Genomic DNA, 71,917 nt, shown 5'->3' on the forward strand with positions numbered 1-71,917 from the left:
GTGAAATTGGTAAAGTCTCTCCAAAACTATAAATTTTCTTTAGAAACTCTCTTGTGGCAAACTTTTTGACTAATAAAAAGAGGTTTGGGAGAAGTATGTCTCTCTATCCTACGTGCTTTAGATATAGTAATTTTCTTGAGTCTGTAATGCATCTCTTCAGTGATTGATATTTTGTTAAGAATGTGTGAAATTATTTTATCTTTTCTAATAAATGGACTAAATTTTTTAGTATTGGTTTTTTTTATTGGCTTATAAGAAAATTGTCCAAGCATAACTAGAGTAAGTTTGTTAACTGAATATTGTTTTTCTTGTGTTGTTCTTTGGCACCTCTAAAATAATAGAAATTGTTTCATTTTTTTAAATTCTTTTGTACACCTTAAAGCCTTACTTCATAAAGTTCTTTAGGATTATGACTATTTGTTTAATGTTTGCAAGGGTAACTCTAAATCTGAGCAAGATGGTTGATGACCAAATTTGCATTAAGTGATCTCCTTCTCTTTGGGCAGTTGAAATTAAATATGTGTGGTATTGTATCTCATCATTTTAAAATTGTCGAATATAAAAAAACTTATTAAAAATACTCAAGACCAATTCATTTTTTATTTTTATGATTTTTTGTATTATTACTCCCATGTGACTACTGAATTAAGGGCCATCTTGTAGATCAAACTGATGATTAAAAATGATTTTAACTTAATTTGAATCAAGTATGATTTTAAGAATACTTTATATTTGATTCTTAATATTCAAGATCCCTCTTACTTTTTAATGACAGTTGAAATTAAATATTTGTTAGATTTATTTATATTTTTAATAAAACAAATATGTGTTTTGTTTTGTTTGATTTAAAGAAATATTTCTCTTGTATTTGAACTGACAACTCTCTCATTTTTGTTTTCTTTTATCTATTTTAACTTTCATGATTTTTAATTCCTAAATTTGTATTTGAGTTATATTTTTATTTTTAAACATGTAGTCAATGTATAGCAAAAATTAAAATAAAATTATTTATTAATATATTCATGTTTATTAATTAAACATTAAAATATACTTATTTATTAACAAATAATTTATTTTTATGAGCAACAAATAATTCTATCTAATATATTAATTAAACAAGAAGTTTATTTCATTTTTCAGTATATTTTTTTTATGTACAAGGGTTAGTATTACTAATAAAAAATAGAATAAATATTATGTATTTTATTTTTTATTTAAATATAATTTAAATATAAAATAAAATGATAATATGTTATATATATCACTGTTATTATATTTTGATTTATTTTTTATATAACATTATTTAATGTAAGTGATAGGATCTCAATATATAATTAATTTTAAATAAATTTTAATTAAAATTTATTTAAAATTAATTATATATTGAGTAAAATTTTAATATGAATCATAAATCACTTTGACAGAAAAATAAAATAAAAAAAAATATATATATATAAGGACAAATAATTGATTTACCTATTCAAAGCAATTTACGCGAAGGACGGTTAATATTAATAAACAAAAAAATCTTTTAAGCATATATATATATATAAATAAAACAATAATATTAACAGCTTAATTAGATTAGATGATGGGGTTAGGGTTTAAGTAAAGTTGAAAGGGTTTTGGGAGAGGGTGGGGGAAGTTGTTGTGTTGAACTCTAAGCATGGGAAAGGAGAAGGAAGGAGATTTGTGGGACGATTCAGCTCTCATCGATGCCTTCGATCACGCGATTTCTACTTACAAGGCTCTCTCTCTCTCTCTCTCAATTGTTTCAGTACCATTTCATTTCGTAACCATGTGTTCACTGTTTTGATTGAAATTCGCCCCTTATTTGCAGAAAATGCATAGCGGCGCCAAAAATAAAGTTGAAGAAGCAGAGAGAGTGACCGCAGAAAATGCCTCCAAGGTTGAGTTCCCGACTCTTCACACTACTAGGTACAATTGAACTCGCTTCACATGAAATCAAATATTACGTTATGACTTACTTGGTTGATAGTAGAATTATTGAATAAAAAGAAAAAAAAAAAATGTTTCTCTACTTAATTTTTATTCAATGCTGTGAAAGAGAGATGATTTCAGAATGTAATTTGCTTTATTAAAACACATGTATCAGTAATATTTTTCTGAGGTAATTTTTCACAATCTATGCCCCTTTATTGAAAAAGGGATGCTGGTGACAAAGGCAATGTTCCGGCAATTGATGGGCCTGGTTCTGGTGATACTAGTAATGTGTCAAAGTTGGAAGAAAACCATCATGCAGAATCACAGGTGGACCAACCTTGTCTAGATTCAGCAAGTGGTCAAGACATCCAGAGTGTGCACGACGGTTATGTATATGCGCAGGGTGCAGATGATTATAATCAGTTGGTTGCACAGTACTATGAACTTGAGGAGAAAAGGATGAAGATTTTGGAGCAACTTAATCAATACGGTGGTTTGAATTACCAATACACGGCTGCTGCTTCTAGTTCTGCTGTGCCATATTCTGATGCTCAAGGTTATTCAATGGCTACGCACCAAGTTTCTGATCCAAATGCTGTCTGTTCGTGTTGCCCGTGTTTTAGTCAATGTGTGTTGGCTCCATGCACTTCAGTTCCAGGTTGTTCTCTGGGTGGATCGTGTGTTGGCAAACCTTCTTGCAATCAATACGTAGAAATGGATCATAAAATGTCTTTTCCGAGGGAGGATGGTGAAATCCACAAAATGGCAATGGGAGCAGCAGAGAGGGCACTGTCTACTATTAGAACAACCATCCCTGCTGATTATAATATAAATGAAGGTAAGCATGCCTACCTAAAAGTAGACAGGTGCATGAATAAATATGGGCTGTGTGATTTTTTAAAATGTTTTTTGTTTTCATTTCATTTGGTTTTCTGTTTTCATCTCTTTTAATGTATATTGGTTCTAAAACAATTAACATACAGTATTATTACATCTTTATTGCTTAGGTTTGGTTCACTTGGTTGATAAAACCGTAACAGTCACCTAATGCTTTATGTACACCCACCTTCTTGTGTTTCAATGACTTCACTTTTATTGTCTAGAAATATGTCAATTTACTTCAATACTATCTAGATTTTTTGGGAGTATATGATACAGAGCATAATTGTGATATCTGTGTTTGCTCCATGCAATTCAGAGAAAGAGAGAAACAATACTGAACCTGGACAAAGTAATGGCTCAGAAACAGATCTTACTGCCGTTTTGAATGCTTGGTATTCGGCTGGCTTCTATACTGGAAAGTAAGTCTCCATCAAAGTTTTATTTGATATAAAGTTTACTTCATTTTTCATACAAGAACTTATTTCTAGCATGCTGTTATACAGTGGTAGTTGATAAGATTTTTGGTTTATTTTAATAAAATATACTCACCAGGATTGTTATTGAATAATTGAACTTTGGTTGGCCAAACTCTTTAACCACCATTTTAGTCAAAATCAAACGGAATATCTGCTGTACTCTTTTTCCTGTCCTTTTTTTAAATATAAGTTTGGCAAGATAATCTCTTGATATTATGCACTGTCAAAACAAATTAATGTGTATGCCCCTCTTTCTATTGTGTTTGCGGTTTCAGTGCTAAATATAGCTACACATATCATGGAGTGAAAAAGGACACTTAAGTTTTATTTGTGTTTAATTGAAGCACATATGATTGGAGCAAAGGATTGTGTGTTTCTGAATTAGATCTTTGTTGACACTTAGAAATGTAGTAGTTGTAACTTCCAAAACTTCAAGGTTTGCATGATTATTAGCTGTTTGGATCTTCTGAAACAACCTGTTATATCCTTCCCTTGTTCTTTGTATATTGATTGAAGTTACGGTGATAATAGGTACCTTGTTGAACAGTCCATTCAAAACAGAAGGCAAAAGTAAACTCCTAGATCTTCTTCAGGTGGAGCGAAAGGGCTCTCATACAAGTCTTGTCAACATACTAAACATTTGTCGATTGATCTACATTTTTACAGCCTCGGGAAATGCTGGTAGTCTGATCTAATTGTCAACATACTAAAGATTTTACAGGACACATTCAGGGAATATTTTTGCCTTCTGCTGTAGACACGATTATATTGCTTAAGTTTGGTGTTGAATGCCAGAGACATTAAAATGTTAATGGTCTAAATGATGGCATATGGAAGCACACCCGCGTACGTTAATGCATAAGCTGAAAATCATCTTGGGTCTGATTTTATACGTTATAAAATTCGTGGGGGGAATGGTGCAGTATATCTTCGTTGAAGACGGTATGAAGAATCAATTACAGTATTTGTTTCTAATTTATGGTTTCGAATTGAAAACAAATAAAAGATAAAATCAATGTATTGGTCTTGTGAATTTTACATTACACAAGCCGTGCAGCGCTCATAAAGAAACAACCTTCAAATGGAGGCTCATAATATTATACGGATGCTAGAATAATTTTTGTTGTCTCTGTTAATACTAATGAATATTTGTCTTTCATTTTCAGATGTAATCCACATTTCACATAAAAAGTGTTAACCGAGTCTATGAACATGGGTTATTGAAGTGAGAAATTCGTTTGTTATTTTAATATTTGGCTTTACCAATTTTTTGTTTTTTTTACTTTTTGCGCTTACGAGGACATACTTTTTGGTTAATTACTATAAATTAAAGCCATATTCCAATGTGGAGCAAATACAGCAAGACGAAATAGATAATTACAGCACAACTTGTATTTACAAATCGAACAATTGGTGGCCACTAAATAAGTCACTAGTTCGTACGATGGTTTGTGAACTTGTCGAATGGTCCACTCATAAACTAATAATACTTCTATAATAAAAAAAAGGTATGTACCTCATTTAATATATTTTCAACACCATTCTTCCCCCACACTTTCCCATAAGATTTTGCTCCAAATATTGTCGATATGAACACAAAGATTTAATGAGGAAAATGGCCTCATTGTAGTTACCCCCTGTACAATAATTCTGATTGCAGCTTTTGGTCTACTTTATCTTGTTTGACTCCACGCATATAAGTGGATCATACCCCTACCCGTACTTTTTCAGCGGCTTCCTTGATCTGGTCAATTGTAAAAATACCAAAGAACTCATCATCTATGACACCATTGATAACCCCCAACGCTACATCATCAACACTAATAGGTGGAGCCAAGAGTAGATCAGAAGCAGGAAGAGAGCTTAAAGGTTTTGTGAAGTTCTCTATTGCCCTTAGAATTCTTTCTGCTGGCTCCCCTACCAAATCCAAAGGAATCTCAAAACCATCCACTCTCCTTTTCCCATATATGAAAGCAGGTCTTAAGACAATACCTGAAGATATTGAGATCAAAGTGAAAGAATGCAAATCAATAAAAACAGCAAGACCCTATCCATTTAGTCAGCTTTATATCCTTCAAAAGCATGATATTCATCCTCCACAAAACCTATTGCTGGATCCTCAATGAGTTTTAGCTCTGTTAGTTTTAAAAATAATCATTTCCACAAATTGAGTCATTTGCAGATCAGGTGATGCTATCTGCAACTGCAAATAGGTTTGAGTTTCCTTGTTTACAAAACTTGAGTATCAATTCAGTTTCAAGATCATTAACGGATAGAATAATGACCTGAATTAGGATATTTTGAGAGAACCTCAGATTCTGCTTTCCTCTTTCCCGTGAAGTATCCAGATGAAAGTGCAAATGACGGTAAGTTATAATCATGAACTGAGATCAAGATGAACTTGGGAATTCCTGCAAGGGAAAAAGAGATGAGAATTAAACGGTACATAATGTTATCAATCTTTGGTTCAATGCATAAATTAAAAGCATCATAAAGAAGAATCCCAAACAGAATGCGCTTCACACAGAGCCATAATGATCTGTTTAGATTTATAACTAGAATATAAAACAATGGGTTACAACAACTTCTCATCCAAAATAACCAGCTGACATAAAACGTAGAAGAGCCAATTTTTTTATCTTTTCACAGGGCTGGTAAGTGAAATGATACTGCTCATCAGTCCATATCAAACTATTTCCTTTATCTTCCATTAATTTGCTATAAAAAATTAATTATTAAACCTCACACTCTTTCTCTTATTCTTTAATCAAAATATCAGCTAGAACTGCTAATAATGTAGACTGCAATTAAAAAATAGTAAAATGTTGATTAATTTTACCTATTATTCTCCAGATCCATAAACATTCTAAAGAAATGCAGCTGTTTTATGATTATAAAAAAAAGAAAAAAAAACACAATTAGAAAACACTTGAGGATATCAGCTCTTTTATGGAAGGGGATGCAAGAAAGTTTATGGCTAAAATCTTGTCTAACAAAAATGAAGAAAGCTAAATGTAGGTGAAATTAACTGCAAATTAATGCTCAACAGGATGATGACTCACCAAATTCCTTTGCAGCATTCACAGCCACAACGTTGGCCTCACCGTTAATCCTTCTCATCTGTTCCTCGCTACCAAATCCTCCGAGGGTTGAAACAACAGCAGTAGCTCCAACAAGTACTTCATCCCAGTTCACATAAAAAACATCTCCTGCACATAAGACAAAAGACTAAAATTCCCTCCAAAAAAAAAATGAAGAGGTTACTAGAAAAATTTACATGCCATGACCCATCATATTTCATATATCGCAATTTGCATTCAACGATATTGTTATGATGTTTATATGGTCACATATCTATATCTTCAGGCTCATCTGATATACTCCAACATTTGCTGAAGTATCATAAAGATGATCAGAGTGAAATTATGTTTTATTTGGTCAAATGAAAGTGGTTAAAAAACTGCAGAAGTAATTAAAGAAAACCCTATTTCATCATAAGAGTTATAGTTGTAAATTCATAATAAATTGAATTGATATATATCCAAATGTTAATTCAAACTTCAAAACTGTAAAGCCACGCCCTATGATTACGCTGTGATTGTTGGGTATGCATATGTTTCTTTTATCAATCAAAGGACACGGGCACAAGCACAAAGAGAGAGGCAACGGATAAATACCCAAAATTCTGAACACATACATTGGTGAAAGATATGGAAATGTGTAGTATGTACATAAGATTACTGATTCAATAATTAACCACTCTTCTCTACAATAGATGAGTATTAATGTTCATGATGTTTATTCTCTATGCCCTCTTCCAGCATATGCTTGGACACCCTTAACAAATTATAAGAAAAATATCATGTATATGTTCAGTAGTAGGTTTAGCTAACATGCCTGAAATCCAAGTAACCTGATCTACCCATGAGTCAGCAAAATTAGGACGGCCTGACCTGTCAAACTAAATGTTAATTAAATATATATATAAAAATACAAGGAGGGAGAGAAAGATGCACAGACAGATATAGCAATTTAGTCAAACATTTCACAAACCTGCTTAGGCTTATGACTTCTATGCCTTTGGATACTGCTGCCTTGCAAATGGCAGAGCCAACAAAGCCATTGCCTCCTAAGACTACAATCTACAGAGACGTTTACACAAGAGTGTTTTTACAAAAAAACAAAAAAAAAACAAAAATGCATAATGTATGGATAACCTCAAATTATTAAAACAGTGAGATGTGTGTACAAACCCGTTCACTTTTAACATCAGCCACAACATCTATTGTGGCAGATTTAAAATCGTCACTGACACCTGCCTCTGCATAACTGCAGTTAACCGCAAACCTGCAGAACATTTTTCGAACAACCATTATAGAACATATCAATATCACATATATCTAAATCCAGTCTGGGATCACAAAACAATCGAAGCCATAAAGCAAAGGGGAAGCCAAAATTGATCAGTAACTATCACAATTTTTACCAACTTGGATCGGTACTCAATGCAGGGGCCATCTAATCTTAATGCAAGTAGAGTTTGTAACATGCAACATAAAGAATTTTGAGAATCATATTGGAAAACTAGGAGCGCATGATGAGAATATTGACCAAATGACCGGCTATCCCATACTAGATAATGGGAAAGCGAATTATAGAAGCCTATAACAAAAAGTGCTTTCCCTACGCAGTGCCAAATGCTTCTAAATAGTCCAACATAAACCATTCATTGGATTTTGTCAAAAAAGTAAAATTAGATTCCGGAAAAGAAATAAACTATAAGATCCTGATATCCCACCACTCTGTTTCACCGTCCTTTGTTTTCCCATTGTGACATGAGAAGACTTGTATTTAATTTGAATACTGCTCTAAACCAAACATCTAAAATACTTAGATTAGGCATTAATCAAACAAAAATGAAAACTAGCAGCAACTTAAACTTCTTCACACTAAAATTAACATTGACCAATCATCACCGGTCACCGAACAAACAAAGAACCCCCAACAAACTAATCTCATGCCACCATGTTCCAAACACCAGCAAATAGCAGAAAACTCGAAGAACTGAGGTTAAACAAAATAAAAAGGAAAAAAAGGTGTGAACTTGGGAGAGAGAATTAGATTACGAACCGGTGATTTTTGAAATGGAAGGTGGGTGGAGTTTGAAAGAAAGGTCTTCTGATAGAGAAGGCACTGGGAATGGGACGAGGCGAAACGGCAGGGAGAGACAAAAACGACGCCATTTCAGCTTAGCACATGTGAAACAAGAATGAACTGTGTTGAAGAACCATCCACCTCCACGCTAAATTTAAGGGGTATATATGAGTTCACCTCTCATAATAAATTTTAAAACCACAAAAAATTCACACTTCTGTCTTCTCCATTTATTCCCCTAGTCTTTTCTATCTATCCTCCAATTTTTCATCTGTATTTTTTCACTTTAACTGTGAGGCCTAACTGCTTAAGGTAACTTTTAAATGTTAAGACATTGGTTAAAAAATTTTAAATTAAAGTTTTTTTATTAAAACATGCAAAAAATCTTATATAATTTATAATATATTTTTAAAATAAATTAATATTTATTAATTCTTTAAATATTAATCTTAAAGTTATGTTAAGGTGTTTCCAATGCAAATTAAATCAATCTATTGAATGAATTCATTTAAGAATTTGGTTAGCATTACAAAGTAGGTGAATTGAGATTAATATTTATATTCAGTGGTATTACAAATTGTCAAAATAAAAATTAAATTTTGATTAATAAAAAGTACTAATAACACTAAATATCTATAGTTAAATAATTTTTTTTAAGGTAATGAAATTTTGTCTTTTTCTAAATTCCTTTTTTAAAAATGAAAGAAAAAGAGAATTGGTCACGGGTGGTTCCACCACAGATTTGTTCTCTGCATTTTGGGGCTTCATTTGGTGATCATGAATCTGCTTTGTTAAATTGGGTTCACATCGCTTTTGTTGTTTCTGATTAAACCCTTGGATAATAAAAAAAAAGGATTAGTAGTATACCTAGACCCTCTTCATATTTCACAAAACCACTGCATTAAATCCCTCGTTAATTAATTTGATCACGGTTTAATGAAAGATTTTTCCCTGAGTATATAATCTTTTTGGGTACATTTTAACTTATTTTAAAAACTTTTTTGATCCATATGACGAGTAAATATCTTATTGTTAGATTTTGGAATTAGCTTTTATGAAGATGATATATCTATGAATCAAGGGATGCATGTTCCAATAATAAAAAGAAATAAAAATCTAAAAGATACAGGAGGTTTTTATTTAATGATGTGACTTGCGAATAGGAAAAACAAAAAATGACAGTTCGGTGACTCTTTTAACTTAGTTTTTCTCTTGTTATAATTAATTTGTATTTATAATAACTTTTGTACCGAATATGAGTTTAAAAGTAACAAACATACCGACACATAAAAAGTGTCACCTTCTACGGACCATTTTATGTTAACTTTCAAAGCAAATATTTTGTCTAAACAAAAACCACGGGACAATAATTAGTTAGGAATTTTTTTTTCTAAAAGTAATATACAATTGTTTCAGCTATTGTTAAAAGTAATTACGGCTTCTCAAAAAAGGCTAGAATTATTTTTTTTAGCTTCTGCTTTTTTTATAATATTAATGAAACAACTAAAAATATTAAAAGTGATTTTTTTTTTTCAGAAGTGCTTCTCATGTGAAATAATCTTAAACAAATGAGTCCATAATCTAAATATAATTAAATTAACGTATGCTAGGTTTTGTACAAAACAAATCATAAATCAGTTCAATTAAATGACCCTTAAATGGAAATAATCAGAGTCCCCAAAATTTAGTCCTATAAAAACTTTATTTATCCTTTTGCAAGGTGTTATCCTCTTAGTTAGATGGGCCTTCGAGAGTTTTAGCCTTAACATTTATTTACTTACCAAAACTTCAGTGAAATATTTATATTTAAACATTCTCATTAAAAATGGATATATAATTATAATTGGTATTTATTAATGTAAAAGCATTATAGAATGATATATATTTGCATATTTGCGCATGTTTTATTTAGTTTAATTTAAATAAACATTTGTCTATTTTTCTAAACGTTAAAAACAAGTGATTAATATTTTAAAATTATTCTCAACTAAATATGCAGCTTAGCTTTCTTTATATGTAAAATAAAAGGTATAATTTTTGTCTAATACAAATTTAGTTGAATATACTTGTTTAAAGAAGATAAAACTATTTGAACACTTATTTTTCTACACAACAAATTCTGTTATTCAAAACCGTAATAAGTTAACTGAATAAATCGAAAGTGATTTGCATGACACATGAATTAAAGCGTAGAAAAAATAAACGATGTATAATAGTATAAGTATAATAATATTCAAGAGAAGAATGATAAGATTTGATGTACTTGGTAAAAAAAGATTAGTTGGAAGGAAAGGCAAAGTTGTGAGAGTTTTATCCGTTAATGTGCGGGGTCCGTTGGACGCGCTCCACGTGTCCCACTCCTTCTTTCTCCTCATTCCTCAACCATTGGCTACCACAGTGGCATGCGGGCCCCTACAAGACGAAAAGCACGTGTGCCCGCCAATCCCACCCTCACACTCGCGACGAAACCTATCTCTCTCTCTCTCTCTCTCTCTCTCTGTTTGGATCTTTGAAGAATGAGGATGACCGCTTCTTCAGCTTACTGTGTGGCACACGCCAACCCTCCTTTCCGCCTCAGAACGAAAACTATGTTTATCCTCTCTACACCGCCTTCTCCGCCAACCACATTCTTCTCAACTCCTTCTGCTAGGGTTTCATTCTTCTCTTCCAAGCATTCTTCTTCTGCTTCTCCTTCCTGCTCCCTCACTCCCAAGGTTAAATCCAAAGACAGCAACTGCAACTACCTTCTCTCCGCCAAACACTCTCCCCCTAACATGGCCTCTTCCGTCTCTTCTCGCACTTTTCTCAACGCTCAAAACGAACAAGGTCTTCTTAAACCTCTTCGCCATTGCATTTTTTCTTTTTTTACTTCAATTACGCCTTCACGCTTGTTTCCATTTTTGCCTATCTTTCTTTAAATGTCGACTTCAGATGAATCAACAAAGCGTGATTAGGAAGTTTATTTGATTACTTGAAGAGACTGATATTTTTTTTTTAGTTTTTAACGGTTTTGTGGTTTTAGTTAAAGATTGAATTTTGTTTGTTAGGTACTGTTTGAAATTAAATACCGTTAAATTGGTGACATGTCTAACAGATTTTCTATGCTTTTTTTAATTATTTATTTTGGCTCTTTTACGATTAACTGTTCAGTTAGATGATGCACAAGCGGGCGATTCGTTTTTTAAATTATCTTTCTTTCATTTTTCTTTTATTATATTTATCCTAATTCTGGAAATTGATTTTCCTTTATTATGTTAATTGTTTATTTGTAGAGCTCCTTTCTGGAATCAGAAAGGAAGTAGAAGCGGGATCCCTGCCTCCTAACGTTGCTGCAGGGATGGAAGAAGTGTACAATAACTACAAAAATGCAGTAAGTTTATATTCAGATGTATGTTGTTCATATATATATATATATATATATATATGCATCCTGCACATGCCTTGCTGATTTAAAAGTTCAATTTTACATACTTTGAAACAACTGTTCTTTTCATAAGGTATAATTTAAGAAATAAACCTTTAGTTCATGTTTTTTCATTACTGTAAACTATTCCAAAGATCTGTGGGAGCAGATATTAGTGCTTCAAGTGTGAAAAGATTGTTGTTTCTTTGCTTCCTGCATTGACACATGGTTCTATTACTGTGTTGATAAAGGTTTAACATTTTGATTTTCAATTCCAATATCAAATCATGGTTGCTTAACACTTGCACACTTTGATTTTTATCATTGTGATCAAGTTATTTGAGTTTTTGTGCAAATGTTTTTTCTTTGACGGTTAAAATCTTTCTTTTATGCTTTACCTGTTATGTGGACCTTACTAGTTATCCAGTTAGCTTGGTATGGATAGAATTTATGATACACATAGCAGTTCAGTTAATAGTTAGTTTATGTTATATTATTGTCCTGCAGTTTAATGTTCTAATTTGTCTTTTTTTATCATTATTCATTTTGTCATTTAAAAGACTTAAATAAATTTGATGCATTTAATTTTCAATGCAATCATATTTCAGATTATCCAAAGTGGAGATCCCAAGGCAAATGAGACTGTATTGTCAAATATGACTGTTTTATTAGATCGCATATTTTTGGATGTGACGGTAAGGTTGAGTTCTACTTCTAGGATATGCTTTGCTAATTGTTTTCCTAAACTTGGAATCTTTTATTTGAGAATTTTTTTAGCATCTTCAGTTGGACACATCTAGTTTGCCATTGTTTCATGTTATAAATTGTCATGCTTACAACATGTGATTAATCTTTAACAGGATCCTTTTGTCTTTCAACCACATCACAAGGCAAAGAGAGAGCCTTTTGACTACTACATGTTTGGTCAAAATTATATCCGTCCTTTAGTGGATTTCACGTAAGTTTACTTTAATTTCTCCTCTTTCTTCTGTTTGGCATTGATCGGTTTAGTTTACTTATTTGTCTTTTATTATTGATCAACTACGCATGTGATTAGTCAATTTTTCATACATGAACATTCATGACTTGTGGATTCTATTTTTAGTAAATTGGTTACTGCAATAGGATAAGATGTGTGGAATTTGTGAAAAATGTGATAGGAAGTTTAAGAGATATATGCAGGGATTGTTCATAACCTGAAGGATTATATTTTTGGGGGAAGTTAAAATGCAGTGTACATGCAGAGACCCTATTGGAGCTTTGCAGTCTCTATATGTTTAACAAGAAGCTAATGGTTTTGGAAACTAATAGCAATGCAGTTTTGATGATTCTTATGTTTCTACTCATAGTATACCAACTACAAATACAATGTACTTGTGAATAAGGCATATCCTGTATGATTCCTAGAGTCATCACCTTCCAATAGTTGATTATGCCCCTCTGATCTCTATGACTTTTTGTTTGGGAGCAAGTGAAATTTCATAATGCATTGTAATGTAGTGAGACAAAACTATCATTTAGACATGGAAAGGGAAGTTCTGTAGAAATAAAACAAGGGAAGTTCTGTAGAAATAAAACAAGTGAGCAATCTTGTACATGTGAATGTAAGCTAATAGTCTCAGCGATAAAGTTTCCTTGTGAAGCTTGGAAGCTGAATACTCTCTATGGTTTGTGTTGTCTTGGAAACATTATTCCAGATGCAATTTTTCTGGGATTCATGTGTAAACACCTTGAAAAGTGAGGGATGCAAGTTAACTGTGTTTTTTCTTCTTTTGGTGTCTGCTGGCAAACTACAGGCCAACGGTGCTGGAGTTTTCAATATCTCCCAGTTTTTAGAGAAATCTACTTTCTTGTAGCAATCTTTGGCTACACTTCTACAGTGTGTCTGTATTCAGTAAAATTTGCGCATGTTAATAGACAAACTTATTTAACCTGCTTCTTATTAACAAAAAATGAGTTTATGATGCATGGATGATGGATTTTGGTATTCTACACTGATAATACAGAAACAAATGTAGAGCAGTGGTCTAATTTCAGCCACAAAAACAGAGGATAAAATGACAGAAGTAAATGGAATACGAAAGAGAAACAGGGAAAAGCTACATGCTACCCTGCCCTGAGATGAGGCCTAAAGCCTCCCAGAATTTTCTTCACTCACTGATTTGACACCTCCCCTGCTTCCAACTCCCTCCACCATATTCCTCAACTCTTCTCTTGCTTCCCATGCCCCCTTCTTGAATCTCCTGCTGCCAAGTGTCCATTCTCTATTAGACTCCTCTCTTTCCCTCCTAACAGACTTCAACACATTTCCATTCCTGCCTGTTCCTTTGCTGCCTTTCTTATTTCTCTTGTTAACATGGATTGGAGGCCCATCAGGCCCCACCTTTGGGTGTCCATCAGTATTCAATTACATTTATGTTTAGTTGAAAATTTGCTCATAGTTTCTTTTACCTCATTGGAATTATCATACATCTTCTTACTTGGCATCATTCTCAGTCTTCTGTGTTTCCTCAAATGTAGATCTATCATGATTTTATGATGCATGCAGACAAGATGACACTTGTTCAGCTGTAACTCCCTACTTATGGTTTTGTGTGATGTTGATAAGGTATATGGTTTTGTGTGACCAAGAGCTTCTGGAAACTTGTCTCTAACAGATGTTTTATCTTTAGTTAGCTTGATCTTTCCTAGTTGTATCTAAATAAGGCAAAGCTCTTGGTTTTGAGTGAATTTATTGTTCACTTTTCTGCATGTGCTCAATTTAAAAATTTGGAACCATGACAATTACTTCAGAAGCAGGTTTCCCTGTCTCACTACCAGAATTATAATCCTGGCTCGTAGCAAACTGTATATGCCATTTATATTCATGGCACATAAGGACCCATTTATAATCAGCTTATATCAGAACAATGTCAATTCCATCTGGCTGCACCTCATAGCTATTCTTAAATGTGTTATTTTTGTTGCAGAAAATCTTATGTTGGCAACATGCCCCTTTTCATTGAAATGGAAGAGAAACTTAAGCAGGTGCCAATTTCTAACACGTATCCTTCATATTCAGGGATTATTTTTGCTTGTGGTAAAATATTAGTAGCATTTTTAAGTAACCTTTTCACAAGTAAGATGAGGGTAATAATCAGAAGTTAATATTCCTCCTTTATTGTGTCTACCTTAATCCTAAAGTTGGTATCTATGCTTGAGTTACAGGTACAACATACTAGGAGTTTATATGTCACATGTAAAAGCATTTTGTCTTGAAGTTGAGGACCATATACATAGTAACTTTCTTACTATTTTAAATGCTACTGTGCAGATTATGGCAAATGAATCTGTTAGTGTTTAGTGAGAGAGTTTGTTATCGATATTTTTTAGGTTGTTGGGCTCATATAGAGAAGAATCAAGGCAGATTGCCTATACATCAATCTTTGATCTAGATTGTCATAACTGACCCAAATAACGTGACTGTTTGATTGTTTTCAATTTTCATCGCTCTTTGAATGAACTGTTCTAAATTTGTATCTGCATACTATTATACACGAAAACCCGAAAAAGAATGATAATAAAGATTATATATTTTTTCCAGTCATGTGCCTGAAGTATGTCTATTTAGATACTATGTTGATGTTTTTGATGCAGTTCTTATATATATATCTAGTTTTTCCCAGTAAATACTGCATATTCCTTGTGTATTAAAGAAATCTCCCCTACTTTACTTGAAATGTCAAACTCAACTCTGATTTATATGTTCTTGTGTATATTTGCACCGTGTTAACATTTTCATAGATGTGGGAGAAAACTTTGAAAGATTGAAAAAATTACTGCAGGGACACAATATCATCTTGATGTCAAATCACCAAACTGAAGCAGATCCAGCCATCATTGCACTGCTGCTTGAAACACAACTCCCATATATTGCTGAAAACATGGTAAATTTGCATATGTATTGATTGCCTGGCTTTTTCAAAGCACAGACTGTACTTGGTTTATATAAATGCTGAAGTAATTGAATTGTGGCTTTTGTTCTACAGACCTATGTAGCAGGAGATAGAGTTATAACCGATCCTATGTGCAAGCCCTTCAGTATTGGCAGGTTCATTTTTAACTTCTGTTTATCAATTTCGAAATTTATGCTGATGTATTTCCTTTTGATAAGTTGACTTTGGAAACTATTTACTTACAATTTTTATTTTTGCAGGAATCTCATTTGTGTTTACTCTAAAAAGCACATGCTTGATGATCCAGCACTTATAGAGACGAAAAGAAAAGCAAATATACGAAGTTTGAAGGAAATGGCTGTACTTTTAAAGTATATCTACTAATTTATAGCTAAATGACTGCTTTTCTTTAAGCAAACTAACCACTGACCTTATGACACTAGTTAAGGAAAGAAAATTAGAAAGTGTTAATTGAAAAAAAAAATATTATGTAAAAAATACCAAAAAAAAAAAAAACTTCATTTTTTAAGCAATGCTCATTAAACAAGGTCCTTATTACATTTGTTAGCTGACCTTATTGATTTCAATTAAGACCACAAATGCATTGATTTGACTGCATTATTTCTAGAAATCTGCAAAAAGATAAATTAAAATCAAAATCTTAAATCAAAGAACAAGTGGGAGCAGTGGGTATTTTAGATGGTATCTTTTGTAAGTAATGTTTATTGGTTGGTCAACTGTTCATTATCTTGCCATTTCATTGTTATTACATTGCTTTTTGGTACAGGAGTGGATCACAGATAGTCTGGATTGCCCCTAGTGGTGGTAGGGATAGACCAGATCCCCACACCAAAGAATGGGTGCCGGTAGGTTCACTTTCTTGTTGAAGTAAAATACAAAGTTCATTTCAGTTTAATCAAACTTGTCATATTTTAAATCTATCATAAAACAGATATAACTTTTGATATTTACTGGATAGAAGAAAAAATGATTTGTAATTGGCATTGAGAACTAGAATCTTTTACACTTCCAGAAGGGTACTCCAATTCATGCTCCTTATGGTTACTTCCTTTATATGCTTACAAAAAGATATGAGGTACCATTTTTAGAAGCAGACAGGACAGGAGTCATATCTAGTGTTCTATTTAAGCAAGTCAGTTGTTTGCAAATGCTGCTTTGTGAATTCCTTTATTGCTGAAAATAATTAAAATGCAATCTGAACTCCAGTGTTTGTTACAACAGCAGTGAACCGTGTACCATTAGTTGGGGTAAACTACAAGGGTGAATTGTTGCCAATGGGCTATAGATTTTTTGTCTTTTTTTTGGGGCAGGGGGAGTGAAAATATTGAGTTCTTCTCTTTTACACCATTCTGTTATTTAGTTGGGTTAGTTCTATTACCTTGTGATTGCTTCACTTGAAAACAGATTCTTGATAATGATATTCCATGCTCATTTGGTTATCTGTATTCACTTGCTGTGTTTTATGTGAAAGCTATACCTATTTTAAGGTTGTATAAACTTGTACTGTTTGCACGCACTCTCAGTTTATGTTGAGTTAAGAGAAGTAGGATGTAAACATAGGAAGAGAAGTGTAAAGGATTGTGTTCAAGGTCCAAGGCTCGGTTGCTACCCTTAAGGTTATGAATTGGTGAAAACTTTAGTTTAAAAAGGGTTGCAATTATAGAGTATATATCTACTTATATAAATCCAATGTTTTTGTTTGTGAATGCAGTCAGTGTACCGGTGTAAATTAATGTTCAAACATTATTTCTATATTTTGCTAGTAGTCGTATAAAAAGGCAACATTGAGACTTGTGCAGAAAATAAATATATTTTGTACTTTCAGAAAAGCATGTAAGTAGTCCAATTTTATAATGTTTTGGTGTTTTACTATTCAGGCACACTTTGATTCTTCTTCGGTAGATAATATGCGAAGGCTTGTCGAACATTCTGGTCCACCGGGTCATGTATATCCTTTGGCAATATTGTGCCATGATATAATGCCCCCTCCACTAAAGGTATGGTGTTCTTGTCTTGGAGAGTCTGCCTTTGTTTTTTTCTCTTTTAATTGATACAATGTGATTTTGCAGGTTGAAAAAGTAATTGGGGAGAAAAGACTTATATCCTTTCATGGGGCTGGGATATCGGTGGCTCCAGAGATAAGCTTTTCTGAAACCACTGCTGCTTGTGAAAATTCTGATATGGTAAGTTGAAGTTGATCACCTGGCCTTCCAATTCAGTAATTAATTAAAGGTTAAATTAAAACTTTACTCCTTACGCTTGACACTGTTTTTTGATTCAATCCTTACAAGAAAAAGCTCTATATTTTGGTCCTTAAATGAAAATGTTTTTACAAGTTTGTCCCCACTGTTTGTGGACATTATAACAGTGTTAGATTTTTTTTTATTTTTTTTTTCTATAGGGACTAAATTGAAAATGTGTTGTTAAGTTTAGGGCCTAAATGAAGATATTTTTTTATAAAGGGACTAAAACAAAATGTAAATTTGTTTTATGTTGGAATTAAAATGGAAAATATTATCAACTATAGAGATTATATCTCATGCTATGGTAACAACAAACGGCAAATACTATTTCAAAAACTTTTTTTTTATGTTGGGATTAAAATGTAAAGCTTTTCATACAAGAACTAAAACAAAAAAAAATGAGGTTTAGTGTAGGCGCTAAAATTTTAATTTAACCTTAATTAAATTTCTTATTTTGCCATTGACTCCAATTTTTTTCTGAGAGGTTACTTAATGTCATTAAGTATAGATGTTGTAGTGGCATTTTGTTATTGTTATTGTTGATGCTGGACCCGTAAATTCCAGTTAAACTTTGGCCGTGAAAGGAGGGCTTCTCTTCAATTTCAGTGTGCCTTTTGAATTAAAAATTTTTACTTCTTTAACGTGATTGGTGCAATATGAATTTTCTATGTAGGCTAAGGAGGTATATACAAAGGCTCTGTACGATTCTGTGACGGACCAATATAATGTGCTGAAATCTGCCATACATGGTAAAGAAGGATTTCAAGCATCAACTCCCGTAGTTTCTTTGTCGCAGCCATGGAAGTAGTTGAAATCTGCGTTGTCTTTGTCACGCTTTGCACTGATGATCAGGTACAATTCTATCTTCAGAATCGTGATGGGCTTCTTGTTTTCATTGAGCTACAATTTATTATTGTTCTCAATAACATTCTTAATTTTCGTCTGTGTATGGTTAATTGCTTGGATTTTTTAATATGGTGAAAATGATATGCCTCTATTTTGGTCCAATAGAGTACAACAGGATTGGAAATTAATGTAGATCATGAATAAACTGTGTACATATTGATTTTTATAGTAGAGTTTTCGTTGATAATTACTTGAAGCAATTAGGAATTTGTGTAAGATGTTCATATTACTTATCGATTCAAACTTTTGGGTGTTAATTTGGTTCTCTTACTCCTAAAAGATTTCTCTCACTATCTAGGTAACTTGTTTGCAACATATTAACTGATGTAAAAGATCTGAAATTTTGGATTGTCTTATTGCCTTTAGGAATTAAGCTAAACAATAAAGATAGGAAGTAGATGGAAGCTCCGAATAAAATGCTTGTCTTCCCTTAAAATTAGGATTGTACATTGATGTGCTACACCCCACTGACTTTATTTTCATGGCTGGAGGCTCCAACTGTTTTTCCCATTTAGACGCAAGTTACAAGACATCAGTCAAACAATTTCAACTGATTAGCTTTTGAGGGACTGCCTTATCACTACACCCAATGATTAGCTTGATGGAAGCTTGCAGTCAAGTACATATGTTTGTTTCACTTTTCTTTTTGCCCTTGCCGTTATCAGTGTTGAATTCATCAGGAATCGATTTCAGAAGGTTCAAATTCAGCTGCTTACTGTACAGTTCCTCTCAGTTCCGTGATAGATGCAGTTCATTGACTGATAAGATACTAAATTTTTTACCAACAATTTTGTGTATCAGGCCCCTTTTTAGCTAGCTGAATAGATAAAAGCTCATTACTTCCATTTGTATTTGTAAGTCAACTTTGTTGCAATATAGATGGATAGTTATTTGTTAATATCAGAACGTGTTCAGAATCAATTGTTAAGTCAGTGCCAGTGTATAAACTGGTTCAAATGCAAAAGCAAGATTATTCATGTTGGCTGAGTATTACCAGTACGGTCACTGTTATATTTTCAAGTTTGTCTTTATCTGCACTGATTATAGCTATAAGCTATGTGGAACTCTGGGTGTCGGAAAACAGTATCGTGAAGACGGTGAGCATCGACACCGTAGATTTTTATTTTGTTTCCAAGATAGTATCGTAAAAATGAAGAGTCTTTCCAAATTTCATCCCATACTGCTTACTTCATTCAAGCCCGAAAAACTGTTAAAAATATTTATACACCATAAATTTTTGTTAAAAATTATAAACTTTAATATAATAATATTAAATAATATAAATCTGAATAAAAATTTATTATTTATTATACATATTAAAAAACTGTTAAAGATGTTATAGTGACTTAATTTCACTTCGGTCTTCACATGACATTAATTTACATTTTGATAAGTGACGTGGCATTCTCGTGTGTGTGTGTCGTCATTCACCTTTGTTTCTTCTGTGTTCATATAGCAAATACCAATAATTCAACAAATAATCGAGTGATAACAAAATAGCAATTCTGCTAGTGTGAACTTTTCAGCCATTGCTGGTTACAGTTCCTCATTCCCATCCGATGGCAACCCTTTCATTGCAGCCGGCGCTCTATGAAATACTAGTGGACGGAACCGGAATCACCATGATGTAAGACAATTTGAATACGTTTGTTTTATATAATGTCTCACAATGCTGCTGCGGTAGCATAAGTTTGCTGCTCGCTGCCAAGGTTCTTGAACCCCCATAATGTGTGTGCAGTTTTCTTTTTAAGTTATCTTATATTGATTGCGGTCCGCAATGAATCCGTGGCAACTTGTCGACTCTTCAATTTTTTATGTAAATATTTAATAGGATTCTGAACTGAATGTAGAGTAAGGCATTGTTCCGTTTTTGTATGGCTTTCAGAACGGGAAAAACAGGGTCCATGTCTGTCTAGTAGTAACTTTCAATTGCTTTTAATAAATACAGATATGTTAGCTTAAGTCACAGAGTTTAAATGTTTAATAATAATAAAATTTTATTTACAAATAAAATATTTTATTATGATTTCATATTTTTAATTTGATAAATATTTTATTTTTATTAATAAAATCTGATTATATACCTAGACTTATTTCCTACGTGGGGAAAAGCATGAGTGGAAGAGATAAATACTGAGAAGCAGGCCCCCGGATTCGCATTCTGTCCTATGCTTTCTTCTTTGCTTCTGTTTGCTATGCGAAATACGAGAAAGGGTTAACTGGCAAGGACACACCCCCATTTTGTTTTGTGTTTCTGTCTTCGTTTCTTTATTACCCCAATAACGACAAATGTTACAAGTTAATGTAAAATTATAAAATTATAAATTTAATTTAAATATACTGTTGTTTAATTATCAGTAAAATATTTTTTATAATAATTTATGTATATTTTATATCTAAAGTGTATTTTAATTAATTATTAGTTTACAGTGCACTAAAATTAAATTCTAAAATTATTTATGTGTGTAATTTTTTTTGTTACAAAAACTTTTAAGAGAGAGGACGATGCTCATTCACTCTACCCACTCTTTGAGTTCATGTGTATCATTTTTATAGATTAAAATTTTAAACTAATTATCTAACAGAATTTTTATAATTAAGTGATTTACAATTTAAACTTTTTTGCTTTTAAGTTTTCAATAAGAAAACACACTTTTTGAATTAAAGAGCAATAATTTAAGACAAAGTAAAATAAATACTATATAATTGGCATTTCAAATTCAATAACTATTACGTAAAAACTTAGGTGTAACTCTGATTTGGTCTCCATTGAATTGTAGATAGTGGCGTTACGACACTGCAAAGTATAATGAAGTTTAGGGGAATGTGATTTGAATAATACTAAAATGAGTTGTTTGAGGTTGCATGCACGAGGCTCCCGAATAAAGTCACATTCTCATGCAGGGGTAAAATTAGTATTTTATTACTTACGATAAAATCTTGCCGAGGAGTGTGCATGTTCGTTCCTTTGAGGACTCAATTGTAAGTAAAATTTTAATATATCTAATCCATATACACCCATGCCCTGTATGTTCACAACTACGTTCAAACCAAATACTGTATAGTTGAAGATTACTGAATCAATCACTGCTTTTCTCAAATTCATTTGTCATGTAATTATGATTAGTAAGTATTCCAAATATTATATAGATAGTTTTTAATCCACTCATATATGATTAGAAAGTGTGATGTTAACATTTTTTTAAATTAAAGTAGAAGGAAATAAATTCAGAATAATAAATTAAATAATTAGTAAGTGTTTTTTTATGACTTGAAATTGTTTATAAAGTAGTGGAGTTAGCTATTTTTAGAAAATTTTTAAATATACAAGACTAGCTTGAAATCTAATTTATAATATATTTATGAGTTGAGATTTGGAGAAGAAAAGAGAAGAAAATGTATATTTTTTAATAAATATTTTAATTTAATAATTTTAAAATAAAAAATAAATTATTATAAGTTTAATGTATTAAATTTTTTATAAATATTGTATAATTTTCTAAATTTATAATAAAATATTTATTTTCTCATCTTATTTTCACTAAAACTTAACTTCAACGTATGCCCCAAAAAAAATTAGACATGTACCGTAAAATTTTATATATAAATTATGAGTACTAATTTTTAAAAGGGATAATTAAGGGGAAACCGAAATCATATAGTTTTAATTTGCATTAGGAGTGTTAAAAAATTCAGTTTTACAAATACAATCCATAACTAATATTAAACTGGTTTTAAAAATCTAGATTCATATTAAATCAATTTTTTTATTAACTGTACTTGTGTAATTGGTAAAACTGAATTTTTTTTTAGTTATCTAAATCTATATATATATATATGTATAAAACTATTACCTTATATATTTACTTATTAAATTTTTGTGTTATATTAGTTTACAAAATTTTATTATAACTATATTTTATCACTAATATTTTTTTATTAATTCTTATAATTAAAATTAAAATATAAAAAATATTTTTAAATTAATTACTACTTTTTTTATATTTATGTTTACTTTTTAATTTTTTAAAATATTATAATAATTTTATTATTATTTATATTATTAATTTTTATTTTTATAGGTTTTAATTTAAACTTTCACTATAAACTTTATTTATTAAAAATAAGTTAAAAAAATAATAAATATTTTATACACTTCTATAAAATATAATATATTGATAAATATTGTTCAAATATTTTTGAAATGCACTAATTTAATACAACGTTTTATATAACAAATTAGTTTTACCTTAAAAATAAAATTTATAAATGTATTGAAAATTAATTTTACGTTAAAAATTGAATTTAAAATTAATTTTAAATTAAATTTAAATTTTAAAATTATTTTTGAACTGATTAAAAAAATAAAATAAAATAAAATAATTTAAAATTTAATTTATATAATTAATTTGTATGATGAATAGATGATAAAAACTAGAATATATCTAAATATTTATTATTTTAATAAAATATTAAAAATATTATTAATAAATTAAAATATATGTGAATATTTTTTTGACATGTATTATTAATTTCTTTTAGAGACGTAATGGATTAAAGTATTTATTGTATTTATATTTTATCGTTAATGAATGTTGATGCTTAACAAATATATATATATATATATATATATATATATATATATATATGCAAACATAATATTATTTTATTTATTATAAAATTTAAATATGTTTTAATATAATAATTTAATAATAATATAAAAAAAATTATAGTATATTCTTAAAATCAAATTTAAACTGGTTTTAAAAAAATTAAAATGGATTAGTTTATAATCCAATTTATATAATTGAATTATAAATGGATTTAGATTGGTTTTTGAAAATTCAATAACACCCCTAATTTGCATGTACTCATGCTTTTACTGAACTAAAGGATGGTTAAAAAGAATCCCAAAAGGGGAATTTGTTTTAGTATGGTGAAAAAGAAGAAATTTTGTTTATTTGTTTGCCGAGACCTTAATCCAGAGATTTGTTTAATCCTCAACACCATTATTTGCCTCTAAACGATGTCATTACTAAAACTTGTCAATTCTGCTACAGCCTATATTGTCTGATGCTTTTTTATATAAAAGTAAATTGGTTTCTCCTTAAAAGAAGTTAATTTTGGATTTAGACTATCACCTATGTAGCCAGCATTAGTGAGCCTAATTGAAAAGGAATAAGGTTAAAAAATAAAGTATAGAAATGTCAAAAAGGGTAGGAAGAACATGGCTCTACAAAAAATAATAGTACGTGCGAGATAATATTAAAGCTAATGTCTAATCAAATAATTAATCTCAATTCATCTTAGACTTGAATTTAAAATTAAAATCTTAAATTTGATAAGTTACTGTTTAAATTTTCACTTATTTCTATAAAGGTGGAGGAAGTTCTCCATAAAAGTGGTTTTTGAATTTAAAAACTTTTCCTACCTTAAACTAATACTCATTTCCTTATCTCAATTAAAAAAAAATCAAATAAACCTTTTACAATTAGTTTAATTTAATTATGGGAACATCAATCAACATATTAAAGCCAGAAAAAACGATTAGGAAATTCAAATGAACAATTTACATAAAATTATTTTGAAGATTTCGATTTTTTTGTTCAGTTTAATTAAAATCTGGATATGAGTTTCATTTGCAACGTAACATTTTCTGTATTCGAAAATTGAAATTAAGGACACCGTAAAAAAATATTGAACTTAAGGATGATGATTGGAGTTGGATATAATGAGTATGTGAAAAAGAAGAAGAAAAAACTGTAATGGAGAGGATATTTAGCTGTTAAACGAGTTTTACTCTATATTTAAGCATTTACTCGCAAAAACAAATGTGAAAATCGATGCTAGTTTACTTATTTTACTAGTCATCATAGTTTATACATGCATATATAGTGGATGTTTGCTTTAATTTATTTTAAATAATTTTTTTTATTTTTAAAATAAAAACGAGCTTTTTTAATTAATCTTTTTTAAATATGTACATAACTTAGTGTATTAAACTTAAAATACAAATGAAAACAACACTATACTTATATATTAGGAAATATGAAGATGGAAAGCTGTAACTAACATGTATGAATACAAAACACAAAAAATATAAAAATACTTTCATTTTCTTTATTGTCCTCTTTAACTAAAATTGAGTCTAGATATAAGATTTTTTTATAATGATAATAATAATATTTATTAAAATTTTGAATGTAGATCGATTCAATATTAAAATAAATAACTTTAAATTTGAGTAATTTTTTGTTTAGAATGAATTAAGTCATTTAAATTTAAGATATTTTTTATATATTCAATTTGTTACTAACTCAAGAATATGTAATTTTATTATTTCATTAAACAAATTGATAAATTAATTATAAAAGAATAGATACTAAAATTATTTTTATTGATATATGATATTTTATATCACTATGATTATCTATTGATATCGAGTAAATATAACAAATAAATTAAATACTCAATATTATTTTATTAAATTATCTCAAAATAATTCATCATATAAGGTCCATTTAGAGTGAGATGAATATTAGGCACTTGAGGGTTGGGTTTTATAAAAATGAGAAAGATAAAATAATTTATTTTAAATTTTTTATAATATTTATAAAAAATATTAATACTTAAATATTTTATTTATCTGTCAATTTATGATTTTATTTTTAAAAGTATAAAATACAAAAAATATTCTCTCATCTCTTATTCTCCTAAATCTATTTTTTAAGTACATTTTACAAATTTTTCTTGATTAAAAATAGATAAAAATTTATTAAAATATTTTTTAAAAAAATGTTAAGTTTATGGTTCTGAAAAATATTACAAAATAATTAGATAAACGTGTTTATTAAAGGCATATTTATTTATTTTTTTAAATTTTTTATTTGTTTCTAAAAATAAAAAATTCTTTTTAAAAGAGAAATCAAACATACTCTAAATATTTTCATAAAATATTCGTATTAGTTATAAATGTATCTGACATAAATTATCAAAGTCTTTATTTGAACTAAATAATTTGAATTTAGGGGTTATTGTTTGTTTTATTTTATCCATAATTGATATTGGGATATTCCCAGAAATACACGTGGAAGAAGAAGAGTGGGGACACTTGAACGGCGAGATGCACAAAATCTAAGGTAATGAAGCCATTGTGCTGTCTCCATCGTAACCCTCAGATGTATCATGGTGGACCCCACACAGTAACTCTCACATCCATATCCATTTACAAAGTCAATTCTCAACTCAAACATGCATGCTAATCAACGAGACAGTGACAATGGAGTCTGAGCTACACGCGCCACCGTTACTCCACCGCAGTGAACGATGCCCACCATCCACAAGAGCTGGAGACGATTGCAAACAATTTTTTTTCATGCATCTAAGATTGTTTAAAATTTATCATACAGTGTTGGAGAAAATTAACAGTAAATAATCACCAAAATTAATAATTAATGAAAATGGTTTATATATCATGGACAGATCAAATCAGAAACAAACCCAAGACAATTTATAAATAAAATCAAATTAAAAATGATAACCTCTTCATCTAATTTTGTGTGTGACAAATGAGGATGGACCAATGTTTCCCAAAGACCCTACATCCTCCAACAATTTACGTGGGGAATTCCTCAGACTAATTAACGTTTTATTTATTTATTATATATTGTTTAATATAATTCGATTTCAACTTTATGATCTGAAAAATAGTCATCCACTGATTACAACAATGTCACTAGTGCACCGTAGAATGTAAAATTTATTAGTAGTAATGTCCAAATATTAATGGTAGATTTCATGAAGAATCTGAGAACAACTAATAACAAGACAATGGCAAGCTATATTAGTGTCCCAAAAAGAAAGTAACAAATCAAATATATACTTTTATCATTAATACATTTGAGATATTGGTCAAATAATAATAAAATATTCAATAAAAATGTCATTAATATACTTTTATCATATTTTTTAATAATAATACTTTAACTAATATTTTTAGAACACTAACTACAGAAATCTTGTTCAAAACTTGCCCCTCCATTTTTTCCTTGGTAAAAATAATAATGGCAGAAGTTACTTTTCCCTCTTTTCTTCCCTTCTCTCACATCTTAGCCTCTTCCCATCATCATGTAATCTTTAAACGTTTATAAAGAGAAGAAGGCATCCAAACATTTCCCATTATCAATCATATAGTTAGTTCATTCTAACACTTCTAACCTGGTTATTCTAGTAAGACTATTTTATTCAATAAGATTAATTGAATCACATTTAAAATAAAATGAAGAGAGTGTTATATCAAAGAGTATATTACATACTTACTTAAACACAACAAATTTAATTTATATTTAGTTTAAATATATTTTCAATTTTATATTTTAGCATTTTTTTAGATTAAATATTTTTTATATTTTAGTAAATTATTATTTTTACTTTTACTAACTGACATGACCTGATAAACAAGTTATTTTAAAAAAATAAAACTAAATTTTGTTAAAACACAACCACTAAAAATATATTTAAATCTTTATAATTGATAAAATTAATTTTAAATTATTAAATATAATTAAAATGTATATCTGAATTTAATATTTATATTGAAATATGTAATTTTTATTAAAAAACGTAAGGATTAATTTTAAACTTAGAAAAAAAACTAGGGCTCTCCTTTCGACACTATGAATAGATAGGGTTATCACAAAAAAGTCTATGTGAATCAATATGGGGTTATGCGCATCCTCATTTGACCTTTTGTCTTCGTGCATTAGTCTTTTTTATTCTCTCGAGTTTTCTTGTCTTAGTTGCCATGATAATGCATGAAAAGGAAACCACACATTGATTCCACTTTGCATGAATAATTAAGTGTGCAAACATATCATCTCATTCAATTGTCACAACTTGTTTCCCGAATCTCATTATCTAAAAAACCAAACGTTTTTTTCCCCTTGTTTGTCCTTTTGTCATTTCTCAATCCAACTTTAACTCAAGCAACCACAACCAGAACTCATTGGATCACTACTCTTCAAAATAGTTATTTCACTCACCATTTTGCAGAGAAACCTAAGATTTTTTTTGGGTAATTGAGTGTTGTTTATAAAAAGAATTTGATGTGAAGGGTCCTTGATAAAATTATAATCAAATCCAAGTCTTTCTATTTTTCCTTTTGCCTATTGTTTTTGTTTTACTTATATTGCTAATTAAACCCAAAGTGAGACTAATGGGATATGCTAATTTTTTTCTTTTTTCTTTTTTTTTGGGGGGGGGGGGGGAGGAATATTCAGATAAAGAAAGCTTTTCTTTATATATTAAAAAATAGTATGTTAACCTTAACTAACAATACAAATTCCATATTTTTGGTCCCAAAAAATTCATGATTAATACTTTTATATATTAATTTATTATAAATTTTATCTCAGGAGGTCAATAAAAGAAATTGGGGGGGGGGGGGTTGCCCCACTCAAATATAAAAAACAATGATACTTTCACGCTTTTATATTTTTACTAGCCCTACACCATGGTAAAAACAGAGGAAAGGGAACTTAATTTGAGTCTCTTTCTTTCTTTTTAATCATAAAATGAAAAATCTGAGAGCAGTAGAAAAAGCCAAAGTGTGAGAAAAACATTAATTCAATGTAATCCACCCCCTGGTCAAGGTTATTGGACAGCAATTCTTTGTGAGTTGTGATTAATTAATCTGATTTTTTTTCAAGGTAAGAGAGATTGTAATAATACTGTGCAAAAAATTGAGAATACAAACTTTAACATTTAATTAAAAAAAGGAATCTAATAATATGATAAGTAGATGAAAGCTTAGTTGAAAAAAATGAACATAGTTAAAAGAAGTAATATTATTGGCTCTAAATCTCTCATGGTATGGTAGAGTGTCCCTACAAGCTATTGCAGACTCGATGGAACTTTAGAGAATATTTGGCCACAGTGCATTATTCTGATACCTCGCTTTCTTTTCACTGTAGAGCAGCTGATCCATTGTTGCTTTGTGCCTACATCTCTTCACCCTTATGCCACACATGCCTTCCCTTCCTCTTGTTATTGCCTTAGTTAAGTTACTTTCGTCCCACACATATTGCAGCAACTTAGTTGTCCTTTGCTTCCAATTTTGGTTTATTTTCATAGTACTCCCTCTATGTCACCCATCACTTTTTTATTATTATTTGATTAAATGTGTTAGATGCATGGATTGTTGTTGCAACTTGTGTCCGTATTTGATTATTTTGATTGTGGATGAGGCAACTTTTTAAGGTAATTAGGTATCTTTGTTTATTATTGGTAAAAACATAAAGTTATGTTTGTTTATTAAAAGAGAAATCCTAGGAAGGGAGATGCATTGAAGAATGCTGGCAGCAAATGGTAAAGGTTGATGTGATGAAGAAATTATAATTTTTTTTTATTTCAATTACATGACTTGATATCGACATATTTTGATTAAATAAATTACTCCCATCAATATATTCTAAAAACAAACATCTCTTAAAATTGAAGTTTTATTTTTAATTGTGTATAATTGTGTATTCCCGCAACAGAGTTTAATTCTTAATTAACAGTAGTGGTTAAGTAAATTTTGATATTGTAGATAAATTTGTTTAAGGTTACCATATTTTACGATCTCGAGCACACATATATACTTTTCATAAAGTTAATTTTTTTGTGATTTTTTTTTTCATTCATAAAGTTTAAACTTAAAATTCTAGTTATAAATAATTAAGTTTGTATCACTTGAATCAATCTTTAGTGTTCTTTGCTGGTATTTGATTTCAAATAATACTTTTTAATAATAATAATAATAATAATAATTATTATTATTATTATTATCATTTTTAATCTTTATACCAAAAAAATAAGGTCAAAAGAAATATTTTTATAAATAATTTATTTTTCACACCAGTAACTCAAAGTGTGTTTAATTAGTCGTTTCATTTGATTTTTAACTTATTTAATTCACCTATAAATTTGTTAAATTAAAATAAAAATATTTGATAATTAAATTTTTTACATTAATTCATAACGTTTGCCTCAGTTGTAACTTGGAATAACGCATGGAGTCTTTGACTAATAGTTTTATTTTATTTTTATGTGTATTAAAGGTTTTTCTCATTTGACAGCTAGTTTTTTTTTTAAGATAGAAAGATAATTAAAGAGGTATAATTTTTTCAACAAAACATTTTCTGGTGGTGTCTTTGTTTTATATAGTCTATTATTATTTAATATATTTTTGTCATCATATATTTATTTATATATTTAATATTTGATCTTTAAAGAAAAATATTAGAGTTCAACATTAATTTAAAAAACTTAAAACTATAACTATATAAAAAATATACTTTTTTGTAAAAAAATATATAAAAAATCCATAAGCGTATCTTTGTGTTATTTTATATTTACTAACTGATTTAATAAATAATTTTATTGAATAATTTTAATTTAATAAATTTTTAATTAATTTATCAACTATTTTTATCAAATAAAACTTAATTTGCGTTTGAAAAAGAATGCAAATAAACTAATGCGCATAAATTGGTGTGAACATTACTTTATTTTAGTATATAATAAAACATATTATTCCCATTAAATAGTAACTCCAATCGTTGTCCGTTGTGTCACTTTCAGTTTCCTTTCACGTACTTGATTTTACCAATAACAATTTTTTCTTTTACACAGAGAAAGAAAATTGTTTTAAATAAAAGAAAAAGAAAGTGCAGGTTTTCAACGAATTATCACCACCTGGAGGCCAATTTCGGGCTTGTTAATGATGAAAAAACATGGCTTTTTCCCTCTTGCAATCGCATTATCCGCATGACTTTTCCTTTTGATCAAACATATTTCCCCCAAACATGATTATGTCTGATTTGATCGATAATTAATCATACGAAGCCATCAAAATTGACATCGATGGCTACTTAGAAATGAAGACTCAATATCAAATTATCTACTAATATCTCTCAGTTCCAATGGTTCTCAATATTTGACATGCTATGACTCCAAATACTATTGCACACTATCTTTAAGGCCATAATCTTCAAAGAAACGTTACTTTGCAATTGGCCTTGGGTAAAAGGACTCACACAGGTGTCAGCAATCACTACCCAGCCAGAATGTTCAACTTGTCCACCTCAGACCCCGGAGAACATGCATGAATCACACATGCCAACTACAGTCACCAGAAAAAAATAATATATACAACACCATTTTGCTAAAATTGTTATTTAAGAGTTAATAATACATATGAACATATAATAATAACATGGTTCTCAAATCTTACAAGAATTTAATAACACCAATGTTTTTAAACACAAAAAAACAAACTTTTTGTTTCTGTGTTATTAATAAGAAAGTAAAAAAAATTGATTTTTTAATATAATATGTCAGTTATTAAAAAAAAAAAAATACAATATGACCTGCTTCTCTGTATAGCTGACAACTATGAAGTCATGCACATAAATTTAAACTGAGTTTTGAAATTAAGATTACTGTCCTTACTTTCTCTTTCACTCTCTGTGTTGCCCCCGCTACACTCCACATTTCACAGACACAGTACACACACTCTACTCATCCATAGACCATAGTTCCATCCATCCACACTAACTAGTTTAACTCCAACAACATCAACACCTCTCTCTCTCTGTGACTATCCTTCTCTCTCTCTCTCTAAACTCTGCAAATTTCTAGTGGGCCAAATTTTTTTTTCCATTTTTATCATTCTTTGCACTTACCAAAAGCCAAGAAAAGCTCTAAACTTGCAGAGTGAACACATGGCTAATGACACTGAGACCCAAAAGGCTTGACAAAGAACGGGTTTTGGGTTGAAAGGAAGACCCAGATGCACTCAGAGTCTATTTAAGCATCAAATGAGTTTGAGTTGGTTCATCTCTTGTTGGGGGGTGAATGGGGTGCGTGGTGTCTCAGCTAGCTGCGAAATTCGCCTTTTTTCCACCGTCTCCACCAACGTACCAGCTCAAGAAGAGGGACGACGGCAAGCTCACGGTGGTGTCCACGGCGTCGCCGGCGGTTCCCATTCCTCACGCCGATGATAGCTCCTTGGACGTTTTACTTGTTGACACCAAACATGGGAACAAGATTGTGGCCTTTTATCTAAGGAACCCTTATGCACGCCTCACACTGCTTTATTCTCATGGCAATGCTGCTGACTTGGGTCAACTCTATGATCTCTTCGTGCAACTCAAGGTCAATCTTAGAGTTAATCTCATGGGGTTAGTGGTTTTCTGTTACTTCTAAAAATAATCATAAAAAAAATAAATGAAAATGCTTAAGCCCCTATGTCTTCAGTTTTTGTTATTTTTGTCTTTGTCTGTTCTTTTTTTCGCTTCATTCAAACTCACGAAGTTCCAAGTCCGCACGTTATCACTGACCCTTGTTTTGTAATTATCTTGGCGTTTTTATTTTTACTCCCTCTTTCTCTTTCTTCTAACAAAATATAATTTTTTTTCCAATTATGTTGGGTGGTAGTGCGTTTTGTTTATGTAGCATAGATCTGAAATTAAGTGAATCTAAGTGTGGTTTGGTAGTGTGTTTTTTTAGATCTGGTGGTGAATGAGTGTATCAGAAATTTCATGGCAATGTCAATGCCTTTTACTACATCTTTTCAATCAATGTGGAAAGTAAATGAAGTTGGAGTTTTTGGCACCTGAGGCTGCCTTACCTAAAGAAACAAACAAAAAATGGAAAAGTAAAAGTGAAAGGGAAAAAAATAAAAGTAGTTTGTATTTATGGTTCCTTCTTGGTAGTAGTCCGCAGCAATCTTTTGCTGACCTCTCTTTATCCTCCGTTTCACTTTCTTTCTTCTCTGTTTAAGTACTCAAGTTTTTACCTCTACGGATGGGGACGTAGCATAGCGTTTTCTTGGTGTTTTGTGGTGCTAGAGCCTAGGGCTGCTCTGTCAAAAAATTATGTTTTTTTTAACTCTCTATTTCCAACATTGTTTTCCTTCTGTTTAAAAAGTTTATTATTTTTATTTTGGAAAAGGATAAGTGTATTTTTTACTTGTACTTTTGAAATGCTGTCATCTTCATAATCCTTGTGTTTTGTTGAGTAGATATATTAAGGCATTATTATCAATTGGGAGTTCCGAATTCTACATGACTTAAATTTATTAGTATATATGTAGTGGATCACATTTGCTTCAGAAGTTTCATGGAGATGTGATTGATTAATGATTATTGGGCGTTGAGCTTTAATGAAAGAGCAGAAGTTACATCAATTTAATTTACCAATTGACTTTTCCACTCTATAAATATGACCCCATTTAGGGACTGGATCGAATCAAATTTGGAGATTCACGTGATTAGTTGATATCAATCTTTTAGGGGGCCAACATTTCTAGTCTTAAGTTGAAATTTTGATAATTTTTCTGCAATATTCTATTTGCAGATATGACTACTCTGGATATGGGGCATCTACTGGCAAGGTAGGCCATTCTTTGGCAAATGCTACATTGTATGTTCTGTTATATTGAATGACCAAACACACGGAAGCACAATTTTGTTTTTGCTCAAAGGGTAGTACCTGAACACTGAACAGTGTATGTTATCATACATCACTTTCTATTCTTTGCTCTGAAGACAAAGTAGAGAATCTAGTGATTGTTCTAATTCGATGAGAATAACAGTGGTGTCCTGGGCTCCCCTATTGTAAATTCAATCACTAGGGTCAGAGGGAGACCTGTAACAATGACCTAAAGCAACAAACCACTTAAGTGAACGTGACACCACACCTTCATTCAAAATCAAAAGGCATTAAGTATACGTCTGTTTTCTTTTACTATCATTCAAAGCCTGAGTCTTAACTAATGAAGGACTTCATACTCATACTTGCATTGCCAATGATACCATGGAGGAGTATTTGTAGTTAGCCTAGACTGGAAATTCCAGATTTTATGGTATTCTGATTTATAATAGCCTTGAAATAGCAGTGTGTACATCTGCATTAATTAATACCATACAATACAATGATGCTAAACCTCTGGTTTGATCAGTGTGATGACATAATGGAATTTCCAATTTATGTAATGACATGTGTCTAATTAGATACAAATGGTAATTTTCTGTATCATAAATTTTATGGATGCCATGTCATTGATATGTGATACTAATACTTTCAAATTATATACAGCCTAGTGAATCCAGCACATATGCTGACATAGAGGCAATATATGAATGCCTTGAAACTGAGTATGGAGTTAGCCAAGAAGATGTAATCTTGTATGGGCAATCAGTTGGGAGTGGACCAACACTGCATTTGGCAGCTAAATTGCCAAGGTTGAGAGGTGTGGTTCTGCATAGTGGCATTCTTTCTGGTCTTCGAGTGCTCTGTCATGTGAACTTCACATTTTGCTTCGACATTTATAAGGTAATATATAAGAGGTTATTGATTGAATAAAAGAATGTAGCTTATACTTGAGGACAAGGCCTGAATGCTAAATAAAATATAGGCAATCTGATATAATGCTCTTATAAAAACTGAAGCATGGCCCGAATGTGTAAAATTTTATCTTTTGGTTCCAATGAGAAAAGATCTACTTGTCTTGTATTTTTAGTAATGGGAATTAGAAACAAGTTGAATAACATGAATGATTTCAATTTATTATGCCAAACTTTATGTACTTAAGTTGGAAGAAATTTAAATTTAAAATAAGTATAATGTTCTGTTTCCCACATTATCATATGGTCTAATTGTAATCTCTTATTTGAAATCATGCAGAACATCAACAAAATAAAGAAGGTCAAGTGCCCTGTACTTGTAATACACGTAAGTATATGATGCACTGTAATCACACTGCTTTTCCTCTTTATATTTGTTTCTGTTGACATTTAAAGCAAGTAGTAGAAAAAGCAGTCACTGCACATAATGATTGTCTAGATTTGGAGTTTCTTATTGTATAAGGATAAAGCATAACCCATCATCATGCTGGACCCCATGGTAATAAATAACCGGGAACCTAGAGGTCTTTTCCTTGTTAGGTAGCTAATACAGTATTCCAGTATCGTTTGGGGAAGAACATAAAGAAGTAAGGACTGAGGATAAGGGAAACCCTTAGTGATATTCTTTTCTAGTTAGGATGGTGTATAGTCAAAGTAAATTTGTACTGTTACTCTGGTCTGCTTGTAAAAGAAAAATCAGCTGAGATGATCATGCCTCAAACCAAACATGAACGAGTAGCAACTACATATTTAGAGAGATTTGCTTAATTATTGGTTCATGTTTGATTGGCTTTTGCCATAGTTCCACTGAATGCTTATCAAATGTTTTGTTAGTCAATTTATCATGTTTCATCAGACTATCATCCACTTCTGCAATTAAACTGTTTTGATGGTAATTTTTCCCCTTGGGTCCAGATTACACATGCTTTGCTTTATCTACTTTAATTAGTTTGAACTTCATTATATTGCTTCTATAGAAAATAATCATTTGGAAAATAGATGAAGAATGCCTGTGCAGGCTAACCATTTTTATTTTTCAAGTTAAACTGAAGCTTCTTTGATTTGTAAAAAATAAGCTGGTGATCTTGTTTCCTTGAGCTCTCTGTTAATATATATATATATATATATATACATGACATATCAAATGAGATGGCCGTTTTTATGAGAGGAACACACATGTATATTCTACATGCAGGTTGAATGGAGTAGGAACAAAGCATCCTCTACTTAGATTTCATGCTTAAAATATGCATCTAATTTGTTGTATTAGAAATTTCCTGGGAATAAAATTATAACTGATCTGCTAATTGTTTTACAGGGTACGGAAGATGATGTTGTCAATTGGCTACATGGCAATGGACTTTGGAAAATGGCAAGGGAGTCATATGACCCCTTGTGGATTAAAGGAGGTGGTCACTGCAACTTGGAGCTTTACCCTGATTACATAAGCCATCTTTGCAAATTTATCCAAGAAATGGAGAGTATGACAACCGAGAAGCGCCTGAAAAAGATTCGGCAAAGTGTGAATCTGCAATCAAAGTCAAACACCTGTTCAACTTGTAGATGCTGTAAAATGGAGTGTTGTTGTAGATTCAAGTGTCCTGAATGCTCTAATTGCAGCTGCATAAATTGTTCCTGGTCTCTCGAATGTCCTCAATGCTGTTGTAGACCTACCTGCATGAAGTGTTGCCACTTACCTAAGTTCCCTAGTTGTTTGGGATCAACCTGCTGCACAAAATGCTCAAGGCCTAATTGCTGTCCAAAATGTTCATTGCGTAGCTGCTACCCGAAGTGTGCAAGACCAAGTTGCTGCATGAGTTGTTTTTGTTGGCAATGTTGTGTGGGAAAACACAATGGCACAAATGGAAAACACAATGGCTAATGGTTGTAACATGCTTGTATAGAATGGCCAGTCTTGCTAACACACCCTTCAATATTGTGCAATGGTGTACAAAGAGGAGGAAGTAGTGGATGACAATTGTAGGAAAGTGATATATGATCCAGTGTCCTCTATTTTTTTTAATGTTTATTTGGAGCTTCCTATGTTCTATTGGAATTTTTTACTCATAAACATTGGTGTTTTAATTAACTTTCCATGCAGTTGATGAATGATATCATTGTATCCTATCCTTTTCTAGCTCTCTTGTTTTCTTGTGATACAAGAACATGGACTAGTCTTTTCATTCATCTCGCCTTTACCATGAAAACTTCAGAGATCGCTAAACTTGTATCACCTTTCACTTTAGATTGGTTCAAATGAATACTTCAAAAACAAATATTAAACAAATTTGTAAAACTAACAATGAACAGAACAAACATCTTATTTTATGGTTCATCAAAGCTATTTCAAAGAAATCTTGTTGACCCGAGACGTGTTTGAATTAACATTAAATCCACTCAAATATAAATTTATTTTAAGGCTACAAGTTATAATTCTTACATCGAAATATGGTTTAACGTAAAGTAATTGAGTTTTCAAATACTTACTTGGTAGTATAAAATTATTAAGCCTCCATAGCTAAACTATTTAAACACGATTTTTTTCACATCTTGTTATCGTTTTCAAAATCGGAATCAGTAATACTACAGAATGTGCAATGATGATTATTTCTAAAGATGTGTTTATAACGTGGTGAATTAAGGTGATTTTATTAGTATAGAAAATTTAATTTATTGGTTTATATGTTTTATATCTACGTTTAAAGATAAAAAAAAAATGATTTATTGGGTGCTTTATTTGGTGATAGCTTTGGAACCCATTCGACAAAATAAAGTAGCATCATTTTTTTTATAGTGAAGCCATTTTGACATCATAAATCCAAGCAGTAAGTACACCAAGTTCCCTATACTTCTGTTATCATGCCTTGTCCCTATAATCATGTTCGTCATTTAACCTCTAACTACATGATTAATTAAAAGCCGCATATGATATTTTCCTTTGTACAAAAGGAAATAAGCATCGAAGGTAACATGCCAGTTCTAAGTCTCATCTTCCCTGCATCTCATAGGATAAATGAAGTAAAATAACATAAAATTCTCAAAATATTATATGAATATTTTTATGATTAGAACAAAAGACTGGTTCCATCATATGTACTCTCAAATTTTAAAAATTGTAAATAATCCATTAGAGAACAAAATAACGGCAAAATTTTCTTAAGTTTTCAAGGCATGACGGGTTTTTTATTTTGGGTAAACGTGAGTAAATGAGAATCAAATGCCACAATGGTCCACATTAACGCGTTGCTTTGTCTTTTTCTTAGTTTGATAGAGTTGTGTACTTCAGAGGAAGCAAGGGCCCATGGGGTATGGCATGTTCTAGGGCCAGCACCACCACATGGCCTTTAATTTTTTAGGCCCAAGTAAATACATATTTTGGACCATTATCGCCTTGGCTGATTACCAGGTTCACTCCACATTATAGTTTTGAAAAGCCTTAATTACAGTTATTTTATTATATAAACACTTAAATTAAAAATCAAACATATATTTAATTAAGCTTTTGGGGCTAGACACATTGGTAGCTATAAAGGTACATAGACTTTCACTGTTCAAATCAAGTTGATTCATCCAAGAAAAGAAAGTGTTGATATATGTAAATATATAACTCAAGATTAAGACCTGAGAAATTAGGCTTTATGTCCCTTGGACTAATAGGCGTCAATAAGTTATTTAAATAAATTTATAAGAAAAATAGTTAATAAATTTAAAAAAAAATAGACAATAAACTTAATGTTTTAGACATTTAGGCATAAGGTTTTACTAGACAAATTTTTATTTAATATATATTTTAATCAAAAATATTTTTTATTTTTATATTCAGTTTAATTTAAATTTAACTCAGATCACGCACTATATAATAAGTATTAATAGATTTATTATTAAATTTTTTTTGTATATACAAAAACTTAAACACAACGCTTTACTTAAATTATATCAAATTAGTCGTTACCAAAATTAACCTCCTTTAATTGAGAACTTTATCTAGATTTGCTCTCTTCCGTCCCATTCCATGTAACATTGGCTACCCGTTTCAGCAAATTGAAAGAATGTTATTTAATGGAATAAAAGCCTAATTGCATTTTTATGTCAAAAAGTAACATACGAATATACAATGGACATAGGAACCAGGAATGCAACTCCAAGTTATATATGGGTTGGATTGATTTTGACCTTTTTTGACTTTGGATGACGGATGATGGATGGTGGTGGTTAAAATCATGATGGACCTGACCATTATTATTCAATCAACAATGTAATAAAGTAGTAATCAGAATGTTTTGTTGTCCGTTTGGTCATACGTTTGATCATGAAACACAGAAGTGTATATGCACATGCACACACCATCCACACACGTACACATTCCACAATCTCACAAAGCACAATTACGCAACGCTTCGAAATCAAACGACAACAGCGGGTGCGTCGTTTCGGTTGGTTTTCCAAATTGGAGCAATAATTACGGCAGGCTTTCGCGATTCACGCCAACAGCATGTGAAAAGGCACAGAGGGTGGGGCCCACGTCGACACATATTAGTGGGACCCACATATAATGGATTCACACTTTGCGGCCCTCACAACGCGGGAATGTCGTTCGTGCCGATATTCTTCCTTTCTCTCTGTCTACGTGTAACGCCATCAAATCGATTATGTGCTTTTCAATTACATAATATTCTATAAAACAGATAAATAAAATAAAATATATTAAATTTGAGCAATTACAATTTAGTTATTCTATCTTGTACAATATTTTTATATAATAATTACCGATCCAACTCATATGGATTTCGTTTGATTCGAGTAAGAAAAAACCAACTTGCAATATTTATTTAAGTATTTGAGTCAATTTTTTACATCAAAATCAATTCAATTTAACGCACGAACACGAACACCCTGGCAGGGAAGTAGCTCATGCTATTTCATTCTAACCCTTTTATTTTTTAGCAAAGTACTCTTATTTTAAATAATGAATGATTAATACTTACTCATCTGTCATTTATTTGAAATATTTTTCATATAAAAATAAAATATGTAAATAAAAATTGCTTTATAGTTAATTAAGGTGTGGCATCACCTTAAGAAAAAGAAATATGTGAAGATGACACAATAGTTAATCCCTTACAATTTCCATATAAGGAATTTTACTTTAATTTTTTGTTGAAATACTTCACTTGCTAATATTCAATGGGAGGATATGGTTAAAGTATAATCCAAATATGTTTCACAACCCAAGTTTAAATTAAGAAGTGCTGTAAAGAGTTTAAGAAAAAAGAATATGAATTTTATTATCACAATAAGAATCTTTTAAGCTGTATTAAAAAAATGTTACTATGTCATAGATTCTCGTATAATATGAACTTATTAAAAAAATTTAAGTTGTTTAGCAAAAAAATATATCCTAAAGTAATTTGACTTCAAGTTCTAATTTTTTAATAAAACAGTTTTAGAAAATTTAGTTTGAGATAAAGAATAATTTGGATAGAAATCCACTCCTTTCACCCTTGTACCATGAATTTAAGTGCTGACTCTTATATAATTTAATTTCTAAGAATTAAGTTTTCTTCTTATTAAGTTAATTAAAAGATTTTTCTTATATTAAGTTTTTTTTCATTTAAAAAGTATTGTCTAAACTTAATTTTTATCAATTTTTAAAATTTTAATCTCAAATATTGATACACTACATTAAATTAAAGATGCTTTTCCTTTATTGGATAAAATAAAATTTAATAATGTTATAATCTTAATCAATTTAAATTTAAATTTATAATTTTGACATATCATATCAATAAATATATTTTTAAATTTAAATATTTTATTTTCATAACTTCTTTCTCATTTTAAAAAAGTATCCTTCTAATTTAATATATACATTTATTATCAGTAATAAAAAATATACACTATCTATTTAAATAATATTTACTTAGAAACTTACACCTAAATTTTAAAACTTACTATAAATACGAAATGTATGTTAATATTGAATTTAACTAAAATAATTTTTATATGAAATAATATTTAATTTTCATTTTTTTAGCAGTACTGTAAAACATATTTACACTCGTTTAATGATATATGAGTTTTAATCACTATTTATGAATTAAGAAAAACTAGTGATATGTTGAATCTCATTAGATGATACGATTAAATTTTCTATGCATAAAATCTAAACTCTATAAAATCAAAGTAGAAATCAGATGTAGAACTTTACTTATCTTTGTTTTTTAAATGGTTTTAGTATGTATTAGGTTTATCTTGTTTGTCTAGAAAACTATGTTTTAACTTCTTTTTTTTTTAAAAAAAAAACAATTATATTTTAAACTAGTTTTTAAACATGTATTTAACTAACTTTTATTATTATAAATATGCGTCATGTTTTTTTAATAAATATATTTTTAAGAATTATTTTGTTCTTATATTAAGTCATTTGATCTGCTTTAATATTTATTTTAAATACTATATATATAATATCAACCTTAATTTATATTTGAATTATAAATTTTTGCGCGCTGTATATATTAATAAGAATGACATGTCATATATTTTAATAATTTTCTTCTTAAAGATAAAACATATATTATATAAAAATATCTTCATCATTATTATTTAAAGTATCTTTTATTTTTAATTATATTTTTTCCAATTCTAGTAAAGTATAGGTTTCATTTATATTATTTAATTCATTTAATTATTTTTATATGTTTATTTTGGAAAATATGTGCTAGTTAAGAAATATAATTGATATTTTTAGTTATGTTAAAATAGTTTTAAACTTATAATGTAATTTTTACTATTGCTTATTCTAATTTATATTATGTATGTAAATATTTAAGACATAAATAAAAAATTATTGATTAATGGTATCTTGCATGTTAAAAAAATAGATTATGATTTTTTTTCAAAAGATAATATTATTTTAATAGTTAAAGGTTGTTAAAAGGGAAAGAGGAAGAAATGTTGAATGTCTATATATATTCTTTGGTTGAATTATTTCTAGTAATTTAATAACGGAAAAAAATATTATACAAATAAACGAATTTAATTTTTTGTTGAAAATAATTTCTAATTTTTAATTTTTTTAATTAGTAGATTTCTTTTTGACTTTTAAATTAGTCAAATAATATATAAAAAATATTTAAAAAAGGATGACAATTAATATTATCTTAAATTTATACATAAAAAATAAATAAATAAAAATATTTTTATGAACAAATAAATAAGAATAAATATAATATTTAATAATTTAAAAATAAAATTTACACTCATAACAATAACAATGGTATGTGTATCACAGGAGACACAATAAAATTTTTTAAAATTTTTTAAATTTATTAATGCACTAAATTATGTGATTTTGAATTTGAATTTGCTTTATATAAGTTCTTGTTATGTAGCTCTACACACACATTAAAAGAAAAAGTAATTGTAAAAAAACTTCATATGCCTTATAAAAATTGCTAGCCAAATTAATGATTTTTTATAAGAAATTCATATTTTCACATTAACATTTTGTACATGCCACAAATTTTTTATCCATTTAAAGAAGTGAAAATTTACACTGACAAAAAAAAAAAAAACTATTTTGTTATAACCTGTGTAAATTTTTAAGCTTTAAATTTTCTATTTATTAGTTTTTTTTTTACAATTTTTAAACTATTCAAATAGTATAAGTATCTATAAAAATATTAAAAATCATTAGAGTTAAATTTAAACAACTAATAATAATAAATTTTATTAAAAAAAGCCATTTACAATTATTTTTTATGTTTAATATAATAAATTTTAATAATTTTTTTATTTTAAATACTTAAACTCAATCTAAAAGTTAAGACGGGCAATACTCATATTTTATATGAACAAGGGATATTTATAAAATAATAATAATTAATATTGTTATAAATTTTTACATTGGCAATAAATGGACATAAAATTTTATTGTCTCACTAGACAGATAAATAGAAACACAAATAAGTATATAAATATAATATTTGTTTTTATCTGAATAGTCTCAGAATTCAAACATCCATAAAAAAACATTCCCCGTAAACTAGTTATAGCTTCATAAATCATAATTCCTTCGTTTGAATATACTGCATAATGGATGTGAATCACAATCTTAAAACTTCAGGATGACTGTATTTGATTGAATGAAAATGAAATTAATAATACTGTTTTGTATTCTGAACGCGGTATTAATCGCTTGCCGCGTACAACCCGCATGAAGTAAAATCAAAATCCATTGTGTCAATCAGAGTTTTGGTACTTTCCGAAAGAACCTCTCCGCAGTAATAAAAGAATAGAATCACGCAAATCTATAATCTATTTACACTCATTAGCAAATTTGCTACTACTATTTGTTTGTCTTCCCTAGGTATCCATATCTACTGCCACCATTCTACATTGTTCGCTTGTCTACGATCTCTCTCTCTCTCTATATATATCCTTCGCTCTTTTTCAGCTACTCGTTCCCTTACCAACCAACCTCTCAGACCCATTCATGTAGAAAAGTTCGCAACTTTGAAGTTCAAGCACCGTTTAAGGATGCCGGGCCGGCATTGTTTTTTTTTTTTTTTTTTTGGTTGTGTGTGAACGAGGATGTGTTGTTCTGTTCTGTCTGTGAGAGTGTGCTTGGTCTATGTTAGAATCATTAAACGGGGTTTGGATTCTTGGTTGTTTTTGTTTATTGGGTTTTGAAAATCTTGATCTGTGGTTGGACTCAGTTGTGTTTGCTTGCCACGGAGAGAGAGAGAGAAAGAAAAGTTGACATTTGACAGCGTCAGACACGCGCTTCTTCAGCCTTTCGTATAAGCTTTCGTTGCTGGTTGTCTCTGAGTTGGTAAGACGTTTTAAAGAAACTTTCTTTACCATTGCAATTGTTTATAATTCATCTTCTACGTCTTGCCATTTGACACACGTAGAGTGGCAGCAAATTTGAACAATTCTAAAATATTCATTTTTTATATAAAGTCGCTGCTGATGAAGTAGTATGTGGGGGGTGTTATTGGATGATGAAATTACAGGTCTTGTAGTGTGTGGCTCATCATCATGGCTTCAAAATTCAAACATGGATCATCTATGGTTCGGAAGATCACGCAGCTGAGCAATGATTTGGATCAGGAAACTGAGAACGGAGGTGTTGGTCTTGCTACCTACACGGTTCACATTCCTCCAACGCCTGATAACCAGCCTATGGAAATTTCCTTGGAGAGGTCAACTTCCCAGAGAGTGGAGGACCAGTACGCTTCAAGTTCTATGTTCACTGGTGGTTTTAACCAGCTTACGCGTGCCCATTTGAAGGACAAGGTGATTGAATCCGAATCCAGCCATCCCCAGATGGCTGGAGCAAAAGGGTCACCTTGTGCAGTGCCTGGTTGTGATGGAAAAGTGATGACTGACGAGAGGGGATTGGATATAGTCCCTTGTGAGTGTGACTATAAGATTTGTAGAGATTGTTACAGAGATGTTTTGAGGACTGGTGAAGGGATTTGCCCTGGTTGCAAAGAGCCTTATAAGGAGCCTGAGATGCAAGAGGCTTCTATGGTTAATCAACAGGCACTGCCTTTGCCTCCTGGTGCTGGGGTGTCCAAGATGGAGAGGAGGTTGTCGTTGATGAAATCAACGGCTTTGATGAGGAGCCAAACTAATGAATTTGATCATGCTCAGTGGTTGTTTGAAACCAAAGGGAGCTATGGATATGGAAATGCTATGTGGCCAAAAGATGCTGAAAATGATGCCAGTTCTGGTTCTGATTGGATGGGGGGTGATCCTAATGTTTTCAATGAAAAGCAGTGGAGGCCTTTGACCAGGAAATTGAGTATTTCTGCTGCAGTTCTCAGTCCATATAGGTATGAGACTGTTTCCTCTTACTTTCTGTTTCCCTGGTTTTTTACATTCTTCGTGGAGATGAATTTGTGGGATTCAATATTCTCATTGATATGTCACGCAATATTTGTTTTATGTTATGGATGATAGTTCTAACTCAAGTTGGAGTCTCCGTTATCTGATATTCAATTTGATTTAGTTTTCTTGCAAATAAATGTCCCCTTTTGAGGTTTAAAGAACAACTTTTTACGAACAAGGATAAAATTGGAGAAACTTGTCACACAGAAAAATGTTCTCGTCCTGATTCATAATTTTGACCATTTCCTTATTATTATTATGATTATTATTATTTGTCTAGCTGCTGGTATTGATAACTGTGATATATGTCCTATCTACCCTATGTAGCAGTAACAGTATTTGAATCAACATATAATCTAAAGTTAGTCTCAATTTTGTTGTTCTAAATTTCAGGCTCATAATATTAGTTCGGTTAGTGGTTCTTGCTTTCTTCCTAAAGTGGAGGGTCCAAAATCCCAATGAAGATGCACTCTGGCTGTGGGGCATGTCTGTGGTTTGTGAAATCTGGTTTGCCTTCTCATGGCTGCTTGATCAGCTTCCTAAGCTCTTTCCGATAAACCGTGTGGCTGATCTCGATGTTTTGAAAGAGAAGTTTGAAACATCTAATCCTTCCAATCCTTCTGGAAAGTCTGATCTTCCAGGAATAGACATGTTTGTGTCAACTGCAGATCCAGAGAAAGAACCACCACTTGTTACTGCAAATACTATTCTTTCTATTCTAGCTGCTGATTATCCTGTTGAGAAACTTTCATGTTATGTCTCTGATGATGGAGGTGCACTTCTAACCTTTGAGGCCATGGCAGAGGCGGCAAGTTTTGCCAATTTGTGGGTTCCTTTTTGCCGGAAGCACGACATTGAACCGAGGAACCCGGAAACTTATTTTAATCTCAAGAGAGATCCTTACAAGAACAAAGTTCGCTCTGACTTTGTAAGGGACCGCAGGCGAGTAAAGCGCGAGTATGATGAGTTCAAGGTTCGGATTAATGGCCTTCCTGATTCAATCCGGCGCCGTTCTGATGCTTATAATGCTAGAGAAGAAATCAAAGCTATGAAGCTTCGTAGAGAGAATGGAAATGATGAACCAATTGAGAATTTGAAAATTCCTAAAGCTACATGGATGGCTGATGGTACTCACTGGCCAGGTACTTGGACAATTCCTTCACCAGAACATTCCAGGGGTGATCATGCCAGTATTATACAGGTAATGGAATCTTTACAAGACAATCATAATTCGTTATTATTCAATATGCATCTGAGAATGTGTATACATTGAATTGCAATTTGCAATGTTATTTATCATAGTTTGATTAAATGTGCTATGTGCTAATGCAGGTAATGATAAAACCCCCAAGTGATGAACCACTGAGTGGCACAGAATCAGATTCAAATGCCATGGATTTAACAGAAGTTGATATTCGTCTTCCTATGCTTGTCTATGTTTCTCGTGAAAAACGACCTGGTTATGACCACAACAAAAAAGCTGGGGCCATGAATGCGCTGGTTCGAGCCTCAGCCATTATGTCCAATGGCCCTTTCATTCTTAATCTTGACTGTGACCATTACATATACAACTCTCAAGCCCTGAGAGAAGGGATGTGTTTCATGATGGACCGTGGTGGCGACAGGATCTGCTACGTTCAATTTCCTCAAAGGTTTGAAGGAATTGATCCTAATGATCGCTATGCCAATCATAACACTGTCTTCTTTGATGTCAACATGCGAGCTCTGGATGGAATTCAAGGTCCTGTATATGTTGGCACAGGATGCTTATTTAGAAGAACTGCACTGTATGGCTTTGATCCACCAAGGGTGAAAGAGGAGACTAGTTGGTTTGGTGGAAAGAACAAGAAATCATCAACTGTTGCCTCTGTCTCTGAAGCTGGTTCTGAGGACAAGTCACTTAGAAATGGTGGCATTGAAGAGGAAGAAATGACAATTGCTCTTATTCCAAAGACATTTGGCAACTCAAGCCTTCTTGTTGATTCAATAAGGGTGGCCGAGTTCCAAGGCCGCCCCCTGGCTGATCATCCGTCTATCAAGAATGGACGTCCGCCCGGCGCACTAACTCTTCCTCGTGATCTACTTGATGCTGCAACTGTTGCTGAGGCCATCAATGTGATCTCATGTTGGTATGAAGATAAGACTGAATGGGGCCTTAGAGTTGGGTGGATTTATGGTTCTGTTACTGAGGATGTTGTGACTGGTTATAGAATGCATAATAGGGGATGGAAGTCTGTATATTGTGTCACCAAAAGAGATGCTTTCCGTGGCACTGCTCCAATCAATCTCACAGATAGATTACATCAGGTTCTTCGATGGGCAACTGGCTCGGTTGAGATCTTCTTTTCGCGAAACAATGCTCTTTTGGCTAGCTCTAGATTGAAATTTCTGCAGAGAATTGCTTACCTTAATGTTGGAATTTATCCATTCACTTCCATATTCCTTATTGTTTATTGCTTCCTTCCAGCACTATCGCTTTTCACCGGCCAGTTCATTGTTCAGACCCTTCAAGTAACCTTCCTAGTTTACCTCTTGGGAATTACCTTGACCCTTGTTCTTCTTGCTGCTTTGGAGATCAAATGGTCTGGTATTGAACTTGAAGAATGGTGGAGGAATGAACAGTTTTGGTTGATTGGAGGCACAAGTGCTCATCTTGCTGCTGTTCTTCAGGGTCTACTAAAGGTGATGGCTGGCATTGAGATTTCATTCACTTTGACATCAAAATCTTCAGGTGACGATGAAAATGATGAATTTGCTGATCTTTATGTAATCAAGTGGACCTCTCTTATGATACCACCCATCACAATTATGATGGTCAATTTGATAGCAATTGCCGTGGCAGTTAGCAGAACAATATATAGTGATGATCGTCAATGGAGCAGTTTACTTGGAGGTGTGTTTTTCAGTTTTTGGGTCTTGACTCATTTGTATCCCTTTGCAAAAGGGCTTATGGGTAGAAGGGGTAGGACACCCACTATTGTGTTTGTATGGTCAGGTTTAATATCAATTACTATCTCACTACTCTGGGTTGCTATTGACCCTCCTTCTGGCAGCAGTCAAATTGGAGGATCATTCCAATTCCCTTGATTTTACGGTGCTCACTTTTGAGGTAGCACTTGTAAGCAATTCAGACACCCCTTTCGGTTGACGAGATTTTGTAGTTACATTCATTGTTCGACAAGCTGTTGCTTATATTTGATTGATCATACAAGGAATGAATCTTACAAATTTTTTCACCCGTTCTCATTGACCCCTTTGCAAGCTTGCTGGTTGTGACTTTATTACTGGATAATCTATGATTTATGTTCTTATAAATAGGATTAAATTTGATTTTAGTTTGTAAAAATGTTTGGTTAGTTTTAGTCCTCTAAAAATTTATTTATTTTTAAAATAATTCCTATTATTATTTATTGATGACATGATATACATCATATATGTTCTATCGCATGGTACTTCAGATTGGTCACTGATGTAGTTTTAGAGTATTTATTTTAAATTTAATCATATTTATAAAGAATTAAAATATATTTAAGTCCATATGAACGTTGAGGAAATAGAACTATATTGCGTTTTTTGTCCATTGAAAAAGAAGATTTTAAAATTAATATTTATATATGTATGTCAACTTGTCAAGGGTACTTTTTAATTGATAGTAAAAAATCAATCCCATCAAGATGTTACTTAGCTTGATATTGGCATCGACATTCGTTACATTCTTTATTTCTTAAGGATGAGCCTCTTCCGGGCTATTATTTTACCCATATTCTAGCTCTGTTTGTGACTATAAGCGAAATTAACAACCTCGCTACATCTCACACAAACAGTTCATAAAAGATGATGATCCCTGTTAACTAGCTATCCTATATTTAGAATAATAGCCAGCAAATTACGAAACCCAACATTTAAAATGTTACGAAACCAGTACTTAGGAATATTAGTGGACGTTTCGAAGTCCAATTATTATTCAAACGGATGATATTTATACGCAACTATAACTTGGAGTGAAATGGGCGGTTACCCATGTGTCACAATCTCACTGTTCTAATAGTGTGTGTAGTTTGGAGTTCGATGTTGCACACTAACTTGTGTTCATACACTGAACATGCCGCATCCCCTGTTTTCCCTTATCATATATCCATTGAATATTCTGGTAATCTCACAAGCTGGTTAATAGTTGAAGTTTCAAACAAGAACCAAATTTCCTATCCCACTTAAATTTATTGGAATTTTTCTAATCTAACCCTCCACTTCCTTTCTTACTGGGTCATTTATATAGAAAATTCAACACCCAGAAGAATGGGAAATGTTCCATTGACTGCAAATGCTCTTGAAATTGGGCTAAAGCTATTCTGTCTATAACGTGTGCATGGGCATGTTTCTAGCACAACAGTTGTTGGCACTTGAGTCAATTTACCTCTCTAAACCCAAAAACGAGAGGTGAAAACTGAGTGAGTTTTCCATCAAAAAGGTCACTTTCCTAACATCTGGTGGGCTAATCTGTATTAATTTCTACTTTATGAAAACTTTTCAATTGAACTAAGAATTTGATTCTTAAATATAATTTTCTTAGGTCATAGACGTTCAGGGAGAAGTTAGATGAGCAGGTTTTGAATAAATTGATGTGATTTTAATTATTTATGTGGAAAAAAATAATTTATTTTATTTTCTTCTCCTATGAATAATTGCCGACGAATTTATCTAAACTAGTTTTAAGTAACAGTTTCCATCCCAGAAGGAATAAAAGGTGTCGAACGGGAAAGTGTCAACTACAGCTAGCAGTAGCTATTATTTTCAATTTCATTTTTTTGGGATGAAAGACCCTTTAAAATTTTCAAAATTTTTTTTGGAAGTTAAATAAAAAAGAATAAATGTATTACTTTAATTTTTAAAAATTATATAATATTTATAAAATAATTAAATAATATATTTTTTATTTAAAAAATATTAAATAGAAAAAAAATATATTTAACTCCTTTTCTCTTCCAAAGTCAAAACTTTCAAACATAAGCAAAAGGTTTGGCGTGACAGCTTAACTGCAGCTATCAGAACCAACAACTGCATCTCTAGAACGCTTGTCTGAGAAGCTTCTCGCATAGTGTTCAAACTGCATAAAACCCAAACTAAATTCTTTTTAGATGTGTTTAGACTACCTAGGAATGAACAAAAATAGGGATGAGAAACAAGATAACAAAAAAAGAGTAATAAAATTTTATCAATAAATTAATTATTCCTTTTATAAACAAACTTTTTTAGGAGAGATTCGTGAGATTTATATTTATCTCATTTAAAAAAATTACATAATTTAAATATTAAGAGTTGAAGCTAATGTAATATGAATAAAAACTGACATTATTCACTATTTCAATGGAATTAACAATTAATTAAAGGGACTAAAAATTGTACCATTTTTGTTGATACTAAATTTAATTAACTATATATATAAAGTAAAGGTGAAATATGTGATCCCCAAAACAAAAATTTGGGGCGCAAATGCTTATTGTTTGGGTCTTTATTGAGCTTTTAATGCTGAATACTTGATTCTAACCCTCCCACTAGTCATTAGTCACAAGTCGTTATCCTCTAACCAGTCACAGTGCAATTATTTAAAGGAATTTTCAGTTTAACAAAGCTAATCACAAAGTCATGAAATAATTTTTCATTTGAAAAGAACATTAATCGGTATGGTTCAAATTTGTCCAATTCAAACGTGACCCGTTAAGACTTTAGCGCTCGTTATAATATAATTTTAAATTTTATTATTCGAATAAATTTTTAAATATTTATATATTGTTTCTTTATATATCGCATCAAAAAATAAAAAAGTAATGAACATCACTCGGGTGTCTTTTATCAGAGGAGGTAAAAAGACATTTCTGTGTAATTTTTATGTATCCTTTATCACTTTATTACGTGTTTTAAAACCTGTATTGCTTTATCGGTTTAAAACATGTTAGATATATATATAATATCCTTTTATCTTCTCTGATTATTTTCCATATTGCAATATATTATCCAATCCAATTAACATTTAGTGGGCATACTGACAACTTGAAACATCGTTATTTTGATAAATTCCATGGTTCTCTCAATTTCTGTATCAGTGAACTGGCTAGTTAATATCAGCATAAGCTAGCGACAGGTAGGTTCAATGTCATTTCAGAACCAAAAACTTTTATGGCTCCAACGTTCTAAATTGGTTGTTCTTACTTCTTAATCTTTTCAGTTTTCAACCAGTTGGATGATTTCTCATTATTTTTGTTAGAAAAAACGAAAGACAAGATTGGTGATTCTGACTTTAATCTCTTTTATTACGTGCGTGTTTATTTTATAACAATAATAGTTCTTTTTTATTATCATTTTTTTAATATTTTATAACAATAATATTTATTTTAACTCAGCCTTTAAACAATATTAATTTACATCTATCAAAAATTATTTATACTTAATTTATTTAACAAAATGAATGTGATTTTAGTACTTCATCACAAAAGACTTTTATAACTTTTAAAGACTAAAAAAAATCAAAGAAAAAATATATTTTAACTTATTTTTGTATGTATTTTTACCGAAATTCAAACAAAATATACTAAACTGTTTCATTTTAAAAAATTAACTTTTTTAATTATAAAAATATCATATTATTTTTCAATCTAAATATATGTCTGAATTATACCATACACATAAGCATCGAAATAAATCAATTTATACTGATATAAACTATTCTCATTATTGACTTTTTTTAACAATTCATTCATGAATTTTCAAAATCTTAAATCCTTAATTTATACTTTATACAATAAAGTAAAATATTATATCTCAACAACATTTTTTATTATATTTTAATCTTTTATAAAACAGATGATTTTATTATTATTTGATACTGACGATATTTTCTTTTATTATTATTTCTTTAGTTTATATTATAATTTTTATTTAAATTTTAAAATACCTGCACAGTAAACAAAATTTCTGACCAAAAATTATATTGTAGTTATAGTTACTTTTCGGTCTATCCCATGATATCCTCATGTTAGTAAGTAATATTTAAAAAATATAAATCGAATTTCAACCACTAAGTTATTGGGTAGTGACCAATGCAACATGATCAATGACCTGCCATGAATTTCTTGACACAAAAATATTTGGAGTTATTCTTTGGTGCACTCATTCGGATATATATTCCACCTACTGAAGCAACACAAGCATAACATCAAACCACTCTTATATATATAAAGAAAAAGATATAATCACTTGTTTATTTATGCCTGTCAAATAATTTTAATAATGTAAAGAAAAAGCCACAAATAATGGACACTATTATATACATCTCATCTTAATAATCACATATCACCTTGATCAGTATCATCTACCGGAGTTGAAGTACGGCTCCTCCGCCTAGATTGCCGGCGGTGGCTGCCGCCAAATCTCAACCTTCCGGTCTCTTTAAACCTTTGTTTCTCCGAGGGTATTATAACACACTCAGGTGGTGGCACAGGGTACCTTAACGTGTCATAGCAATAAGAATAGTACATGTAACGCTGGCGGAACTTACGCATGGCAAGGCGGCGCGTGGGGGTCACGGCAGCGTAGTCTTGAGCTTCTAGATCGGCGTGTTGCCCGGAACAAACGTCGCTACCGGGAACTTCTTGTATGGGATCAACGGAGCAACCCTTTAGGACTAGGTCCTTAAATTCCGTTACAAAAGGTGCATACTTATAGTTCACTTTGTATTTTCCACCTGATGTGGCCCAATTTGATGCATCCCATATAGTGGCGTATAATGACATTGGCTTAGATGGGTAATCAGCTCCCATTTCATCGCTTCGTAACACTTCTCTGATTGGAACTTCATCAATGTAAAATCTGCAATAATCCAAACATAGCGATAAATATAATTAAACATAGCTATGTAGACATTTCATAAATAAATAAATGAATAAAAACAAAGAGGGTAGGTAGTTCCTAGTTAGCACATAAGTATATATTCCCATGAATATAAAGAAATTTTTGCCAGCTAGATTAGAGTATTAGGTGGAATTATGGGGGTTTGGCAGGTGCTATAGGAATCTCTGAGCTTGGTTTAGTTTGGTAATCTAACAAAAACTAGAAACATTACACAGATTAAAGAAATATAGCTCACGTGTTTCGTTATGGTGCATATGAACTAATTCCCCGTGTTATCATAGAGTTTTGCTTGTGCCATTGTTTAGGTCCAGTTGGACTTGGACCAATAGCAATACCTTTCTAATTAACATGCTTTCTGTAGTTTACATTTTTTAATTAGGCTTTACCGTAGACTAAATTTTCAAGGGGGAGATATTTCAGTCAAATTCTAAGAGCTTATATAAGATTGCTAAAGTATAATTTATGTAGGTAGAAATTAATTAGGAAAGCAATGCAAATTTAACCCCCCCCCCCCCCCCAACAGTTTAGCCTTTCACATGAGAGAATCAATTCAAAGGTTTCGCAATCCCATTATAATGAGAAGTCCCGTGATGGATACGTATCACTAAAAACAAAAGAGTCGTATCATATGTATTATACCCATAAAATATAAGGATAAGCACAAATTTATGTGAGGAAAAGAACTCGTACATATTTGTTTAATTTATCATCATCACCATATGTACAGAAAAGAATGAAAGCTATTTAATTGAAAAAGCACATCAAAAGAAATTCAAGGTGGCCATGACTGTGGGCCTAATTATACCTGCCTATTACTGGGAAAATAATCATTCAATTCCAAACCCACACTAACATCTAAAACCATCCTTTTAGTAATGAGAACTATATGCTTTTGATCATCGCTAGCTCACACAACCAAGTTGTAAACGACGCATTCCACACGCAATTCCAAACACTTTAATTCCCTCCCTCACGATAAGTCAAACAAAACCAATTCAATAACACAAACACTCCCCGTTAAAGTTAAATCCAAAAGCATATATGTTCATGCCAAAAAAGTATTTCAAGCGAAAGCACAAAGCAAGCAATAGATAAACACATGAGGAAAAAGACTAACAATATCACGCAACTTGATGAATTAACATACAAAACCCTTACATGACGTTCCTCTCAGTCCAAAGGATGCTGTATCTATGGTATCCTTTGGTTGGGTCGAACCATAGGCGATAACGTTCCTCACGGCCACGGTGGGTGCTGCCGTTGCCGTACAAGTTTGTCTGAAACCGCCATGGTTTTCCGGCGATGTTACCTAAGAATTCAAAGTCCAACTCATCGTGGGTTTTCTCGAACACATCACCGTTTGATGTCTGTACCAAGAAAAAAAGAACTATATCACCCTCATGAAGAGTGCTAGAAAACACTTGTAATTCACGGCATGGACGGTTTTTTATTTTTTATTTGAAAAAAAACTTTAACATAAATTGAATGGAGTTCACCGACCCTGAATTTGAAATTGACTTTGCTACCACTTCGGAAGTTTCTTCAGCAAATTAAAGGAAAGTTTGACTAATATTTAATGAGAGCGTTTAGCTGATCGTATAAAATTTTAAAAAGAAAAAGAAACTAAGAAGGGAAGAATCAATCTCATGTAGGAGAAACAGCATAAAATACAAATCCAGAATTCCCTTTTTTCGTAAAAAAATTATACATATTCAGGAAATAATCAATTATGAAAGGATTTTTCTACATATATAGATGATTTAATATCTTAATTTGCTTGAAGAATTACCAAATATTAATTTTCATAAGAAAAACAAATATTATTTCCTTACTTACATAGAAGGCGACACAAATACCAGCAGTGTAATTCGATGGCAACTTGATATTCGCGCTGAAGAATCCATGCTGATACATATTAGAGGAAATGAAACCCGAACCTATTCACCATATAAGAGAATTTAGAAAAACATGAAATAAAAAAAAAATCGGAAACTAAGAACAAAGTTTAGTTTTGTTAATAGAAGCTTTCTGATTATACACGTGATCGTGTTTTGGCATATGATCACGTGTTTGTGAATTTACCCGTGAAGCGATCAAGGAGGAGTTGTACGCCGTTGCCATCGGAGGAACGAAGAACGTTGCTGTGTCCAAAGAGCGGAGAATAGCCATCGTTAAAGGGTATGGTGGCGAGGTCGAAGGCTGCGTTTGCGAAGCTGAAGAGAAGAAGTGAAAGAGATAATAGAAAATGAGTTTTGGGTATTGTCCCAAAACAACGTAAGCTGTGATCCATACTAGTTTTTCAGTTTCTGTTTTGCTATGCTTTTTCTCTCTCCACCCCTTTCTTTTCTCTCTTCCGTCTATATTTATACACAAATCATAATAAATCACTGCCAAGAGGGGTATTGGTCTTTGTCTGCGCCTGGTCACGGTTTTGAACTCGTTCTTTTATTTTATATTTTCTTAACGCGTCCAAATATATTTAATAAAAAATCATTTAAATAAACTTATCATATCAATAAAAATTATTCATTTTCATAATAATTAATATAAAAATATATACATATTTTAATTAGTTAACATGATAAAATTTTTACTAAAATTAAACTCCAATATTTTTTATTAATATATAAGATTTTTTAGTTTTTAATAAAAATTAAACATCCATTTATTTATTTTCGTTTGCAAAATTGCCCTTGGCTTGATGTGGATATCACGAAGCATGCCACTCTGTGTATGGTGCATTTGCAAAGAGCTGGTTGGTGGCTGCAAATTTATGAATAATGGTTTATAGCTTTCGGGAGAATATGTGCTTATCGTTAGGATGTTGCTATCATTGTTGGATTGAAGATGTTATTTTAATATTTGGTAGTAAGATGCTATATATTTTGCTAAATTATGTTGGAGTGACGACGAATATTGTGATAAGGATCATAATTCATAATTTGAGAGTTGAATATGTCATAAAGGATGGTTTCATTAACGAGTTTGAATTAAGCAAAATAATCATCTAGCATTATGATCAGGCCAGTTTTGAAGGTAGTTTAGATATGCGATCGCTTACAGTCCAAATTTAAAAGAGGGCCCAAAATAAAAATCGTGTCCTATTTTTACTTGAAAAAAATTTCAGCTCTTACAGTTTGTAGTTGAAAAAAATAGAAAAAAAAAACTTTTAAATTTTTTGCAGCTCACTTGCTATAAATGTAGTCGACTCATTGACTTCTGTAAACTCAAAACTTTATTTAATTCCAAAATTTTACTATTCTTAACATGAAATCTCATGGAGAATTTTAGTTTTTTTCAAAAAATTAAATAGTTATTAAGTTTGTCAAATTTGCAGATTGTTATTTAAATGTTTTAATCAATTATATAATCTTTTTTATGGTCCCAATGACTATATTATCAACTGAAAGAAGTTTTTTAAAGTTAAAGTTAATCAAAACATACCTAAGGTTATCAATGTTACAAGAACCGTTGAATGGTCTCACAATTTTATCAATTGATAAAGAATTTTTAAAAAAACATTAATGTTAATATTATCATTGATGATTTTGCATCTCAGAATGCTCGTAGAATTCATTTTTTATGATTTTTTATATTTTTGTAGTTAATTATAACATAAGAGTTGGTTGAATGAAAGATTTTTTTTTTTAATAATTTTATTAAAAAAATTATAGTTACTTAAGAAAAAGTATTATTTTAATAAAATTATTAATATATAATTTTATTTTGTTTATTATATTTTATAATTTTTTAAAAGACTCTAATTTTTTATTTGCCTAAGGTCTCAAAAAGGTGAACAACAGCTCCTCCCAATAAGCTCATATGGATTATGTTTTTTGGTAGTCTAAATACTTAATTTCAATTGCATTTATGTATGAGTGATTTTATTTTTGGCATTTCTCATCTTTCATGGCATTATATATGACAAAATAGTTGAATCCCGGTCCATGCCACTATGAGTGATGGCTTATGACCTCCACACGTGTACTACAAAGTGGCGAAGCGTCTTATCTATCTTAATTATTAAGATTATTATACCTTTCCCCCTAAGTTTTCTAGAATAATCATGCATGGTGCTGGTCAAACTACAAAGTATTCATTTGGTTACAAGGCTTTTACATCGATGTGGGTTAAGGATATCATTTTATAAAACTAAGTTTAAAACTAATTTTAAACTTAATAATTATTAATGACTCGTATAGTTTTAAAGATTAATTTAAGATTTTTTTCAAAATTTTATTTTGGTGGTTTTTTTAAATCTTTTAAGTATTATATATAATTTTAAAACTAATTTTAAACTTAATAATTATTATCAACTCTTAATTCTCAAACTATTTGTTCAAAAAAAAAATTATGTTTTCCCCCTCATTTTTAGCTAAAATTTTCTCTCTCACTCTCACAAGTCACACTTCAATTTCTTTGCGTCTCATACTCTTTTTCTTCGTATTTGTTTCAAATGAAGTGGGTTATTTGTGGATGTCAAATTGTTATCTGTGGATTTTATTTATTAAAAGTGCAATATTATCACTAATTGAGAATACAATTTTGATAAATAATTCTACAAGTAGAAAAAGTTAAAGCAATGAAATAAAAACCAATGAATTATATTAAGTTACACTTTTCTAAAAGCTTTACCCGGATCCTGAAGTTTCTAAGCATGATCGATTTAATTTCATATGCACAATCAAATTTGATTAATTAAAAGAAAGCCATCGTTTACTAAATCATTATTCATCATCATTATATAAAGTCAATAGTTATCGCACATAATTTTTAGTTCATGCTCAATGATAAAATAAATAAAAAAACATATTATATACTTTAATTCATGTGAATATTATTTTTATTTGTGAATACTAAATGTTTATGTTAGAATACACTTGTTCACTATAATTTTTATCATTCTATTATGCTATGATGCCTTCATAAAATATTTCAGATTTTTTTTTGTATGTAAGGAGAGAATACTTGTTACAGTACACGGTTAAGTAAGTATTTGATATAAAGTAATAACTATTATTAAATATTCTGAAATTAATCTTTTATTTGTCCTTTTTACTTTTATTTTATAAGTATAATATTGAGCTAATGGACTTATTGAGTCAGTCTTAAATTAACCTCTTGATTATTTAGATAATTAACTTTTTTTATTAATTATTTGTCTTAATTAATTTGTTAATTTATTTTAATATGATAAAAAAGTATTAATACTCAGTAGTCTAAAAGTGAGACTGAAAGAATGTTAGTATCTTCTATTCAAAAATACAATTGAAAAAATATTAATACCCTATTTTATAAATATGATTGAAAGAGTACTAGTATCTTGCATTTAGAGATGAAGCCAAAGTAATGTCCAATTTCTTGATTTACTAAAGATGATCAAATGGTGTCTAAGCTTTAAGAATATAAAAAGCTTGTAAGTTGTAAGATGAATATATTGAAAATGGGAAATCATTTTGGGAATATTTTATACGAGAGAAATAAAGGAGTTTGTTTAGATTAGAAATTGGTAATTATGTGACAGTGGGTGGGCATTATCGTCCACTGAAAAAGTGAAACCAACACTGTGGAAAAGGAGTGCACGAACACGGCTCGTGATTTGGATTTGGACAGAATTGCAGAGGGTATTTTCTAAGGAGCTCCGTGTTTCCTACCGATACAAATTTTAAAAGGATATTACTAATCAATGTTTCAAGTACATGTAGTTAAACGATTAATGAATAATCCTTTTCATTTAAAATCATATTAAAATGTATTTTAAAAAATATTTTTACTTTTTAATAAATAATTTTAAATTTTTATTTTATGATCATAAAGTTTCTTAATTATTAAATAAAAAATTAAATAATTTTAGTTTAATTTATACGTATGCTAATTTTTTTACATTATTATTCAATTATAAATTGTCATATTAATAAAAAATATTTATATAATAATTAATATAAAAATTATATTTTAAGATATATTTTATTTATTGACAGTGTAAAAATTTTTATATTAATATTACATATCTATAAAATTTCTGATTTATTAAATTAAAATATAGAATTTTTTTAAATATTATTTTATATATGTGTGTGTAATTATTTATTTTTACATTGCATATATATAAACTTTCTTATTATTAAATAAAACATGGAATTTTTTAAATAATATATATGTTTAATTTTTATTTTATAAAATAATAAAAATTACTAAATAATATAATCAAGCATATTAAAAAATTCTATTTTTATTTTTTAACCAATTTTTAGTTAAGTTAAAATTGCCTCCATATTTGGGCGCCGAAAGAGGCAAAAAGCGCGTCCGAGACTAACGCGATGATACGCTGCCTTTAAATTTATGGTTAAGAATTGAGGTTAATATTTTTATAAATAAACAGTAAAATAAATATTTTGAAATTGTTTTTCACATTAACTACTCTGACTAACCAAAATTAATGCTTTATGATTTGTGAATCACGTCAAGCCACAACTTTGGCCTGTTTATGACTTTAAATGCTGTTTCCATGGGATCCGATTTGCGCTGTTCCTCATTGTCATGCGTATTGGTCACGATTTTAACACTGTAAAGTGATCAAATTAATACACTCAAAAGTTAGTGTCCAAAAGAAAAAAGTAGCTCTAGAAATGAAAATATAAGGATATGTTTGGTTTTATGAAATTCTTTTATTTACTCTGTCTTTGTTTTACACCCTTTATATATTGCAATGAAGGTTAATTTTCTTTGACTTCCATTCAGCAATTTAATTTGGAAGATTTTCTAGCTAAGCGTATCAAGTTCCTGGGAATTTGACTTTTCATTGCCTTCAAGCGAAATCAAAATAAAAAGAAAAGTCCCTTGCTATCTAAGTTAGAATCAGTTTATATAAAGGTAGAATTTATACTTCAAAAAAAGAAGTTAGCATATGGAATAACCTTTGAAAAAATATACATTGGTATGACTAGATTACTTGATTATACAGTTACTACTTCACTTTGTTTAATTTTATTAATTTAATTGGATTATCGAGATCAATTTTTTATTTTTATTTTTTCTCCTTAACCTTCCAAGTTTTAAATTGCATATACGTCTTCACCCAAAAGAACAAAAAAGACGTTATGTTGCTAACAAAAAACACAATAGGGATTATAATTCGCCAATTAGCGAGTGATTGAAATTAATGGCACTTATTTCATTGTGACGTGCTTGATGTTTCTTCATGTTCAAAGTTTGTGATACCTATAAAACAAAATGCAATCCTAATTCTTTACCACACGGAGGGATATAATCATTTTGAATTAACTTAGACATAAATTAACTTATTATGTGTAATTTTTATTTTTCACAATACTAATAGTTTCGGGCATTGCGTTTCCCCAACACTAGTTGCAATTAGTTACTAGGTATAAAATTTGCTTCCCCAAATTTATTAATGTTATTTCAAGAACTAAAACTAAATGGGTTATAAGTTGTTAATTAAGCGGAATTGAAGCTCCATAAATTGTAGGTAACATATTAAATATTTATGTCTCTGAGTTATATATATATATATATATATATATATATATATATATATATATTTCAAGGGAAAAATAATTTACATAACTTGTGTAGTGATTTTTTTTCGTTTTGCAATGCAATAAAAAGCATTAATTTCGTCTCACTATTTATCTTCGAGGTCAGCATAACTAAATTATGAGAAGTAAATAAATTTACCATCAAAGTCAACAGTAAGCATGGACTTTTGGAAAGGGACGCTTTGCTTCTAATTAGGGTTACAATTTATGTAATTTCATTGATCTAAGAAATCGACATTTTGACACAGGAAATGGCCACAGATGAAATGGCGGTTTCTTTAATTTAGGCAATGTAGGGACGAAGTTATCTCCAAATGGAATAAATTAGGGATTCAATTAGCTCATTTTTACTGTTAATTACTAACTCCTAAGGGATTGAACTACAGGCCTAATGCAATGCCAAATGAAAAGAAAGTACAGAAAAATGTAGCTATATGGAGGAATGGATTGATTTTTTCTAAAAGATGTTTTTATATTTTGAGCACAGGATTAATTTTATTTTGAATACATTGATAAAAAAAATTTACATGACAATACATCAAATAAAACTCTTATTTTAAACTAAATACCACAAAAATAAATTTTAAAAAATATATGTTCTTTCAAATTTCATTGTCTACCTGACAACTAAGCTCAATGAGGGAAATGAATTGGATTGAAACTGTAGAAAAGGAGTAAGAATACACGTCATGTGTGCACCATTCTTATTTTAATGTGCATTAAATGTGATGCTTTTGCAAGAGCAAACAGCAAAGGGGGTACACTCCTGTTTTAAAATAGCATTTGATGAGAAAGAAAACTAAAAGGATTCCAAGTAGGTTTCATTGAGAGCCAACTCCTCCATATGGGATGGTATAATCCAAGACAGAAGCTACAAGGGGACCCATCATATTGAGCTTTTCTAACATCCCTATAGAAGTGGACAAGTTAATTTTGCCACAACAATCATTCGCATACATTAAGAATAGTGCTACATTTAACAATTCATTTCTCATAACAAATCCATTTGAATATGGAAACATGACAGCTTGTATGAGAAAAGCTTCCTCGTTACAAAAGTTAGAGAACAATATATTCAGATAATGAAGTTGATTGGGGAGCAACCCATGCAATCATTAACCAACACAAAGAAATTAAGGCAAATTAAAATGCACAAACTACTCATATTAAATATATCAAATTAGCATAGTTTGAGAAAATGACCCTATGATGAGGGTGGTAACATGCATGCATCAATTTCAATTTAATGACACCTAAAATTGGAGCAAGTTTAGAAAACCAAGCTTCAAAGGTTAGCTTGTGAACCACTCTAACCTTGTCATTTTGTTGAGACACATACCATCTAAGTGGGGGATATATTACAATATTAATTTATTGCGTGCAAATTTATTCATTTAATGCTCTTAAAAGGTGCATGATAGCCTGAATATATCGTTAGAATATGATTCGATTATGTCATTACGAAAGGAGTGAGACTAACATTATTTTTTATACGATCACGGGCAATAATTGATTGTTCTAAGATTATTATTATATGCAGATCGCATAACTAAATGAAATTTATAAGTGAATGCCGTCCACATTTTATGTGCATGAAAATTCACTTTATCGTGGCAATCTAGCTAGGTTGTAACATCACAATTTTAATTTATTAGTTCTATACGTGTATTTGTATTTTATCACTATTTTAATTGTTTTTTAATCAATTACGTTTAAACCAAATTGCTCAGTTTAGAATATTCAAATTTAAATTATTTTTTAGAAATGTCTTGTGTGTGAAAAAAATCTCTGCTAGAAGAACGTACTAGTCCCACCATGATGGACATGTTTCTCAAACAAAACTATCTTATTTAAAAAGTTGCCTATTGTTTTGACTAAAATTTTAATTATTTATTTTATTTGTTATCATTGAAAAGGATTAAAAAAAAAAAAAGACTAAGTGGTTCAACTGAAACATAAGTGAAATAGGTCAAGTCTTAACTAACCTAATTCAAGTCCAGCGGTAGAATTGGTGTTTTTCTTTTTAAATATTGATTTAAATTATTTTGAGAATAAAATATGTGTATACGATTTATATACAAATTAATATTTTTTTTAGCCTTTTATTAATTTTTTTTACAGTGTTTATAGGACATATAACATAGTCTTTTATATTAATTTTAAATATTACTTACTGTTTATTATAAAATTATAATACAATTTAGCTTAAATTAATTTTTTTAAAATAAATCTGATTCAGTGAAAAGTGATTTAGATTGAATTTGAGACTTTAATTTTTTAATTTAATTCAAAATAATATATAAAATATTTTATCATTTTTATGTTATTTAGTAAATAAAGTCAATTTTTATAAAAATTATATAAAAAAATATTATATACATAATAATTCAAATTGTTCCAAAATATACACTTTATATATATATATATATATATATATATATATATATGTGTGTGTGTGTGTGTGTGTGTGTAATTTGTTTGGTATTGGAACAGATTGATTCTTAAAATAGAAAAAAAAAATTCAATTCAATTCAATAAAAAATTAAATTTTGTAATTTTCTGTTTTGTTTAATTTATTATTATTATATAATTTTTCTATTTGCATCATATTAGATCAGTTTATGAACGTGTCTACGAGCAAAGTTTGACATACAGTTACGTAAATTTATGGGAAATAATATTAAAGTTCAATTTAACCATTTTATTTATAGCAATATTATCTTTAACCACCCTATTTAAAATTTTTGTTCTCTCTCTCTCTCTCTACTTGTAGTTTTTTTTTTTTTTAAAGTATTATTTTATCAATAGTGTTTTGAATTGAAAAATAAGACTTAAGCCAATTTAAATAAATTTCTAGAGAAAAATTTATAAGAAAAAATATAAAAAATAAATAAACTTCTCTTATTAGAACTAATTTATCTGTTCAAATTTTAGAAAGTTAAATAATAAAATTTTTAAACAAATAAAAAAACAAATTATATCTCAATTATAAGAAAAATTTTGTTTATATTTTATACTATTTTTTCTCTCTAAAAATTTATTCGAATTGAACCTTAATTTAAATAAACTTATCAATAAGTATACATAAAAGTAATAAAATGAATCAAATTTAACCTATAAATTAAAATTAATTTATACTTTTCTGGTTTTTTAAGAAGCTATCTCATTACACTTTTATAAAATTTAAAATTCATAAATTGCTTTTAATTTATAAAAATATTTTATTTATTTTTTTCTTCTGGGTAAATTTTTTCCTGAACCGAGCCTAAGTCTAAGCTCAATAATTTAAAAAAAAAATACATAAGAAATTTACGAGTCCAAAGTGTCAAAATATTTTCGAACTAAATCACTAGAGTTAAAAGGCTCGCTATCTGAATCTGGCATGCTCTTGGACAATATCTACGCAAAAATTCTAAGATAATATCAAAACAAAAGAGGGAAGATAAAGCCCAAATAAAATAAAAAAAGCAGAAAAAAATTGAAAGACCAAAAAGAGTGGACTTAGTAAATGTGTGCCTCCTAAATAGAAGAAAAGAAACAAAAGTCCAAGTAATGAATGAATACATGACCCCTGACTTTGAAGAACCTAGAATACACACAGTAAAAGATTATGCAACATTTCCTTTGGGGCAAGAAGGATGGACTAGGGAGCCTTAAGCATTTAATTAGATTTGGTAATACCAAATTTACAAGTATGAATATGTAGCCACCCAGCATGTAACACCTACAAGTGAATATGTAATATACATACGCAATATTAAAGGTAATGTAATTTGATTGTGTGTAAAAACCAAATACAGCAATCATTCATAAACTGTAAAGAGTGATCAAACGGAGATTAAGAAGTAGGGTAGCAGTATCTTGAAGATGAAATGTGACTAGATTCCTCAACCAATATCCAGTCATAACTCAATTTACCACACTTAAGGGGATTGCAGTTCAAGTAAATTAGATTCAAGTTTTGTGCCTCAATCTGGAAAGAGATATTAAGTGAAATACGTTGTACACACAACAGCCACTGCACGTTTCACCTGTGAAATATGAGGGAAAAAAACCTAGAACTTTTGCAATTAACAAAAACTGTAAAATGTACATACGGAAATATATCATTTTAAGCTACTGCAAATCTGTAATTCAAGTTACACTAAAAGGCTTTCAATAAAAAAAAGGGGTTATATAATATATAAAAAAGATTTTTCAGCTAATCCTTCTTTAGTTTTACAAAGTAATCAATTTGATTAGGTCGACAACTGCAGGAGTTGACATGATATTCAAAGAACTAGTATAATGTTGAAAGAGAGAGTGCTTAAGAGAAAATGTGTTTGGCATACATTCTAGAAGTAGTAGAATTTCAGTTGGTAAATTGAACTAGCTAGCATTGAGCATTCCTACCTCAAAGCCAGGGAGGATGAAGATGGCGAGTAAATTAAGAACACCAGTTGTGTCTTGAAGAAGCAGAGTATAAAATTGACATGACTAAATTGACCATACACCCTTAAAAACACAATTAAGCTCACTCAACCATGATTTGAATACAATTTGATTTTCTAAACTATTATTAAGTTGCACATGCTCCCACCTCCTTTTAAACGATTTTGGCATCTCACCAGTGATAGAGACACAAGATATGAGTTTAGATTAATTATAAATGATTAAATACAATAGAGAAGCATAGTGAAACCATAGAAAAGGAAAATTACTTATAGGCTATATAAGTCAATCAGCCGGAGCAATGACAAGCCCACTTATATATTTGACTCATCCATTGACAACAGTGGAGACTGAATAAAGCATTAGCATGACTTTGCAATATAAACTAAATTATAATGCTGATTCACAGTTCATCCAGCAGAATATAGTAATTCATGTATATATCCTCAACCTACAAATTTAACAAAGTCAAGCTATACAAAGAAGCCAGGTTTTTGATATCATTATCTTTCTCAAGGGTAAAAGTTTCCAAAGTTATCAATTTAAGCCACCCAATGGTAAGAATATACGAAGGAACCGAAGTTGGATCAATAATCAACTTCCAAGTAATCTTTTAAAGTTCAGAGTCTCATCACCATAAAGTTAACCTAACCTTAATTATCTATGCCACCAATAGTAAGTAAATCTGAAGGAAGTGAAGCAGGATCAAGTTCCCAGCAGTCTTTCAACAGTTCAGGAGTTTCATCACAAGGAAGTTTCCGTGCAGGAATTTGATGAGAAACTAACCACATATCATCCTTCCCTAGAAATCTAATGGCATGACTCCCCTTCTCTTGTCTCTTAAATACTGTCTTGTAGCCATCAACCTTCTCAAGATAAGCCATGCTCAGGCCATTGATCTCACTGTAACTGGTCAAAAATACAACTATGTCATAGCATCTCTTGTCCTCCTGAGTAAAATTTCTTCCACCTGCATCAAGAGTTGCCTCTCCATAAAGTGCCCATACTGAACCCTTCTTGGGGTAAACTTTGTAAACCTCGCGCGCTGCCCGGTCACAATCTACAACATGAGAGAAGATATTTACTGAATTTATGGAGGCCTTCCTGTTAACTACTTTAAATCTCCCACAAGATACATGAAAACCCGTTTTGTTCCGGCTAACAATCTTTCCATCCCCATTGTTCTGTAAGTCCAACCAACTTATTTTCACTTCAAAAGGATTCACTGAAACAGTCTCATCAATCAAGGCATAATGCCTGGGCATTCCATCATCATCGTCGTACACCGCCCACACCTGGCCTTTCTTAAAGCTTCTCTCTACTCTATCTGTGTCAAAGTCATAAAAGTCTGAATCCACCACCGCCATAACTTCCAATTCCCCTCCACTAGAATCCCTAGGCTTCCCAACTCTCAACCCCTTTCTCTTCTCAGAATCCTCATGCTTCTCCTTGATTGTAGGCTTCACACTCTTCCTCAAACTCCTAACTTCCCCTACCTCTAAACCCTCATTGTTCTTCAATCCCCGCAATCTCCCCTCTTGGTTGCTCCTCTTCTCTGTTCTATCCTCTTCCTCCTTTTCCTTTTCCTTCAGCTTCTTTTGCATCGCTTTTCTCTTCACTTCATTCTGAAATTCAGCCAATGTCATCATTTCCTCACCAGTTTTAACCCTCTTAGCCTTAGACCTCTCCAAAACCTCCCCAACAGAACGCATTCTCTTCCTCAATCTCCCTTCCCTCTCATTTCCCACTTCATCACCCCCAACTTTACCTCTCAAGCTCTCACTTTTTTCACTACCCATAGTCCCCTTCCTCTCTTTCAATCCCAACCTCCTACTCCTAACCCTAGCTTCCCCAGACTCATCACTCTGAACAGCTTCAACGGCCTTAAAACTCTTGTCACAACTAGGACACACTAGATTTTGACCCAAGTACCTTCTCTCAAACTGGTGCAAGAGCCTGCAAGTGGAGCAAGCGGTCCAGAATGTCTCGCTTTCTGCCTCAATCCTCTGCCGAAGCTCGGCATCGTAGTTCCTCCGGCGAACCCTGTCGGAGAGAAAGTGGAAGGCCTCGCCGACGAGCTTGAATGCTTCCTCGGATGCCACGTGGGAGTTTTTGTCGGGGTGGAGAAGGAGAGCGAGGTTCTTGTAGTGTTTGCGAATGGTAGTGGTGTTGGAGAAGGGTTCAACGCCGAGAACGGTATACCAATCGGTGGCGGCGAGGACGGTGAGAGAGGTGACGGTCTCGGAGACGCCGGCGAGGTGAGGAGCGAGACGCTGGGCTCGCTTCGCGTACTTCAGAGCTGATTTGGCGTTTTTGGAGGATTTGAATTTGGCTTCTGTCATAGCCTTGAGGCGCAGTGCTTCTGCTTCTGCTTCTGTTGTTGCCATTGGAATTGGAGAATGGAAAGGAATTGCAGTGTGGAACACTGGAGAAGGGGGAGGATGGTGGATTGGCGTTTTGGGCCGGCCCACAAAATAATGGTGTGTGTGGCCCTATTGAATGGGCCCAGCTAAATACTATTTGTATACATTTTAATTTATATCCAACAATTCAATTATTCTAAAACAGATCTTAAAGCATGAACTGACCTGGTTGATGTAGATATTTTATGCAGTAAAACGGGCTGTTCATCACACATTGGATGCCTCCACTCAGGTTTCAAGTTTTATTTGATTGAGTTAAAAATTTATTTTTTATTCAATTTAAAAAAAAAAAAAATATATATATATATATATATATATATATTTAATTTGATTACTCAAAATAAAATTGAGCCTATTTGAATTTATTACAAAAGCTTGAATAAGTAGAGTTAACTTTTTCAAAATTAATTGAAACTTAAAATTTTAGTTCACATTATTAAAGGTGAAGTAATGAGAAAACAAAAATAAAATGTATATTAAAATATACCAAATCCAAATTTAAAATTTAAACAAACCAAATTTAACCTCAAACGAAATTAAGCTAATGATGAGATATTATAAGTTATAAAGAATCCTAATTTAAAAGGATGGCGATTGGTTTTGTGGAATCGCGAGTTTTTGAGACAGCAATAGAATAGAAGATGGTTAAGTTCCTTGATCTTCAGAAGTGGATATTGAATGTGAATCATTAGGTCTATTTTCAATGCTTGTCTATATCTATCTATATCTATTTATTTATATTTATCTATATATATATATATATATATATATATATGTAAAATTGATTATACCTACTTATTATTTTATGCATTAAAATTTAGAACCTATATAGTCAATGACTGTACTTACTTATTACCCTATGCATTAAAATTTGAAATTTATAATTTACGAATTAAAATTATATTTTATCATATTAAAATTCGAAACCTATAAAGTCACTCTAATTGACTGTACTTACTTATTACTTTATTACATTAAATAAAAAATTATTGATATTAATTACAATAATTTGCATAATTTAAGAATTATTATTATAATTAATTTATACTTATTATCTTTGAATTATATTTAGAAAAAAATTATTAAAATTTATTATAAATAAAATAATTTCAAGATTTTCTATGTCAAATATTAAAAATAGGAAAAAATATATAGATTAAATTATATAAAAATATTTTTGAGAAAATTTGATGAATTTCTCGAGTTATCTTTTAATTAAAAATAAAAATATATATTTGTTATTAACTTTTATTTAATATTTAAATGTTAATTATTATTTTATATTATATATTATTAAATTAAATTTTTAATAAAAAGATAATTAAACTCAAAAGATAACTTTTATTATATTAATTTTTTATTTTTTACTTTTCATATATATATATAGTACCCTATCTCTACTTATATAAGTCATGTTTACACAACTTTTGAAAACTTGCTCATTATTCTTTCTATTGATATATTTTTTCTTTATATTTTGCAATCATAACAACCATCAAGAATTACTTATCCATGTAAGTACATGTGTTTTTGAGTTTAATATTTTTTATTTTGTTACACTAAATTGTGTTATACATTTCAATTTATTTTTTTGAGTAAGCATAAAGTTGTATTATTTTTAAATGATATTATATATTAAATTTTATTTTTAACTAATTGATTTGTATCAAATCTATTATTATTTTCTTATATCCATCACAAATAATTATTTACTTTTATGTTGTAACATCTTAAATTTAATTTTCAAATAAATAATACTTTTGCAAATTTGGAATAATAAAAGTTTCATGAAATATTTTGAAATAGGGAAAGAGTTACAAGCTTATATCAAATAAATGCTACAGGACCATTTCCAATACAACAATATCAAAATAACATTCTAAGTCTTATAACAGTTTCATCCAATGTAACGCCCCGAATTTTGTAATATTAATTATTATTGATATATGTATATGTGTTTATATGTATGTGTAAATGTGAAAAGTGTAAATTGCATTTGAATGCGTAATGATGATGTTTGTGGGTATAATGTATATGACTGTGTGTGTATATATATATATATATATATATATATATATATAATTGGATTGAATTGATTGGGCTGAAAACAGGTTAAGTATGAATGTTACTGCAGGGCATTCTCGCTGTAGCGAGAGAGCACTGGGAGAGAAGAATGAAATTGTCGCCTTGTCGCTGTAGCGACAAAGCCACAGTTTGGACTGCATTTTTTGGTGCAGTCTCGCTGTAGCGAGATTATGCAGAAATTAAAGTGCACTTTTGTCTGAGTTTTTTTGCTGCAGCGAGGGAGGGAGGGAGTCCTTGTAGCGAGGTCTCCTCACTGGAGCGAGAGTGTCGCAACTAGAGAGGATTTAAAGGGAGTTAGGGTTCGAGAAAGATTATTTCTCACTTCCTTTCCAAATCTCTTCGATTCTCTCAACCAAAAATCCTATTCTACAGATTAAATTACCTCCAAAGTCGTTCGGGAGCAATATTGAAAGTTGAATCTGTGTGAGGAACGCTTGGAGGTAAGTTTTAATGGTTAGGATTTTTGTTTTTCCTCCCCTTTCCTTGTTTTTGCGATTCCCCTGGGTTATCATGGAATTCTTCCGTGTATTTAGGACGAAGTCCATGTGAGGAGCCTTCTCATTGTCGATTTTATGTGTAAGTCTTCATTTGAGGTAAAGGGGACTCTACCCTATCTCATTTTATTTAGAAATTCATTTATTCTCTATGCATTATAATGTGGTTGAAATGGAATGTGAGAATATGTGTGTTTTAACGAATTTATTATGTTAGACATGGAGTGGTGGAGGTCAGTTAGTATTATGTGTGCTGAAATGGTTAAATTGTGTATGCTTGAGTGACTTAATGGGTACGGACTCGGTTGAAATTGTTGTGTGTGGTTGAAATGAATTATGTTGTAAATGCACGTGTGCTGTGTATTGAGAATGATTATTGCAAACAAATGTGGGCCTGAGAGCCGTGTAAAATAAATTATTGTGGGTTTTGTGCCGTGAATTGTGACTAAAAACTGAAATGTGTGTGGATGGGGCGTGTTAATGCCGTTATATTGTGCTGTGAATGGTTCAGCGATACACTGGGAGTGTGGAAGATGAGGACGGTAAAAATACCTTGGGGAAGAGAGAGTGGCGGTGACATCAATAGTGAGCGTAGGTGCACCACGTGCCACATACTTTCTTCCTAACTAGACCTCTGACCACTACCTTTGCTGAGTGACCCGTGACTGCCCACGTGGTATACGTGAGGCGGGGGTAACCGACGACCATTCATAGTGTAAATCTGTGATCACAGTGTCACAGAGAGCGTGATTAGGTGCAGTGAGTGCACGTGTATAAACTGTTTGGTACCATGAGTGCATCGATTATGAACTGAAATGAAATGTTGTTTGTGATTACCTAGACTTGAGTATAATATATTAAAATACCTATAGTTATGCAAGGTGAGTCTCTATGTTATGCATGTGTGTGTGGGACAGTGTAGAGTACTCATCATTACATTTGTTTTTTTTTAGGTAATCAAGACGATCAACACCGGACTTAGTGAAGGAAGGATGAACTACTGTAGGACTTAGAATTTATTTTAAAATTTATGACGTAATTGAATTATTCATGTAGCAGTCTTTGATATAAAATTGTAATCCTTTATTGTTTTAAACTGTTTTATGAAGCCATGTGATGGAAATTTTAGTTAAATGAAAATTTTTAATATTCTCATTTTTGCGAAATTTATCATTTAGAAATTAAATTAAGGTGTTACATCCAACCCTTCACTGAGTCCGGTGCTAATCGTCTTGATTACCTGAAAATGAATGTAAGGGTGAGTACTCTACACTATCATACACACAAACAAGCATAGAGTCTCACCTTACACATAATTCACAATATTTCTAATACACCTCACACAGTATAATCATAGACAGCATTATCACGCATTTCATTTCTATTCATAACCGATGCACTCATGGCACCAAAACATTCATACACGCGTGCGTTCACTGCATGCAGTCACACTCACTGTGGCACTATGATTACAGATTCTCACCATGAATGGTCGTCGGGTACCCCTGCCTCACGGATATCACGTGGGCAGTCACGAGTCGCTCAACAAAGGTAGTGGTCAGAGGTCTAATTAGGAGGAGAGTATGTGGCACGTGGTGCACCTACGCTCACTGTTGATGTCACCGCCACTCTCTCTTCCCCAAGGTATTTTTACCGTCTTCATCTTCCACACCTCCAATATATCTTTGAACCATACATGACATCATTACAATGACATTTAACACGTCTCATTCACACACATTTCAGTCACACACACGACATTTATGCTTGCACACGAAACACAACCTACGTTCATTCACAGTACACGACACATAGTCTACATTCATTTACATCACACGGCACTTAGGCTCACATTCAAATCATACTATACGGCACAGAGACCCATTTTCATTTACAACACTCAGCACATATGTCCCTATTCTGTCACGCTACATTTTCCACATTTACCTACATTCATCACGCTATCCATGCCCATTTCCAACTACTTACATTATTCAATCATCAATCAAAAATATAATCACACACATTTCAATCAAGGGTATGTCAACCCAATCACAATCAACTCACATTATGAAAGCATAGCAATTAAATAGATTTTCACGCAAATGAGATAGGATAGAGTCTCCTTTTACCTTAGATTAAAGACCCACACGCAAATTGATCTAAGGAAGTATTCCTCACACAAATTTCGTCCTAAATACACGGAAAAATTCCATGAGAACCCAGAGAAATCACAAAAACATGAAAGGGGAGTGAAAAATCAAAACACTAACCATTAAAACTCACCTCCAATCATTCCCAACACGAATCCAACCTTCAACCTAGTTTCTAAACGACTTTGGAGACAATTTAATCGGTGAAATAAGATTGTGGGTCGAGAGAATCATAGAAATCTCGAAAGAAATTTTATTTCATCTACATTTTTTTTATATAGCATTTTAAATTTATTTTTGAAAATTTTATTTAAATTAATATTTATTCTTTAATAAAATTTTTAAAATATTATTTTATTATTAAAGTACTTTATAAATATATTTATTTTTATTGATTCTTAATTAAAATGATAAATAATAAATAAACTGTATTAATTATTTTCAAAAATTAAAAAAATTACATAAGAAAATTAATAAATTTATTATTTTAATTTTATAATTCAAATAACTTAATTTTATTATACTTAATTATTAAATAAAATTAATTTATTTATAAT

General features: G+C 30.7%; 7 protein-coding genes across 11 annotated transcripts; 4 read left to right on the top strand and 3 right to left on the bottom strand.

Annotated features, from left to right (window-relative positions):
* The first annotated feature begins 1,633 nt into the window (after positions 1 to 1,633).
* LOC113869677 lies at positions 1,634 to 4,118 on the top strand. Its single transcript, XM_027506125.1, has 5 exons — positions 1,634 to 1,747; positions 1,841 to 1,938; positions 2,169 to 2,782; positions 3,143 to 3,245; positions 3,834 to 4,118. Exons 1-5 carry the CDS (start codon positions 1,667 to 1,669, stop codon positions 3,874 to 3,876), a joined length of 939 nt encoding a protein of 312 aa, XP_027361926.1. The 5' UTR covers positions 1,634 to 1,666; the 3' UTR covers positions 3,877 to 4,118.
* Positions 4,119 to 4,614: 496 nt separating this feature from the next.
* LOC113868946 (uncharacterized protein At1g32220, chloroplastic) lies at positions 4,615 to 8,625 on the bottom strand. Its single transcript, XM_027504965.1, has 7 exons — positions 8,433 to 8,625; positions 7,556 to 7,649; positions 7,356 to 7,444; positions 7,200 to 7,255; positions 6,365 to 6,511; positions 5,588 to 5,713; positions 4,615 to 5,294 (listed from the first exon to the last, which is right to left on the bottom strand). Exons 1-7 carry the CDS (start codon positions 8,543 to 8,545, stop codon positions 5,008 to 5,010), a joined length of 912 nt encoding a protein of 303 aa, XP_027360766.1. The 5' UTR covers positions 8,546 to 8,625; the 3' UTR covers positions 4,615 to 5,007.
* A 2,286-nt stretch (positions 8,626 to 10,911) lies between these two features.
* Positions 10,912 to 19,946, top strand: LOC113868398 (glycerol-3-phosphate acyltransferase, chloroplastic). Of its 5 annotated transcripts, none has more exons than XM_027503916.1 (13): positions 10,912 to 11,282; positions 11,729 to 11,826; positions 12,468 to 12,554; positions 12,720 to 12,817; positions 14,829 to 14,886; positions 15,684 to 15,785; positions 15,888 to 15,949; positions 16,055 to 16,165; positions 16,582 to 16,660; positions 17,693 to 17,812; positions 17,885 to 17,998; positions 18,732 to 18,910; positions 19,456 to 19,946. In XM_027503916.1, the coding sequence occupies exons 1-12, from the start codon at positions 10,973 to 10,975 to the stop codon at positions 18,864 to 18,866; spliced, it is 1,374 nt and encodes a 457-aa protein (XP_027359717.1). In that variant the 5' UTR covers positions 10,912 to 10,972; the 3' UTR covers positions 18,867 to 18,910; positions 19,456 to 19,946. The 5 variants fall into 5 exon arrangements, with proteins under 5 accessions (XP_027359717.1, XP_027359716.1, XP_027359718.1 ...); XM_027503915.1 differs by having other exon boundaries at positions 10,919 to 11,282; positions 19,331 to 19,946; XM_027503917.1 differs by having other exon boundaries at positions 10,919 to 11,282; positions 19,480 to 19,946.
* An 11,915-nt stretch (positions 19,947 to 31,861) lies between these two features.
* Positions 31,862 to 34,753, top strand: LOC113868399 (alpha/beta hydrolase domain-containing protein 17C). The gene is made up of 4 exons (XM_027503921.1): positions 31,862 to 32,187; positions 33,365 to 33,401; positions 34,106 to 34,342; positions 34,694 to 34,753. The coding sequence occupies exons 1-4, from the start codon at positions 31,862 to 31,864 to the stop codon at positions 34,751 to 34,753; spliced, it is 660 nt and encodes a 219-aa protein (XP_027359722.1).
* An 8,526-nt stretch (positions 34,754 to 43,279) lies between these two features.
* On the top strand, positions 43,280 to 47,754 carry LOC113868542 (cellulose synthase-like protein D3). The gene is made up of 3 exons (XM_027504206.1): positions 43,280 to 44,255; positions 44,704 to 45,511; positions 45,643 to 47,754. The coding sequence occupies exons 1-3, from the start codon at positions 43,456 to 43,458 to the stop codon at positions 47,395 to 47,397; spliced, it is 3,363 nt and encodes a 1,120-aa protein (XP_027360007.1). The 5' UTR covers positions 43,280 to 43,455; the 3' UTR covers positions 47,398 to 47,754.
* Positions 47,755 to 51,517: 3,763 nt separating this feature from the next.
* LOC113869233 (probable xyloglucan endotransglucosylase/hydrolase protein 30) lies at positions 51,518 to 54,555 on the bottom strand. Its single transcript, XM_027505463.1, has 4 exons — positions 54,298 to 54,555; positions 54,052 to 54,152; positions 53,374 to 53,582; positions 51,518 to 52,173 (listed from the first exon to the last, which is right to left on the bottom strand). Exons 1-4 carry the CDS (start codon positions 54,503 to 54,505, stop codon positions 51,651 to 51,653), a joined length of 1,041 nt encoding a protein of 346 aa, XP_027361264.1. The 5' UTR covers positions 54,506 to 54,555; the 3' UTR covers positions 51,518 to 51,650.
* A 9,842-nt stretch (positions 54,556 to 64,397) lies between these two features.
* On the bottom strand, positions 64,398 to 66,661 carry LOC113869037 (J protein JJJ2). The gene has a single exon (XM_027505144.1). The coding sequence runs from the start codon at positions 66,590 to 66,592 to the stop codon at positions 64,859 to 64,861; it is 1,734 nt and encodes a 577-aa protein (XP_027360945.1). The 5' UTR covers positions 66,593 to 66,661; the 3' UTR covers positions 64,398 to 64,858.
* Between the last annotated feature and the right edge of the window lie 5,256 nt (positions 66,662 to 71,917).

The sequence above is a fragment of the Abrus precatorius genome, unplaced genomic scaffold (genome assembly GCF_003935025.1).
Source record: "Abrus precatorius isolate BTA unplaced genomic scaffold, Abrus_2018 Scaffold6, whole genome shotgun sequence".
In the NCBI taxonomy this organism is placed as follows: Eukaryota; Viridiplantae; Streptophyta; class Magnoliopsida; order Fabales; family Fabaceae; genus Abrus; species Abrus precatorius.

Excerpts from the sequence above, each read along its gene's own strand:
- LOC113868946 (XM_027504965.1), bottom strand. The coding sequence starts at position 8,545 with ATGGCGTCGTTTTTGTCTCTCCCTGCCGTTTCGCCTCGTCCCATTCCC. Across the intron at positions 7,650-8,432 it reads TTCCATTTCAAAAATCACCG|GTTTGCGGTTAACTGCAGTT; the intron begins GTTCGTAATCTA and ends AATGTTCTGCAG. Across the intron at positions 7,256-7,355 it reads GAAGTCATAAGCCTAAGCAG|GTCAGGCCGTCCTAATTTTG; the intron begins GTTTGTGAAATG and ends TTAGTTTGACAG.
- LOC113868542 (XM_027504206.1), top strand. The coding sequence starts at position 43,456 with ATGGCTTCAAAATTCAAACATGGATCATCTATGGTTCGGAAGATCACG. Across the intron at positions 44,256-44,703 it reads GCAGTTCTCAGTCCATATAG|GCTCATAATATTAGTTCGGT; the intron begins GTATGAGACTGT and ends TCTAAATTTCAG. Across the intron at positions 45,512-45,642 it reads ATCATGCCAGTATTATACAG|GTAATGATAAAACCCCCAAG; the intron begins GTAATGGAATCT and ends GTGCTAATGCAG.
- LOC113869233 (XM_027505463.1), bottom strand. The coding sequence starts at position 54,505 with ATGGATCACAGCTTACGTTGTTTTGGGACAATACCCAAAACTCATTTT. Across the intron at positions 54,153-54,297 it reads CCTCCTTGATCGCTTCACGG|GTTCGGGTTTCATTTCCTCT; the intron begins GTAAATTCACAA and ends TATGGTGAATAG. Across the intron at positions 53,583-54,051 it reads GTATTTGTGTCGCCTTCTAT|ACATCAAACGGTGATGTGTT; the intron begins GTAAGTAAGGAA and ends TTCTTGGTACAG.
- LOC113869037 (XM_027505144.1), bottom strand. The coding sequence starts at position 66,592 with ATGGCAACAACAGAAGCAGAAGCAGAAGCACTGCGCCTCAAGGCTATG.
- LOC113868399 (XM_027503921.1), top strand. The coding sequence starts at position 31,862 with ATGGGGTGCGTGGTGTCTCAGCTAGCTGCGAAATTCGCCTTTTTTCCA. Across the intron at positions 32,188-33,364 it reads CTTAGAGTTAATCTCATGGG|ATATGACTACTCTGGATATG; the intron begins GTTAGTGGTTTT and ends TTCTATTTGCAG. Across the intron at positions 34,343-34,693 it reads TTTGCTTCGACATTTATAAG|AACATCAACAAAATAAAGAA; the intron begins GTAATATATAAG and ends GAAATCATGCAG.
- LOC113868398 (XM_027503916.1), top strand. The coding sequence starts at position 10,973 with ATGAGGATGACCGCTTCTTCAGCTTACTGTGTGGCACACGCCAACCCT. Across the intron at positions 15,786-15,887 it reads CATATATTGCTGAAAACATG|ACCTATGTAGCAGGAGATAG; the intron begins GTAAATTTGCAT and ends TTTGTTCTACAG. Across the intron at positions 17,999-18,731 it reads CTTGTGAAAATTCTGATATG|GCTAAGGAGGTATATACAAA; the intron begins GTAAGTTGAAGT and ends TTTTCTATGTAG.
- LOC113869677 (XM_027506125.1), top strand. The coding sequence starts at position 1,667 with ATGGGAAAGGAGAAGGAAGGAGATTTGTGGGACGATTCAGCTCTCATC. Across the intron at positions 1,748-1,840 it reads ACGCGATTTCTACTTACAAG|AAAATGCATAGCGGCGCCAA; the intron begins GCTCTCTCTCTC and ends CCTTATTTGCAG. Across the intron at positions 3,246-3,833 it reads GCTGGCTTCTATACTGGAAA|GTACCTTGTTGAACAGTCCA; the intron begins GTAAGTCTCCAT and ends CGGTGATAATAG.